A 65,318-nucleotide genomic window follows, 5' to 3' on the forward strand; every position below is an offset into this window, starting at 1 on the left:
TGTGTGTGTTTTAAGAGAGAGAAAGAGACAGAGAGGAGGAGGCCACGTTGGAGGGAGACTCATGTGGTTCTCATTCGGGCCCCCAGAGGCTCGGTCCTCAGAGAAAAGCAGGCTTATTGAAGAGGAGAGAGATGGGGGGGGTGTTGTTGTTTATCTTGACATGCTCTACTCAGTCTTTAACGCTCGCATCACAATTAAGATGCTGCGGCTCATCAGCTATGTATACAAAACAGTGTAGCAAGCTGCACGAGCACACAGGTGATGGGCACATTCAGAAATAGATCCAGCACAACCCTCAGATGTGGAGGAAAATCTTTATGTCCAGGAAATTGTGTTTGTGTGTGAGGAGAGACGTACTTACTCTACAAATAACTTAAAACAACATTTGTGACTTTTTTCTTATTTGTTTTATTTGGAGCACAAAATATAATTACACCTTGAGATATACAAATCACATTTGCACCATTTTTTGTACCGTTTCAAAGAAAGATGGCTTCAAAAAACATAATATTAAATTGCTAATAATTTTTTTTAAATAAATAAAATTAACCAAACTCTAAAAACAAAATTTGCAAAAATGTCATCTACTCTTTGTGTTCTTTGTTTTTCACGTCCTGAGAATGAAGTTTGTGTTGTGATGATAGAAATCAGTGAGTAAGAACAGCATGATGTGGGTTAATGAACACCTAATACGCCCTGTTCTTTTCAATTGAGCAGTTTGTGCTTTCGTTTCCTGTACTGCATAGTGACTAGAGACCTGTACTGGGTTGAGACATTTAAAATGAAGCTGTAAAATCTATAAGTTTTAGTCATGTAAATTCAACTTTGCAACGTGGAATGAAATAATATCAGGGCATCGATGTGACAAAGCATGCATTATAAGTGAAATTAAAAAGGATAAGGCTAACTAACATTTCCCCTTTACACAAGGACAATACCCTCCTGTAGATGCCGGCATAACATTCAGATTTCTGTTATGCAAGAACCTGAAAACTGGGGACGTTTTATTCCAAAAGAGTGTGTTAGAGCTTATCTTCTCCACCCAAAAAAAGGCAATTCCCTATGATCATTTAGCAAATTAATTAGCAATTGTTGAGATAACTTCATTTCAGTAAAAGTTGGAAAAGGACCACTTTATAAAAACACGTTTATATTATTCCCTAAACTACCTATAATAAGTTAAATTGCTTGTTCTTAAATAAATCAATATATGAATTCCTTTCGTAATAACCATTGAGACAAAGAGTTCTCCCTTGTAAAACCGTAGAGATCAGAACAAAAAATAAAGGGTCTATTTTTCTGGAATGTAAATTGTCTTCAAAAAAGTCTACTACAAAAAAACCTCTCGCTAACTCACAGACAGTGTACACACATGCCATTTAAGGTGTCCATACACAGACAAATAGCACCCTGCTTCTTAGAGCTGCAACATTATACCAGAGTTGTCCGTCAGTGCTCTCGCAAACGCATCCCGTACGTCTCTGGCCGAGGTTCGGGCGGGCTGTTGAAGAATAGATACTGCATGTGGTTGCGGGCCAGAGGTAAATACAGATGCTTTCGAAGCTTGAGTTTGTTTCCTTTCAAAAATGCAGACACTTTATGACACACGCAGCGATATATGGTCCAGTCTGGTGCTGATAGCTAAGGAGCTTTGTCTGTCTGTAGTTGTGGGTGAAGTAATGTGCTCTGCCTCTGGAGTAGATGGCTGGTCTTTGGACATTTTCGTATCCCGTCCTGTTTCATCCACCTGGATGAAAAAGGGACTAAGAAATGGCGTTGGGGCTCAGGAGGGAAACTTATACATGGTCGCTAGTGATCAATTTTCCATTCTCCCTTCCCTCTTAATGCCAAAAGAGGGGCTAAGTGAAGCAGTGGTCTGGGGTAGATTGGGGCGGGTGCTTTGCTACATCGGGGGAACAACCAGGCCCGTCATCGCTGGAGAGAAAAAAATATACAAAATCTATGATTCTAATCAATCAGGTCTTGCATTATTGTACATCCAGCAACTTTTTTTCCCCTGTCTTGTTCAGTCAAAGCTTTCGAGCGGTTAGTACAAGGGGTTAGACTGCATTCGTGAGTTCAGACAGGGGGGTCAGATAGTGAGTTGGATGGCTACCTCTGAAGCTGTTCCCCCCTGAGGCAGGGCAGGCAGGGGAGGGAGAGCCCTGGGGCCTGAGGACGGGAGCAAAAGCACTCTTCTGTTTAGCAGCAGACGGGAAGGAGGAGAAAGGCAAGAGAGACGATGAGGAGCTGGAGCTCCCAGGTATAGTGGGGCTGGAGGGCATTACTGTGGAGGAGAGAGCGGCAGTCAGTCTAAAGTCTGAACATCACAGCGGACTCAGATATGTGAGGTTTATTAGTACACAAATAGGGTGCTGGAGGAATGAGTCCTAAAACCCAGGAATTCATTTTTGCACTTGCGGTTCTCTTGTCTTGAAGTCAGTGGGTTTTTTAAATTGATTTTTGGTTAGATGCTTAAAGTAAGTGGTTAACACAAGCTTAAGAGACTCTAACATTGTGCTCTACAACATGTCAGTAAATACTCCACTTGTGAATTTTTAGGCTTTTACATGTCTTAAAAAAGGCAGTTGCTAAATGAGACTACAGAATGTCATCATACCGAACACAGCTTCACAGCCTTGTTGTGTGGTGACATTAAATGACCATGGTTCAGTTTGTTTATAGCCTAACATTAACATTTATTGTATTTAGGTTTAAAAAAAATCAGAAAAGTGCTTTTAATTTGAGAAAATTATGTTGCTGAACAAAATGTGTAAGTAGCATAAACTTTTGTTTGCCACAGAACTGATTTTCTGCAGTAATCCAAAATCCAATTTAAAAATCCCATTGGCTTTTTGTCAGGGGAACCAGGGTGATGCTAACGTCCAGGCTGACCCACAAAAAAACATCATCCCTGCAGCACTCTATGTATTAGATCATTATACAGTCTTACTGTAGGGAGAGCCTGTGGGGGAGGCACTGCTGAAACCAGGAGAGCCAGGTACTCCTAGACTGGTCATGGGAACTGTCCCATAGCCTCCGGTCATCCCTCCGCTGCCCCCGTAGCTTGACTGCTGAGGAGTGGAGGCTGATGGGTAACCCCTTGGAGACAAACTGCTGGAATTTCGAATGTAACCTGAAGTGAAAAATAAAAAGGTTGGGTCAGCTCTGAGCTTCATTAGTGGAGGAAAAAAGGTAAGTAGTAATTGGTTTCATTTTGCTCACCTTGGCTGCTCTGTCCATGCTCCCCGATGCTGACGCCTAACTGAGAAGGATAGGAGCCCAGGCCCATGACACTGCCGTGGGCCGGTGAGCTGGGCAGCGCCTGCAGCTGACTGTGAGGACGGGGAACACTGTAGAGCGCCTCGGCGATGTCTGCCGCACGTTTCAGCAGCATGTCCTACAGGAGATACAATGACATGGAAATTAGCGATGACTGGCAGTGTCACAGATATAGAGAGAGGCCAGGTGATGCATTTTTTAGGCTGTCAAGATATCACAGGGAGCAGGTGAGCTTTAAAAAATCTCCAAAGTCGAGTATGTCTGAGCTACAGTATGTCCAATTAGTCCACTTCACATTTTGGCAGCTGAGTCAAATCTCAGATGTTGAAGCTTTCGGACAAACTAATGCCACATTTCCACTGCATTGTACAGCATGGCTCTACTTTAACTCGCTCTTTTTTGGTTTTACATCAGCAAAAGCTGTGGATAGTACCTAGCATCTTTTTGGTACCACACTGGTCGAGGTTCTAAGTGAGCCAAACCAATCGACCAACCGAATTGTCACACAACACGAGACATTGTGCACATATCTAACATTTTAAAATAGCCAAGTTACCTTCCATAATGACAGCTATTTTTTTTATTTTTAAAGTCGATCCAGATTTTAAGACTCTACACTACATACACTACAATTGACGAAGTGTAGACTGTTTGGTTGCCGATTAAAGAATTCAGCGAGTGTTGCGTTGAGGATGTTGTCATGGCAGTTTCACGCAGCGTTGCTATGGCAATCAGCTGAGAATCCTGCCTACACCAAGGGGGTTCTATCCTCCGTGGAAAATGAAATAGAGAGAAGTCCTGGTACCCAAAGTGAGTCGAGTCAAGCTGAATCATGCAGTAGAAAACAGGGATAACACTGAGTAACTTATTATCTGCTTTGAACTGTATTATCATGCTGGTTTCACTCTGCAATTAAATTACTGAAATGAATGGAAAACCAGTGGCTGCCTCGGAAGTAGGAAGCCACTTTATACATTAATGGTATGCTTTGGAAAATGGTCAGCAGTAATGTAGCGCATACACTATTAATATTTAATGGGCTAAAACATGCAAAATTACTGGAGTAGTCTTCTACATATCTGCATGTTTTATATACACAAATATGTAATTTTAAGGTATTTGGGATAGTGTTCCAAAGCTGTTGCTGTTTACCTGATTACTGTGTGGATTTCCGTACAGGGCCTCCACGAGATCTGCCGCTCTCTTCAGGAGGATCTCCTGCAAAGAACAGATTTTATTACATTAACATCTTGATAGGAGTGTGGTGTGCAGGGTTCCTTGAAAAATCATCATGACCATGTTTAAGTCTTTTCTATAGGAGTCACTAACCTTGGCTAGTTTCTCTGGGTCACCAGGATGTCGGGGAATGACCTTTTGAAGACGCTGGAAACCATAGTCTATAGTTGGCTCATTTAGGGCTGAAATAGAAGAAGAAAAGAAACATATATTACAAATAAATTCTTGAATGGAGTTCATTAAATTCTTATGCTTAAAGACCCTAAAAACCATTGAAAACCCAGGTGCCATTATGAAATCTAAGCAAAGTGTACAATGTGTTGTCTAAATACCTGTGTAGATGAAGCGTCCAGGTGCTCCCTTGCAGAACTGTTTGGATTTATAAGACAGTGTGACCTCCACGACCCCGGGGATGTGTCGAGGAGGTGTCTGGACACGGATAGCGTGCGGCGTGATCAGCTGAGGAACAAGACAGAAATTGTGTCACTAAACAGCAACAAATTATCCCCCCCACCACACCTTGTAAATATTTAGGCTAACACAATACTGTGGAAAGATTAATTTGTGTAGACTGCCCATAAATCATCTAAATAATGAGACAAGCCATATGCTATATATATCATTTCAAAATACGCTTCAGAGTGTACCATCATTAGTGAGATGTTTTGGAGACAATTCCTACCTCACTCCACACGAGCATGCTGCCAAACACCACCTGCAGCCCGTCAAAGAAGTTCTCCCCAATGACGATGACCATGGCCCCGCCGGTGGTCCAGCCCTCACTGGGGCTGATGGCTTTGATACACGGGGTGGCTGGACAAGAGAGCAGAGCAAGAGTAACGCTGAGGGCTCCAACACAGGGTTACACCAATTAAAAGATGAGTGGATAGAAAGTGTTTCAAATCTGTTTACTTTAGACATTGTTCAGGCCAAAACTAAAATGCTAATACTATTTCATGGATACTTAATTTTATTTATGTGGCTTTTATCCATGAATAACAACACAAACTGCATGAAGAACAGAGTCTCATCCATATCAAATGTAGGTCAAACATCACATGACCTGTAATCATATACAGCAGTAAAAAGCTGCAGTAGAATATGGTGTGCAGAGTACAAGGGCACAAAGGTAGAAAAAGTATTCAGATCCTTTATTTAAAGGGGCAGTTCACCCCAAAAATCAAATTACACATTTTTCCTGGAGTACTATTTATCTGACTGGATTGTTTTGGTATGAGTTGTGGAGTGTTGGAGATATCGGCTGTTGAGATGTCTGCCTTGTCTCCAGTATAATGGAACTAGATGGCACTCGGCTTGAAGCACCAATAAAGCATGTTTGAAAAACATACGTTTGATAATCCACAAACCTTAATGTGAGCAGTATCATGTTTCAGTTCAGTTTTACAAATATGAAACCATCATGGATCAAAAACTTGACCTTGTTTCTCCTTTATCATGGTGGTCTATGGGGAAAATGCTCTTGGATCGCAGAGGATTTCTTTACTGCAATACCACAAGTGGCCACTGAGGAAAATTTTAAGCGTTCCCGGAGGTATGAGGCTGAGCTGTAAAAGTAGCTAGCTCAGTGGTGCTGGGTGAGCTAGCAGTAGAAGCAGCTTTTCTTATGCACATTTACGGTTGGTGGGTGTAGTTCGGAAAACAGTTTCTAAATGAAACTGCTCACAACAAGGTCTGTGGATTATCTAGGGTAGTCAGTCCTGCATTCAGATCTTAAGTAAAACTATTGAAGTGTGATCAGAAAATTGTACTGAAGTATTAGGTACCTGAGTACAGTATTTGAGTAAAATCACGAAGTTACAGAACTTTCCAGCACAATTTAATGTGTATTTCTTGGTTCAGGGATACATGTGTGTGTGTCATGCTTAAAGAAATTGATTTAAGGTAAGATTTTATTATCATCTATGCTTTATGTGAAGACAAGTATTTAATTAATGTATTAATTAGCTCAGTTAATGACCTCAGTAGCACCACTGGTTATGTTTGATATATCACGGTGATTATGAATGGACATTAAGCAACTCAAGTACCTGCTGTTACAGTATATGTCTCTGAGTGTGAATGATGAAGTAGACATGTAATAAAACAAGATAAAAGATGAATGGGGTGTGACATTGTAGTGTTGTAGTGTCAGCGTCTCACCATATTCCATAGTATTCTCCACAGACTCGCCTGGCTCCAGCCTGCGGGCCCTCCGACCGTGCTTTGAGTTGTTGTGGACAAACATGTTGTCGGACACCGCCAGGACATGGCCGTCTACACTCACAGTGCTGGACAAGACCACCTGAAAGTTTAAGAGGAGGAAGATACATGAGTGTGTGTGCATGACTTAGACAGCACGCTGCGAGTCACAATCTCCGGTTACAACAGCAAAAAATCCCTGAGCGACAATTTGTTTCGGCGTACAGGTGATGGTAATATTTCTCAATAGGTAATGTGACATTGCCGGGCTCTTCATAATATGTCTGCATTCTGGTGATGACACTGCTCATACACCCCTCCACTCCTCCATCAGGTCTCCATATGGCCTCTCCACTGCCTCTTGCCTAACTTTTTGATTCATACAGCATGCAGCAGACTCATTGCTGTCTCCTCCTGATCCTTCAATGACACCAAACATATGGACCAGATCTCCCATTTTTGCCGGCCGTTAAAGCAGTGGATGATATATGGTGGCCCTAATTTGATTTTCTGGCCGCAGCATGTGTGTGTCCCTTCCCACATCTGCCTTGCATGGACGACACACATATAATTAATGAGAGGATACTTGTAGGTTTTTCTCTGTGGATATTTATGAGTGTAGATGTGATACTATTTCTGAATGTGATAATGAGTTTGTGTTTAAGAGCGTGTTTTTGAGAGTTAGAGGGAATGAGTCAGTGAGGAAAAGTCATCTCCAGTTACATAGTAAACAATAACTATTTATAATATGCATTTTTATACAATCAGACAGCAAAGATAAAACCTGGCACTCCCTTGGAAATAAACACATGGCAGTAATTTTGCAGGTGAGGGAACATAAGAAAGAAAAGGAGAAAAAGCATATGTGCTATAGGCGGTGGAAAGGGAGGCGAACCTAAAGGAAAATAACTGTAAATTATCGATCAAGCAGCAGACTCCTGTCCGGCTCTGATCACCTTTTAACCCAGAGATGAGAGTCTTGGAGCACCCCGTGTGCTCATAACTTCTCAGCATGTGTCACATCGCAGGAGTTAAAGAAAACATGGTGGAAGACAGAGGGAGCACGTAAGAAGGGGAAGGGACAGAGGGTTTTGCTGGGAGAAGGAGAATGCCAGACAGGGGCCGCTGGTGCTGAAAGACGGCAGAGGAAGTGGGGCGGGAGTGTCCCCTGTGACCACTTCCTGGGTCACGGAGCATGACCTCCTCCATCTGGAGCCAATCACTCAATTCTTGACAACTTCCTGAAACACCTCAACCTATTTCCTGCACCCCAGCACCCCAACGACCAAGTCTCCCACATATCTACCTCCTTTTCATTCAAGTCTTTCCGTCTCTCCGACTCCTTATTGATTTTTAACTTTCACCTCTAACTCCCTCCTCCATGTCCTCCACTGGAAAATCTTTTCGAGAGCTTTACTATGTGAGAGTTTGTGACATAAACTCTACTAGGAACAGACAAGAAATTAATTATTGAAGCGTTCTATTAACATGGAGGGGCATGAAGGGGGTATATTTTGCATGACTGTAAAATATTTTTTTCCTAAATTCAGTTCCACATGTCCCACTCACACACAAGCACACATACATGCTTTTCTTTTTCCATCTTTTACGTACCTGGAATCTCCTCATATCCCTCGGGTTTCCTGCTGTCTTCAGACAATTCTGGTTACATTTCAGGAAAAACTTCAAGAAAAACCTGCAAAGGTAAACAAGAGGACACATGTTTGTACATCAGCGACGAAGAAATCACATGAAAGAGTCGTGTATATGATTATTTGCTACGCTGGCAGTCAAAAGAGACAGTCATTATTTTTCAGAGACACGTCTTATAGATGGTGTGTGTGTCCGTGTGTGCGCTTATCTATATGATTAGAGCGCTGACATCAATCCCAGCTGTTTAGCTTAGTATTAAAGTCAATGTTATTACACTTTAAATCAAGTGATGAGAATTTGAAGCACAGTCCAGTGAAAAGCGCTGCTGTGTTTCAAAGTAAACTAGAGACAGTGATGTATGCAGGGGACTCGGGGGACCGTGGTATCCCGCAATGCCGTATTTGAACCCCCACATGGGAATGGAGAGGGAACGAAGTAGAGACAACTACAGAGAAAGTGAAATGAGGAGGTGGAAAGAGGAAGGCAGTGATAGAGGCACAGGCACTGGTATGGACATGAATTTTGTTTTCAAGTATATGTGTCTCATTACGTATGTGAGTGTACTTTTGAGGGTGATAGGCTGGGGAGACTGAGAGAAGCAGAGAGAGAGCGGGGTGCTGATAGCCTCTGCTACACCAAAGAAAACCTGAGAGAAAGGTGGAATAAATAGGAGAGAGGGAGACTACGGAGAGAGACTCCAAATCCCAGGTGTACACAGTTCGGCAACACAGCCCGCTGCCATGGCAACGCAGCTCTGCCGCAATCCCAAAGTCCCCATGCTGAGAGGCAAAGACAGCAATGGGAAAGAGGGAAGGCAACAACAAGAACACATTCCATCACTGAAATACAGCGAGGAGGGAGACTTGGCAAGGTGAGATGCAGGAAAGTATATAAAGAGGGCAGGTGCAGACGAGGCTGAGAGGATCCACACAAATCTCACACTGAAGAGAAATTAGGCAGAGGACGTGTGTTAAATCAAAAGAAAAGAAAAATGAGCCTGGAAGTGATGCGGCGTTGTGGTAGAATTATGGCAACTGGCAAATATACAGCCCTCAAACCAGATGTCCACTTCACTCTGCAGAGAACACAGCTCTGTCTTGCCAATGAAAAACACATCCATTAATGTTCCAATTAAACAAACAACAACAGTGCTGGAGAAAAATGCTGCAGAGGGAGGCAGCAGTTTTTGGGCTACATGGTTAGCTCCAATCCCACCCACACCGTGCTCTCTACAAATATAAGTCATCTTAATGGAGAGCGCTTGTTTGGAGAGGAACTTCATATTGGCCCCACAGCCCTGAACCCTCCCATCGAATACTAATCTCTCCCTCATTCTGACAGCTTTTACTCGCTATTCTTCCATCACTCGCTCCAGCTTCCTCCCATGCGAACAGGACCTGGCTTCAAACTAGCTCTCAGTTCCAACAGTGTGTCCAATATTTCTTGATTTGAGCTATTTCGTTGGAGGACAATCAATATTGTTGTTGGCAAAGGGCGATTATAATTTATCAGTGAGAGCTCGGACCTCCAACCTTAAAGCTGCACTAGACCTCACTTTTGGGTGGAAACATGTACAAGTACACATTTGTGCCTCTCCCATTTCCTTTTTTCTTTTTTTCCCTCATCAGTCTGACTTTTCCTTACATGTATCTGTTGGACACCATGACAGTATCAGTTTAACATGATTTAAAAGCACTATATATACAGTACGCTGCACGAGGAAAGTTATACAGTTTGTTTCCTGCCTCTGAAGAAGGGCCATATTCAAAAGTGTTCTGTTTCATTTTACTGCCTCCTTTGGGGGTTATGCTGTATGTATGTTTTATCCTGGCAATGATTCTTACATTATGGTTCATTTTTAAAGGCTCTCACTGTGATTTATAAGGAGGGAAGTCAGCACAGGGAACGCGTTTTTGGTTTCAGTACCTATGTCCATGGTCTGGCTGTGGTTTAGCCACAATAGTTCCCTAGCCACTTGCTTGTTGGCCACTTAAAAAGATACTTTAGTGATTTTCAGCCAGCTTTGTATCGTAACATAGTGGGTAGCATGCATGGATTTAAAATTCACTCCATCTCACCAGCGGCCATCTCCCTGCTCCTCTCTGCTAAACTGGGGCATTTTCCTATGCCCACCACTACGGGTTAAAAAGTATAGAAGCAGATGAAGAGAGCAAACCCGCTCTCCCAAACACAGACCAAATGGTAAAACTAGGCAGTACTGACAAAAGGTGCATTTGTAAATTCCAATCTGACACTAAAATGAGAGCGCTGTTGTTCAAAGAAATGGAGCATTCTATTTCTAAATGAATTAACGAGTGCCCAGGGCATGCTCTGCTGCTCGAAGAGTGTGGCACTCTGGATAACCATGGATTCTGATACTGTATTGCCTATTTCACACCTAAAATGTCTTCAGAAACATGTTTCAGTGCACTGTTTGGCTGTAATGCGAGAATTTGTGAGCAAGAAGCGGGCGCCATACTGTTTCCTGTATTGTGAAAACGAAGGCTAAAAAAAAAATCTGAGATCAAACATTAAAACTAAGCAGTGCTGATAAGATATGAGCCAAGATTCTGCCTGTTTCACCTGAAATGTTTTCAGAAACACATTTTAGTTCACTGTTTTACTGTAATTTCAGATCGTTTGTTACCAGCCAGTCGCCATATTGTGTCCTGTGGAAAAAAACTGTCAAGCTCGCATTACATCACCCACTAGTGGAAGTGTTTATTGGTCCATCTGGGTGCAATGCATTCTGGTAGTTGTAGGTTTTCTCCCTTTTGAGCAAAAGCAAATGCTACAGCTCTTTTTGACTGCTTTCTCTTGTCATTTAGCACCAATTTCAAATGTATTTGCATCTTTCTACTGCGTGGACAGCCCAGTTTCATGAACCGAGCATCTTTCCAGCAGTGAAATACTAACTTCTTTAATTTTCATCTAACCAGCAGTCATCTTTCATTTGACTGACTGACTACAGTGATGCCTCAGATAGCAATATCACAACCCTAATTGAGGGGTTGTCTACATCCATCTCAGGCTTTGTGCACTTTCTGAGGGTTCTTGACCTTGTTTGTTGACTTCTTCTCATCATTCGCTGTTTGTATGACACCAGATGCCTCACACACACACACACACACACACACACACACACACAGAGAAACACACATTCACATGCATGCATGCACACTCTAATACACCGACACCCCCACCTTTGCCCCCCCTCCCAAAAACCCATTGAGTCAACTTTTCACCCCCCTCAGTTCGGACGCACACAGCTGCAAATGCTGAAATTAAAGCGAGACATTGACGCATATATTAGCATGCATTAGCCGCTTCCCCCTGCCCACTTAACATGCAAATCTCCCAGCCCCGTCGCCTCGCACCTTCTGCCACACATTCATTTGCTGAATTATAATTAGACTAATCTTGCATAATTAATAAGAAGTCGAGGACCCTCTGTTTTTTATCCCCTCCTCTATTGTGGTTGCAAAAGTTTAATATTGCTGTTGTTTGTTTTTGTTTTGGTAATGTAATACACCCACACACCTCCCCATCCAGAGGGAAGAGATGAGGAGAACATGTAAAGAATTGGAGGTGATCTTCATGTCACATGGAAATTGTAGAGAAAGACTATTTTCAAAGAACTCCACTAGCTTAAGTGTGTTTATATTTAATGTGTGCCTTGTTCTTTACATTCACAGAATATTCTGTTTCATAGAGCAGGTGTAAAATGGTGATTCTGTTTGTTTAATACGCTGCTAAGTGAGGAACATAGTGTAAATAAAGCTATTGGGAAACCCCTTTCAACTTTTACCCTGTCAGATATAATGATAAATAATTTGTTGCACAAGCCAAAACATTATTCTCCTATTTCAGAAGAATATCCTCCTGTGACATTAGATTACTAACTGATATCACACTGAAACTTGATAAGCGCAAACTCCTTGTGATTTTTGTTCAATGACAAATTTAAAAAGCATTTGAAAGTCTTATCTGTAGTCAGCAGTATCTTCCACAACATCTACCCTCCACAGACACACTTAAGACAGGAAACACAAACAAAACATAGACCCAAGTCTTAAACCTTGGGATCATTTTCCACTGCGGCACCACAGGGAGTCTGTTTTTTTTTCTGTCTTCACTTCTGCATCTCTGTCAAGGCCTTCAATCCCCTTTGTCTGCATCTGCTTCAGTTCCCAAGACTAAACACAGGCCTCGCAGCGTGAGGCGGCCATCCCAATGGTGACAACATGCTTAACTTAAACTAGTTCAACGACCAACCAGCAAGTCACGACACTGGAGACAATAGCAGAAATTCAGTTTTTGTAAATATTTCACCCCTCGACACAGACCCTTAGTTTCACATTTCTCAGTCCGTTGGAGCATCTGTTACTCATAAGTGTTACACAGTGAGCGTTACATATGGCCTTAATCATGCAACGAGCACCTAAGAAGCACAGGACCCCTAACAAAAATTTTCATAGCCATTCATCAGCACTAATCACTGTTGACATAAACTGCCTTTTCACATAGACATAAAACACATCGCCCTCTGTGCTCATTGTAAATGAAGGTTTACTGGTCGCAGCAGCTCTTGAAGCATGTGATGCAAAAAGGCTTTAACGCAGAGTTCAAGAAGCAGCACGGCTAGAAAACTTTCTCCATTCATCTCCTTTTCTGGGATTTGGCTTTGGCCTTCCACTTTTTGGGGTTACTGCACCAAAGATGACAAATTTATGCGTTAATACAAAAATATGGGAGGGGAAAATTTAAGGAAAAGAATGAGGAGGAGGTCATATTTTTTGTTCAGCGGACGTGGATGCCCTGCTGCTCAGCGAAGAAGAGGGAGCTGCTCCTCCTCATCCATGTAGTTCTAATCCCCTCCATAATGCTCAATAGCCATTGATTGTAAGAAATACGAGAGACAGAGCAATAGAGAAACAGATAGATGGAAAGAGGGGAGGCAAAGACAGAGGAAGAGAGGGAGAATGTTGATGTCCTGTATTCAGGGCCATCACTCATCAGACATCCCCTTCATCACCCCCCCGCTCGCTTGAAAAAACAAAACAGTGTCCTGACATCGCGGTGGAGGGGAGCTGAGGGGAGGGCTGCAAGGGTGGGAGGAAAATTAGGAAACCAGATGTGAAGCATTAAAACATACTGACATGCTGAGGGCCTTCCTCTGCCACACTCACACACTGAGAGCACTAACTCATACAGCAGGCCCCGATACGTGCACGTATGCATGCATGTGTCACATGCTGGCCGTACAAACCACACACACATTCACGCGTGATTTCACAGGAAAATAAACAAAGACAAATACCGACTTGCAGGCAACCATGTGTGCACAATCAATCATGCAAAAATTTTACACATTAGCAAAAATGATGCCTCAAAAACAAACGGCTAAAAGTTATATGTTTGTACGTGCAAGCTGATTTTTAATAAAACATGTAAGTAATGGGATAAAAACACACTTCAGCTCACAGCTATGTGCTTGGATTTGGATAAATCAGTGTTGACCTAAGAATGTTACACAGCAAGGCACAAATCTACAGATGGGTCATCACGCATCAGTGTATGGATATGCATCCAATTAGTACATGTACCCAGGCCGAGGAACGGCTGGGGGGGAGGGATGGAGGTGTTTTGTTTTCCTCCATGGGGAGAGCTGTGTTTGGGGGATGAAGCAAAGAGGTGAGGGGGGGGATAGTAATAAATACCCCTGGACCCGGGTCCCCTGGCAGACTGGAAGCTAGACTGGTCACCAGGGTTAACACCCGGGGCACATGACCTTTGACACTGCTAATGGGGCACAGAAAACCCTCCACGAACTGATACCCCCTCTGTCGCATACCACCACAGGACCTTTCACACCAACCTCCCAGTCAACCTCCCCCCCTCTTGTCCTAAAACATACAGGGATATCTGTGGCATCAGCTTCTCTTGCCTTTCAACAGCAAACATCTCACAGCCACACTGACTCCATTTCTACCATTTTGTAACAGCTTGTATAACGCACATCCAGTCATCAATAGAACAGCTGAACAGCTTTTCTACACTTTTACAAGATTGTCCCAGTTGAAACTTCCATCTACCATTTAGCAAACGACTGGTCACCACATTACCCTGATGTCTAATAGCCTCTCAGTGACATCAGCACTTATCCTGTATGACTTTAAGCACCATCTGTGCCCACATGCTGACATGCACCTTAAACCAGCCAAGTACAGTACAATGACTACAAAATGTAGCAGAAGTATATAATAGAAAAAAATCTAAATACTCAAAGTACAAGTACCTCAAAATTGCAAATAAGCACAGTAGCTGAGTAAATGTACTTAGTTACTTCCACTGCAGGCAAAATACCAGTTCATTCATCTGAGAGGCTGAGTAATAACTCTTTTGGTATTGACTACTGCACCTAATATCAAAAACAGTAAACAACCCAAAGTTGTTTTTAAGTTGTTTGCGCATTCAGATAATTACTGATTGAGGCCTACATAATAATTTTCCTATATTAAACTGAACAATAATCTGGCAAAGTTCTTGTCTGGCTGCTTGTGTGTGGACAAAATGTAACTTTAACTGCCATAATTATGATTTATGTTGCTATTTGATATCTACACATATTATTTATGTGATTTATTTCCATGAATATTGATTTGTTTTGTATTAACACTATACAGGAACCATGTTGTGAGGGGACACATTTAGTTTGGCAATTTCCGTCAAGAAGACACATGAAGCGGCAAAAGTTTTACACTCCGCTTGAAGGGTTAAGTGTTTAAAAAGTGATATTACATTTGAAGATTTATGCTCGTGGACTCGCTCCCTCTCCGTGTGTGCAGCCAGAGAGTTCAACTGTCACTCCCCCAGGGAAAAACACAACACCTTGCTTATTCTGTACATTCTCATGTATTTGAACAGTTCAACGGTAGATTTGATGACAGTGATGTTTACTGAAGAGCAATTGGGATGAAAAGTGTCATGCATTTGCTGGAGGCAGTCACGGTCATATTTGAGAGGTTTAGGAGTTTGCTAAATAAAAAAATATTACATGCCTATAAGTAAGGAATCTGAAAAAGTACTGTTTTGATATCAGTGAACTCAGCTAAAAAAGCTGCAATATTTCAGACTTAGAAAACCCAGTCTTCTTTGACCAGTAGTAAGAGAATCAGCAGGTAAATGGATTCCAGGTATAGACTCAGGCAGACAGCGAGCACAGGGGGGGACTCAGCTCTGTATAAATTTGCCTGGTGGACTGGCTGTGCCCCTCTTGGCCTCTCCTCCGTTGCCTCCCAGGCTGGCTTCACCCCTGCAACCTCAGCTCCAGCCCACCCCGCCTCTAAACTTGAGAACTGTGACAAAGCCAAACATTTAAACCACTAGTGCTGATTTATAGAGCTTGGTAGCGCTGTAAAACCTTCAGGCTTGCCACCGCAAAACTGACTGAGGCACGGCGGCGGCGCTGCGAGGAAAAGAGGGCTGAGGGGAGGAAAGCGGAATGATGGGAAGGGTACACAAGAGGCACTCGAGTGTTTCAATGAGGTTTCTCCTGGGTGCTAAAGTGTTTTACTGCATACCCGCTCTCTAGCTGCTAAATGTGCATCTCGACAATTTAAAATGAATTAATGTTTCAGTCTCCCGAGCTAAGCCAAAAGCATAGATTGCATACAAAGCTTAGCCACATGGGACCGCGGTCAGCCTGCCAAATAGATGGATATGGATAGATATTCAGAGTCTGGAGAACATGAATTCACAACCAGGACGGGGAATAGAAGTCCCATCAGTGGCCTCACCTCTCCCAGCATGCTTGGTGTGTCCTGAGGGACAAGGATTCAAAATATACTCTCAACTGTCAAATGGAGACACGGAGCACCCTCTACAGCTGAATAGATTTCAAACATACCAGAAGGTCATCTGCAATACACCAACACTAATCCTGCAGTCTCAATACCCTTTCAATCAATCAGACGCTAATCAGATTTACCAATAACACGTGTATATCAAAGCTCGACCTGAACCTCTCTCAGAGAAGAACAATGAATCTGGGATGGATGCCACTGAGAGGGAGAGGAGAGGAAAGAGAAGCAACAACAGAAGGAGAAGAGATGTCTTCTTAATTAGCCAGTAATGATAAGATCTGACAAACAACATCTGTTTCCAGAAAGAGAGAGAAGGGAGAGGGGGGGCGAGGGGGGAGAGAAGGAGAGGGCGGGAGAGAGGGATAGGAAGGAGGACGAAAGAAAGCGAGAGAAGCGGCAGAGAAACCTGTGAAGCCTAGACAACAGGGACCTGCTTGTAAGAAAGTAAAGGGGGAGCGGAGGGGATGTGTAAGGGAGGGAACGCTGTGTAGCGTGACACAATAGAAGAACGGAGGATGGGAAGTATAGCAGAAGTGAGAGAAAGACAGAAAGGGTAGAGAAATCTGACAGGGTTGAGGGAGTCGAAGAGCCAGGACGAATATGACAGACAGAGGGAGGGAAACAGATCAAAACGAGAGAAAAAGGAGGGAAGATAGACAGACGCAGGAGAAGGTGAACTGGATAATGGTGCTGCAGGAGGAGATGAGGAAGAACGTGTGAAGAGATGGGAATAGAATCACTCCGAGGTCCAGGGTGCTGTAATTTACTGTCCGTGCCTAATACACAGCAAATGTGTGGAGCTGAGGACTGGGAGAGGAGAAGGGGAGCCAGGCGGTGGGGAGGCTGAAGGGAGGGCACGCTGACTGTTGGGGCTCTCAGCATGCCTGCTGGGAGCCTGTCAGCAGTCACATCACCCCCTGCCCTCAGCCCTGACAGATTCATCAGGACCATTACACACACACACACACACTTATACATGCATCCAAAAGATTATAGTGACAGTGCATTTGCTGTTTCTGTTTTCCTTTAACTTTCCCTCCGTGATGAGGAAAACACAGCATCTGTTGCATTAATGATTCAGCCAGCAAAACACAAAAGAGGCAGCGATAATTTCTGCTTTGCTTCGAATTCATATACTTCAATTCAGTGCACAAATCTATCACACACTCTGTGCCTTACTCTTCTGTTAGCATGGTGCCATTAGAGCTGCAGTTGGTAACATTTATAAGAATAGCTTTGTGTCGTATTTTCTAAAAGTGTCATTATATTCTGGAGGAAGTACACTAAACTGATCTGTGTCCCTCATCCTCCTCCTATTTTCTCTAATGGCATTTGCTAGAATTGACCCTAGTGCACCAAAAACAACCAGTCAGAGCCGCGGAGTCTCCAACGCAGCTGCCAATCATGTCAATTTCTCCTTAAAGTGCGGTCAAACTGTCAAATGAGGCAGTGCTGATCAAATGTGAATCAAGATTCTGCATTGCCTGTTTCTTGCCTCACATTTATTTTTGTTAATTTAACATTTGTTTAACCAGGAATACCTTGTGAGTTAAAAATTCTTTTTCAAGAGTGTCGTTGCCAAGACAGGCAGCAACATAAGTTACAGTCAGACAACATATGGACCAAATTACAAAATATTCAACTCAAAAACAAATAATATGAAACAAAAAAATATCAAATGAAATTAAAACAAAGAAAACTAAAAAGTACATTGAAAAATGCTAGTTCAATGGTGTTCATTATGTCTTTAGTTTCTGATAATGATTTTAGCTGTTCTTTTATCTCAGACATGTTAGGATGTTACATACCTTGACATGTTTCGGCGGAAACTTCCGCCTTCCTCAGAAGTGTTACTTGGTGGTGGTTGTGACGCGTCTTTTTCAGATGATCTGTCAATCAGCCAATATGGTCACGCTGACAACCACCACCAAGTGACACTTCTGAGGAAGGCGGAAGTTTCTGCCGAAACATGTCAAGGTATGTAACATCCTAACATGTCTGAGATAAAAGAACAGCTAAAATCATTATTAAAAAATGCCAAAAGAGAACCATAAAAAAAAGAAAGCAGTGCAACTACAAACAGTTCAAAAGACCAGCTAAAATACACCCTGACACTGACATTTAGATGATGACATATACAGTATATAAATGTTTTCAGAAACATATTTAAGTGTTCTGTTTAGCTGTAAAATGAGAAAGTTTGTGACTCAGCTGCCATGTTGGAAACAGTCAACCGAGGTACCAAGCAGCGCCCAGCGGCAGGATAAGCTTTCTCATTTTACAGCTAAACAGTACACTAAAATATGTTTCTGTAAATATTTGAGGCAAGAAATGGGCAATGCAGTAACAGAATCTTGATTCATATTTGATCAGCGCAGCCTAGTTTGACAGTTTGACCAAGGTATCGGAAGTGCGATTGACACGATTGACAGCTGCATTAGAGAGTCCTCGTTTTCATTCTCGTGCAGTACGACCATCAGAAGTGCTACAACGCAATAGAGTAGGGAGAGGAATAGGATTTTTCCACAGATTATTTGTCTCATTTAGTGCTGTGTGAACATAGTGCAATTATAAAAGTTACCAACTGCTGCTTTAAAGTGCAAATATAAGTTTTAAAAATGCAGATCTATTGTATGAAAACAGTATCTAAATGAAACCCTTGCCTTTTTCCATGTCCCTCAGGAGGGACAACTATTGCCTCAAGCATAAGCCAATAAGGACACTTAATCACATTTAATTTAAGAGATACTGCACATGTGTAAATATAAGTGTTGAGGAATGTTCTCAAAAAGTGAAAGGCTGGAGAATTTGTAGAGAAATCTAACTCCTGGGAGACATATAGTCTGTCCAGATTCCAGATAAATAGGCAAACAAACAAACAAGGTGGCCAGCGGGGCCGGCTCAGCACCAGGGGGCATTGTTAAGTCATTAGTGAAATTTAAGACCGTAACAGCCCTATCCCCATCACACACACACATACACACACCCTAACAGCTCCACCCACAGCGGCAGCATCCAGCCAAAGAAAACAGCCCTTGTTCCTAAATACCACTGCTAACTGGCCTCTGACTCCACACCCACACACACACATGAGATCCTGATTATGCTGATACAAGATCCCCTTACAAAATAAATGGTAAATGCAGGAATTTCACATGAAAAATAAACCCACAAATACAAATCACACACACACGCACACACATAACCACATACCGCTCACTTGCCTGCGATGTGAAGTACCTCTAAATCACACTAATCTGCCCCCTTCTGATCCTCTGAGTGCCCCTACTTAATCTCTACACCGCTCAACCAAAGGTGAACCCTATTAGAGGCCAGACAAATGAGAGGGTTTGCCCCAGCTACTCTGAGAGTGTGAGGCCTTTCAGAGTGCCAATGAGCTGCAACTCAAAACTTCTAATTTGCCCCCCCTTCACTCCCTCTGCATCCCACCCACTCTAAATGTCCCCCTGCTGTTCCTCCACATTAGCCCATTGGTAGTCCATTCCCATTTCCTCTCAAAACATTTCCCCACTGCTCTCTGTTTCCGATTGCCCCCTCTGTAGGCTCTCTCTGAGAAAACAAACCAGGCCTACTCCTCGTGTCAGAGTTCAAGCCACAACAGCTAACACTGGCCGGAGCAGAGCAGAGGTGACCAAACACAAACTCGGCTCATAACCTACCACTCATTATACACTTCCTGTGCACACTAGAGTCCGGGATCTTCCCAGTTCACGTGAGAGCACGTCGCAGAAAGCTCGGGCCCCACAAAAGGTCCCTGAACTCATTTTCACCAGTCTAACTCTGAGTGAGGCTCTTACTGTTTGAGGCAGTACCTGTCAGTAGATTTGATATTCTAGACATTGCATCGTCTCTCCCTGTCTGTCTTTGTGTCATTCTCCCCCTTGCATTGCCCCAAGGGAGGAGCCATCCCCGTGGTCCTGTGCCAGCTGCTCAGTGGTCCAGCCTGTGTGCCGCTCCGCTGTGTGAGGCAGTGTGCACTGGAGCCTCAGGGCCCTGTCGCCACGCTGCCTGGCCCCCTGCCTGAGAGGCTCGCTGACAGGGGGTCTGGAGGGACTGGACAGTACTACCCCACCAGGGATAGACCTGTGACAGCGGACTGAAGGGACCAGTGTGTCTGACTTTGTGTCCGTGCATGAATGTATGAGTGGCACACAGGTAATTTATGCATACATAATAATACCAGTATCAGAGGGATGTTTCAGGTTGTGAGAGCAATCCAGCAATATTACAACCCGATCAGTCTGTGGAGTGAATCCCAACAACTGAGTTTGCTTTTACTATGGTCAGTATAATATCCAGTGTAACATAGTACAGTATAAAATATCTGTTTGTGATTGGCTGGAGGATATTCACAAATAAGGGCCCTGACCAAGCGGCAACCTCAGAGGGTGTAAAATGAAGCCCATGCAGAAGTGCCAAAAACTGCAGTTCATCTGACAGACACTTGAGGCAGGCTCCAAAGCAGAGTAAATACCCATAGACCCCCATGTTAAAATGGGAGTCTGTGGGTATATTTTTACAAGTCACCTGTTTACATTTTATTAAGGCCCAAAGTTACGCATATTTAAGGGCAGGGCTGCTTCGAGTGACAGGCCTCGCTACTCTCTGAGTCACATCCACCCCTTGCTTCTCCACACTGCTAGCCTTTCATCCAAATATGGTCACTTCTGGCTCCAAAAAAACAAGATGGCCACAGACAAAATGCCAAAATTGAGGCTTCGAAATGACAGTCCACAAACCAATAGGTGATGAAATCACACTGATTGGCAGCTCAGCTCAGTGCATGAGAAGAAAAATGAAGTAAGGATAGAAAACAAACGGCCAATGTCAAGGGGACGTGAGAGCAAAACAAACTTGTTACATTAGGTAAGGTTTCTTTTTTTAGCCATTAAGCTCTTTAGCAGAAACGGTTCATAGTTGTTTGTGTAATTGTTCGTTAGCGGACATATCATTCGGTCTTTTAGCATCAGGTAGTATAGTTAATGTGCTAACTGGCTAACTAGCATCTTGAATCTGTCTTGTTGGTCTTCCAGTTTCCCTTTTTTAATGACGAGTACTGACTGCTGCTGCCTGGAGAGTTATTTCCTCACATGCAGGTGTAAAACATGTGTGGTAGTTGGCCATTGGCTGTAGTCTCTGCGGTGAGTTCAGGTGCAATTTTTGGCTGGAGACAGAGATGACGTGAGGTGACACAACAGTTGGCCTTCATCTCCAATTGTTCTCTGATGTCGGTGTGGTATGTCTGGGCCTTTACAACAACTTCTGTTTAAATAAGTCATTGGTGCGTCTTCAGCAGCTTTTTAGCCTCCAAATGTTGGTGTTTTGTAGCTACCCGTTGCTATTTTCTTTTTCTCAGGGGACAGTGGCACGAAAAGCCTTTTTTTTTTTTTTTTTTTTTAACCAAGACATTGGAAACCAAAACTGGGTATTTAAAGCCAAAACGTGATCTTTCTCAAACCGTAACAAAGTGTTTTTTGTGCCTGATCATAACCACATTAATCACAGCCTTGTTGAAACCTTTCAACATATCTGCTACATAATAATGTACAATCTGTAGTTTGCAGAAATGTACCATGTCAACATTTATTCTGGTGATTGAGTTTGCTATTCTTTGAAGTGTACTGTGTACTGCAACATAATGTGTAAGGTATATTAAACTCCAGGTTACCATAGCAACAGCCTTCATGCTACAGTCACACACTATGAAGTGAAGTAAGTGCTCACAAATGACAAAAATGAATGCACGCTCAGCCTGCTTAAATAAACACACCACATCCTTCAGTTTGTCTCCAGATAGGTTGTAATGTATTATTATATACTCATCAAGCAAGTGCCAGATTTTTTTTGATACTGCCATTAATGAGAATACAGTGTTTCTCCATAAATGCTTATATATCCAGTTCAATAAAAAATGTGTTTTCATGAAGGTGGGTCTGTGAGTGTCAGTTTGCAACAACTTTGCCAACATCATCTGCAGCTCGTACTGCGGCCAGAGACTCAAATGGAGGATTAAAAAAGCACCTCCTCCACATCCTCTGTAAGTTGGATGACGGAGGAGGAGAGTGATCCTCAACAGTTATTGTCAGAGACCATGTTATAGTCTTTTTCTCAGCTAATTCTCACATGAAGTCCGCCTTACTGACGATCTGCCCCGCCTCAACATCCTGTTTCAGAGTAAAATAATAAAAACAAAGGGAAGGGAAGTAATGAACTCAAATCTATTTCACTGGATTTTCGTTACTTCTTGGCTACGAGATCGAACAGCCCATCAGGATTTTCACCTCTTAAAAGACTTCTCGACAAGTCATCTTTAAGAATGTGTGGTAATAAAGGTAATGGGAGTATAGGTTCATCATGCCAGGATCAACAGAGAAGGCTACAGTACGAGTTCCTCTTTACAGCTAAAGGAGAATCTTTTACTGGGAGTATGAGAAACAATCTCCTAAAATGACATTGTTGTCTCACACATAAAACTCTCAAGTGCATATATGATGACCTAACAGGGCGACTTGGCGGCAGTGCGTGAGTATGCATCTGGGAAAGGGGAGGAATTCGACCCCTGACACAGTCCAACAAATGTTACTGCATTTATTCTTTGGCTGATAGTTTAATGTTCCTTTCCCAAAGACTTGAAGCTTCTATTTTCTTTTTGGTTGAAGCTAAAGAATGAGGAGGCCAGTGTTCCCCTCCAGTAGCAGTACAAGGAGAAAGTATCTGTTCTGCTGTTAGTGAAAGAGATCATTCAGTGGCCCGTGTCATCATATACTGTTATTTTTTAATTAGTTTAAGACAGGCAGATGCAAGCAGGTGGATGGACTAACATGGAAACAGATGGTCGGACTGAGACACCACAGACATTTACATACCACCAACAAATGATATCTGAATAGTTTATTGTCAAACTGTCCAGACAGTGTTAATCCGTAAAAAAAGATTTAAAAAAAGACCTACAGTTTTACTGCACTGCAGAACTGAGACCCTGTGTGCACATGTGTCTGTACATTACCAAACTGGAAGATGTCTGTTTGTCTCTTATCAGCATAAGGACTCAACAAATAATATCTGAGCCAGGGAATTTTGTAATTGAGCTGAAATTAAAGCTATCTACCCATCGATTAGGACTGAAAAACAAAACAAAACCTTGCACTGACTAGTTGAAAAAACAAAGCTGTGGTACATGCACATAACTAGAACCAAGACTACAAACAGATCAATACAGCCCACAACCTGAGATTAAGAGTAATGGATTCCTGTTAGAGCCGAGCATCTGAAGTCAAGCCCAGGACTAATCATATAGTAAAATGATCAGCTCAGAAAGCAGAATGAAAAAAAGAAAAGAAAAGAAAACACAAAACTATGGTACTTTCAATCTAGATGGAGGTTTTGATTTTAGCTCAATATTCAAAAATCAAAGGCTGATATGCACGAGAATGTACGAGTCTTTGTGAGCGCATTTTGACTCTAGGGGAGGGAAGCGCCATATTGACAACATTGGAAAATTCCTATTGATTATTCCTCTTTTCTCTGAGTGCCGGCTTGTTAAAAAAGACCCCTCTTGGAAACACGATCAATTAGTGAGATAGTGCTTGCCATTGATCACCCCCTCAACCCCCCTCAACCAACCCCCCCCCCCACCTCACAAGGCTCTTGCCGTACAATGGATCCCTCCACACACTCCTTATGACCAACTATTGATCTCAGCTTCTTAGCCAAATATAAAAGCACACACTCACATGGAGCGCTGACCCCTCCCATTCAAACCACACAGTCTAATACTAATACTGACATCTGCTTGTCTCCATTGTAAAACCATGGTTCACTCATAAATACAGAGGCCAGCTTTGGCCCAGAACCAATATAGTTTCTTGGAGGTCAGAGGTCAGCATGGCAATAATGCCGCCATTAACAGATCTGCCTGGATTAATACTTCTCGGAGAAGTTGAGCTTTACAGGGAGAACAACAAAGAAATACAATGTTCAGTATGTACAATACTGGTGAAAAATACCAGTACATAGGGCAGATTATATTTTTCATTTAATTGATATGGTGATTACTGATAGGGTATGTGGATTTAATTCAAAAGTGTAAAACAGAGAAAAGGGACAAATTATCACTTTTGAGGAGCTAGAACCAGCAAACATTTTGCTTTGTTGCTTAAATGACCCGTACAATAAATCGGTTATCAAAATTGTTGTCAATAAATTCACTGACAAACGGCTAAACAACTCATCCACTTATTTGTATTTGTTTCCGTACTAATTATAATAAAAAAACTTGCTACACTCCCAACTTGTCAAATCCGAACGCTTGTTCAATGGCCCTTGGTGTCAGATACTGCACCAAGACACACTCTAGCGCCGGTGTGAGACACAAAAAGCAGTGGCTTTTTTTGTCGCTCCGAGCAACTGCCATAGTATTAAGAGCAAGAAAGTCTGCATAGGGCAGGTGGAGAGACACAGTGCTTTTAAATGAGAGTAATTTGACATGCTGTCCCCCAGGAATCCAAAACTGATGCTGAAGGGGTACCTAGTGTTACAGTTTGACCTATAGGGCCACTGATCAAGTCTGTAATTGATGAGTTGGGAGTGAGAATGTGTTGCCACAATACAAAAATATCACGACCAACAATAAAAATGTAACTCCAAAATATAAATGTATTAAAAACAATGACAGCCTGAGTTTGAAGAGTTAGTGAAGATTTATGGTGATGAGCCAAAAGGAATCAATCTATCTATCTGACCACTGATCGATCATTGAACCAATCAGTGAACACGCCAGTCCATCAATCAACGATAAGACACTCTCCCATCAGAGGAGTCACATCAGGCCTGTGAGTGTGGCAGTTCACCAGTGTTAAGATTAGACAATTGTAAAACTATTAGACACAGCAGGCAGCAGGGCATTAGATAATTCTCTCCCATAGGCAACTGAAGAGTCATCTCTTTGTCAACGACTGCCCTTGCCCTCTTCATCCCTCGGTCCCTCCACCCTCTATCCCTTCACCCCTCCCTATGGATCAGCTGTGATCTCCTCTCTCTCCTTTCACTCAAATCAGGATTAGGGAGAAGAGGAGGTGGAGGGGGGGGTGCAGCAGCAGCAGGAGAAGGGGGAGAGAAAACTGAAACAATATGGAAAGGAGATTAGAAAAGAGGGGGTTTGGGCCGTTTGGGGAATTGCAAACTCCCTTGTGCTTGGGTAGGTGTCCTAATGACACCGCCTAATTATGGCAAAATTAGACAGGCTAAAGGGAAAGAGGGGGGTTGGTGGTGGTGGTGGTGGAGGAGATGGTAACGTGAGGGGAAAAGAAGAGGAGCGAGGGAATTAAGCAATAGGAAGTGAAAAAGTAAGCGTGCGGTAAGAGCATGTGAGAGCGGACAGAAAGAGGGAGAGGGGTGTGCAGGAGTACAGATACAAGGCGAGGTGGGGAGGAAGGGAGTGTGGAGCTGAAAGTGAGAGAAAAGAGAGAGAGAAAGGGATAGAAAGCAGTGGCTGGGCGATAGCAGCGAGTGGGCCCCAGCACGCTGCATGTTAATTGGAGAACAGGTGTTGGGGCTGGGAGCAGGAGGCTGATTACTGGAGCCACAGAAACAGACCGTCTCCTCAACACACACACACACACACACACATGCACAAATGCACATAGGCTGCACACACACACACATACACATGAATAATTTAAGACCCAAGCGGTGACTAGGGAAAAAGGTCATCGTAGGGGTCACAAAGACACATAGACAATCGCACATACATCCATATACATACATAAATAAACGTGCAAGGATCCCATACACACATGAAAATATACATCCAAACAGCATATACATGCTCTGAACACACACAAACACACACACATCTGCCAATCTTTGGACTTTTTCAGTGTGTGGTGTACATGCACACAGTCGAATAGGAGAGTGCACATAAGGTGGGATAAAAGGGCACAGGGCCATGCAAAAATTCCATTGGCTTATCAGAAATTAACTGGCTGCTAATAGGCTGCTCCCTGAGGAGGGGATTTCGCAGGCCAGTCAAGAGAGAGAAGCCCCCATCAGGACGGGATATGCCCAGTGTGATTAGAGAGTACAGTAGGTCAATGATTCCATTTAAATCAATCCTCACAGCCGCACACCAGCCTGCACACACACACACACACACACACACACAAGGAGTCACAAAGAGATACAGATCACTCTTTCCTCACCAGCATGCCGAGCTACTTGCAAACAAATTTGAAAGAGGTTTACCCATGTTAGGAGGAAGTATAAAAGGGGTGCGGAGGGGGTTATTGGGAGAGTAATGTGCTACAGTAAATGAGAAAAGCAGCTGCTCTAAGGTATTCTGGGAAAATTCAAAAAGACAACAGCCCGATTTTTTCCGTTATATGAAAACTATCTTCAGCGGAGATCCTTTGAGACACACTGTCAACAGCCAGCCAGCTTGAACTGAGGAGGGGAGAGAAAAGGGTCCTTGACATATATGAAGTGAGTGTTTTCTAGACAGGCGGTTGTAGGGAAGGAAAGAAGGAAGGAAAGAGAAGAGGAGGGAGTGGAGAGGAGAGGAGATGAAGGTTGCGTCTATCTATGACATCACAGAGAAAGTATTCCACATGCGGTCTGCTTATGAGCATTCATCACACTGGTTAATGCCAGGCAGACAGCGCGAGACCTCCGAAATCCCTCGGACGTGAAGGCCCTCACACACGCTGATTACTGTGGGGGTCATCCGCCTTTAAGCCTGATAACTGGCTGTCAGGGTGAACATTTACTGCATGTGCGTCTGGTGGTATGGCAGATCCACATGCTTCTGATAAAAAGTGAATATGCTTTTGGCAGGTTTCAGGTGCAATGTCGGCTGTTAAATGTAATGAGTGACCAAACTGAACCAGATCCCAGCAGGCTGAGCAACAGATAAACAGAAAGCTGAAAAGAGAGAAACACGTGGACGACAGACATGGACGCAGATTCTTTATACTGTAAATTACAGCCTCCTTTAAACCCAATTGCCAAAAAAATGTTAGCCTTGTACATGTTGTCAAACATGTTAAAGTTGCATGTTATAAAGTAGCAGATACGTTGAAACTTTATGTTTCAGTAACACGGTGGTTAATGTGAGGTTAGATTGAGGCACAAAACCCATCATGTTCTGCCTTTGAATACCCGGTTTGGGGGGCACAATCCTGAATGGAAGAGCAGCAATTTCTCAGTAAAAAACAGCTGCTTTTCATGCCACTACCCCAGCAGGAAACATACCAATGTCTCTGTAAGAAATGATCACTTTTTGAGCAACTATCCCGCCAGGAAATGTCGCAATGTCTCTGCAAAAACAACTTTTCATGCCACTATTCCAGCAGGAAACGCAGTCTGTCTTGATAAAAAAAACAAAAACTTTTCTTGCAATTATCTCTGCTGGAAAAACAGCAGCGAGTTGCCAAAAAACACCCACTTTTGTCGCCTAAAGTGTTGCTGGAAACACAGCAATGTCTTGCTAAATCACAACCTGTTTTGTTGTCTGTTGGTCTCGAACAGTGGTCTGCAGCTCTGCAGGTGTCTCACCTTGGTGACACGCCATCCACCATTCACTCCACCTCCCAATGACAAAGTCAACTCATATCACTTTTGATGTGTGTATGTCTGTCTGGTGACTAGGCTGTGCAGTGATACAGTGTAAACTGACATGGCAGAAACATTTATGTTGTAAATATAAACATTTATATGTGAACTACACACACAGACATTAACATTTCTGTATACATACATCCAGCCAACACATACTTACATGTATGTGTTGTAACTGGGCCTCTACTTGGTTCGTGTAAATGCAACAGCTGATGGGTGATATGTCACTACAACAACTTTCACATCAACCTGTGCTCTCCATCTTTCTTTGTGACTGTGTTGGTGCATGTGTACAAAGAAAGGGCGACCTCGACATTAAGTATGAAGAGGTACTTGTTTGAGGTGGTGGACACTGTGTGGGACGTGGTTTGATCTCATTACCTGTCAATGATGACTGGGTCAGAGGGCGTCTCGTTTCGGTTGCCGCAACTTTTCTTCTCACAACAGCGGCTGAGTGGGCAGTTAAAAGAGACAGAAAGGAGGAAAAAAAGTCAGTGAGAGGGAAGAAAAAAACCCCAAATTAAACAGGAGGAGCCGTCATTTGTCTGGCCCTTCCACATCCACAGACCCAGACTACTCTGCCCCACAGTCGGCCAAGATCCAGGCGCACACAAAGGAGGCATGAGAGGGGAGGGGAAGAATAGACAAAAGAATAAAAGAGGAAGAAAAGGTACAACAACACACCCTACAAACAGTGAGAGACCATTCAGAAGTGAAAAGCCAGCCAGGCAATCTGTCACATTGATTTCGANTCCCAGCTTGGCCCTGCCCTGCCCCCCTCCGCCCCCCTGTCAGACGGCCTCACTCCCCAGCTGTGACGCTTGCCCTCTGCCTCTTCGGCTCTGTTATTAGCCAGCTGTGAGTCACATTCGGGCATCTGCTGGCTACACAATGGCAAACCCCACTCCGTCTTAGCCCCTCTCCCGTGTCCCAGCCCCCTATCTTCCCTCTGCTGCCCTCAAATCCTGGGTCACTGCCCCACTTCCAGACCACTCTCTTCAGCTTCTTCTCCATCCATAACCCCACGCTCACCAATTTCCTTCATTCGCCAAAACGTCTAATCCCTAAGCCACGACTAAACTCTTTAAACCTACTGTTAAAACAACTCTTCGTAGAACTGGCTGTGACTACTGGAAATAAAACCCCTACACTTGTCATCTGATGTTGACAATGTTCAGACATGATGTCTTGGCTAAACAGGAGTGCTAGAGTTACATTTTGATGAAGGAAAGGCGGATTGTTCCCCCAATCTGCTGTTAACTGTGGTCTGGCTGCAAAACTCCAGACAGGAGAGTGAAGAGCTCCAGGAAGAAACAGGAGCCGGCCAGGGACATGCTGCGTTACAGCAGGAAGCAGCAGGGGGTTACCACTGTAACAAGGATGATGACAGACAGCCTAGACTTATAGTTCAACCACAGTCTTGTTTTCAAAAAAGTAGAGCCCCGAGCGTCGTCTCAAAACCACATTTCAAGCTGACTGAGACAAAGCAGAGTGAAGGAGAGTAATGGATATTTGGATTTCATCCCTGTGGGTGAAGGTTTGAGTGAGAGTGAGTGTGTATTAAACGTACCTGCACATAACCTCATGTGTGAGCAGAACTCTGCACATTTCTGGATTCTTGTTTTGTCCCTCATACGATATGGGCTGAGAGGAGGAAAAAAGGGACAGATTCAGTTTCATGAAGAATCAGGCAAACCCATAAATTCCATAGCCGAGTTCGTCTCCAGACATTGATTAAATTCCTAAAAACTCATCTATATTTATCAAAAGTACATATTTAGAAGTTTTCTTTCCCCTGAAAAGAATCCCTTCATGTCTTAAAATGTCCAAGATGTAACTCTGCACCTTTGCCTCATTTAGTATTTGCAGATCTATCAATATGTAAATTATCCCCGCCTATATCCCCACCTACCCTTCAGGCGTTCACCTACAGCTCAAGTGTACCTGCTCATCTTGACTCGGCTCATTGCTCCCTACAATAGAAAAGTTGACAGCTAATAATATGTAGCTGGTGTTTGGTAAGACTAGTTAAAGTGAAAGCGAAACTTAGCCTGCAAAGCAGCGTTATGTAGCTACACCAGGCTTCTCCCTGCAGGATTGGGTCCTTGGATGGGTGACGTATAAAACCCTGGTTATCTGAATCCATGTTGTGAGAATGTCATTGACCATGTTCACACTAGGTTTTTAAAAAATAAATGCATTTCGTAGATCAGAGCACTAGTGGACAGCTGAGACATATCGCCGTCCACATCTTTGTCTATCATGCACCTCCAGCTGACCACTTGTGCTCAGATTTTGTTATGGCTGCGGTTACTTATGCCAGGAGGTCAAAGGGCCTCGTGCACAGTTATTACATCCACACTCTCGCCTGTCATGTTAGCGGATGTGTCGGTACAGCTGGAGATACAGCCGACAAAAGAATCCAACATGTCTCCGTCCATTAAGCAGAATGATTGACAGTCATGCGACACCCAGACCAACTTAGCAAGTGGGTTGAGTTATTGTATCGGAATGCATCTTGGTTGTCATTTACACTTGTATTTAGCACTGCCCACTTGCAACCATAGACTATAAAAATAATGTTTGTGATAATATAATAATAATGGTTTGGCATTTTGGCTGTCACCATCTTGGTTTTATGGAGCCTGGACTATCATATTTGGGTGGGAGGTTGGCGCTGTAGAGAAGTGAGGGGTGTTTTTGACTGAGAAGTCAATGACACTATCAGCAGACAGCCTGTCACTCAAAGTGGCCCACCCTCGGGGCATCGGTAGCTTAGTGGATAGTGCCGGCACCCCATGTATAGAGGTGATGCCTCGCTGCAGCGGTTGCGAGTTCAACTCCGCCTTGCAGCCCTTTGCTGCATGTCGTACCCCCACTCTCTCTCTCCACACCTCACACTCTCAACTCTGTCCTATCCATTAAAGGTGGAAAAGACCCAAAAAAAAATCTTAAGAAAGTGGCCCACCCTTAATTATGTGAAACTTTAAGCCTTAATAAAATGGGTGAGTTATAGAAAAATTCACCAAAAGTAGAGCTGTCATGAACGGAGAAATTAGCTATAGAAACCAAAACTGTTCTTCGTATAAGGCTGCAAACATGTTTATAACATGAGGGTCTATAGGGATTGACTGGCTTCTGGAGCCAGCCTCAAGCGGTCATTCAAAGAACTGCAGTTTTTTGCAATTTCGTGTTAGTTTCATTTTTCAGCCCTGGAGGTTGACACTTGGTTGCAGCATACCCTCATACAACAGTTCATGTGATATCTAACAAATTAGGGCCCCATGAATGGTGTCGTCACGTGACATACTTAACATAATGTTAAGTACTTAATGTAAAGTTATGTAGGTTAGGTTTAAGACAAGAAATATGGTTGAGCATTATCTAATTACATACTGAATGTAAAGTTGAGTACTTAACATAAAGTTAGGTAGTTTGGTTTAGGAAAATAAAGTTAGATTAGCTTCAGGAGAAGGAAACATGGTTGGGCATCGTCACATTATGTATTTAACGTACAATTACCTACTTTCCATGAAGCAACATACATAACATTAAGTTACATTAGGTTTAGGCAATTAGAGTGACATGGTTTTGGTTTAGGAAAGTAAAGTTACTTAGGTTGGGAAAAGAAACATGGTGATGATGTACCTTAAAATAACTTAAAGTTCGCTTGGTGTCACATGGGACATGAACATCAGTCTCCTATGGAAAAGTCCTGTGTTTGTTTGACCCATCCACTGCCCCAATCTGTCTCTCTATGTGGACTTTTGAACTTTTTATACTGCTTTCTTCATCACCACTGTCAGCGCATTGGACACATGAGCCTTGCCAATTATGAGGGTTATACATAAATTACTATCTAATGATTATGTGGTTTATATACGGATTCTGGTGTATATCTTTTGGTAGGTATACGTAAGAACAGTGCATGAGAACAGTCTGCTACCTGTGATCCAACTGACCAAGATGAATTTTAAAACAAAGTGTGAACAAGGTCATTGGTACACTGCAATTCAAAGGTGTTGAGTGCTTATTTTGCCCATAATATGTTTTGCAGTATATAAAAAACACCATATGATCATGGTTAAAATGTGATTTTCGTTGGAGAGGGGCTATGAGGAGAGTTTACCAACCTGTTTAGTGACAGAGTCAATAAGTCTTGCGTAAAGATCCTGCTCTGTGCGAACCCCTGCAAAAAGAAAACAGACATCGGTTGTTAACAAAAACTTGAACAAGTTATTTTAGGCATGAGATAAATAAATATAAGATATCTTATGCTCAGTGCCTAAGTTAAAAGGAAACAGGGAGTAGGGGGGGATCAAGCTGGAAACTCGACTCTAATTGCAAAATACTACGTACATATCCATAAATGAAGCAACTGAAAGTGCACCTAAACTCCTAAACCCCCTCTAACCAGTCAATAAAAAAGTACATGATGCCAAGGATTCTCAAAATAAAATGGAAAGATTTATGACATCAATCTTTTTATATCTCGTACTCTGGACAAGCTCACAGAGAAAGCATTGAACTCTGTCCAGCCAACATGGAGGAATAAGATTGGCATGCAGTCTGTATTTTCCTTCTGATGGTTTCTGAGGGGATTGAGAGTTATTTGATGTTTGATGATTATCAGTCATGTTCGCCTCACAGGCCTGAATTTATGACCACATTCTCACGATTTGTCAAACTGTTCTTTTTTGGGTTGCTCCTCAGTTAACTAAAGAGTTTACATGACTGACTGGAGATTAGAGTTACACACCAACAGGTAAAACAGCACCTGATCAGTTTGTTAAGGGGGTTTAACTGACAAGCGAGTGCTTCTTTTTTTTAACATTGTCTTTTGCATCTGTGTAATCAGGTGTCTCTGAGTGAGATTTCCAGAAACACCTGAACCTCTGGATGCTTCAAAACCTCCGCTGTAAATCACACACGATAGGGAAACGACATGTAATGAATTGCTTCTTGAGAGAAGAGCGTATTACCCGAGGATTTTTTTTTTATAGAGACTTTGGAGAGTATTGCTTTCAAAATGTGTTCCTCTCATCAAAGTCTCGATTGAGATGCCTTTGATATCGCTTGGGGGAAGGGGATGAGAGGAGGGGATGTAGAGGAAGTGCTTTTGGTGTGCTTGTATGTACATGTGTGTGTGTATGGTGGGTGTATAAGGGGGTTGCTCTGGAACATGTCTTTTATCTTCTCTCCCATGGGTGCCACTGCGATGGCAGAGTAGGGGCAGCAGTGGCTCATGGGAACCAAATTTCTCTGTGTATCCCCCGATCTGATGTGGAAGCACCATGGGGGGTTGGAGGAGCTGTGGGGGGAAGAGATGGGGGGGTTGGGGTGGCAACATGTACCTCATTTTCCCATACACGGGGCCCAGAAGTGGCTCCTCGCACAGCTGAACGTTGAATTGTACAAACCCAGTGATTAGACGAAGAGCGGAAGGTAATTTATGAGCTTAGAGAGGAGAGGTGAGGTGAGGATGTGGAGGTAGATTACTCACAGTGTGTGTCATGTTGGCACACTGGTGTCACTGCTGACCTTTTTCAACTCCCCCTACAACGCCATTGTCTAAATGATCAAATTAGACACCTTAAAGGGCAAAGAATCAACCCATAATCTGAGGACTCGTGTTTGACTCTACTCACCGTTGCTGTAGAGGAGCTGCAGCTTGTAGTGAGTGCCGTTGTTGGTCTTTTCTCCCGTCTGCTCCTTGGAAAGAGAGGACAGATACACAGACAAACGCAGAGCATGCAGTTAAGCACATTTGAGACACGGATAAGCTGAGCATCCCCACGCAGTGCTAAGCACAGTGAGTCTCTCTTAATCCTACAGCTTGCCCTTCCATGGGAGCAGAATTGAGATCAGAGGGTTGTAGGCTCAGAGCCCATGTGGGACCTTTACGCGCTTAACCTTGAGTTGGACGTTCTTTGTAGAGGTTGAACTATCATGTCTGATGCAAACTCCTAAAACCCTAAGATCAAATGCGGCGGTCCTTCTTGCAACAAGGTAGCACAGGCATGGTTATATGTGCATGTGCATGTGTGTGTGTGGAAAGTGGGGAAAGTACTGTATGTGAGACTGAGCAGCAGTCGACCTTGACAGAAAAACTTCCTTTCCGCTATCCCTCCCTCCCCCAGGCTCTCCACTAGCCTCTCACTTCTTCCTCTTCTCCCCCCTCTCTGTCTCTTGTTCTCCCTCTTTCTTTCTCTTCTTCTACCTCTACTGGTCTTTCTAAGTGGTCTCAAAGGAATGCTCTCTGGTCCAATAACCCAGGAGGCTGGCATCACAGAGTTGAGCGCGAGAGAGGAGGAGAGAGAACGAGGAGGTTGGGGAAGAAGAGAAACTGGGAAGAGGAGACAGTTGCGAAGAATAAGAAGAAGAAGAAGAAGAAGAAGAAGAAGAAGAAGTGGGGGAAATTAAGATGCATGAAGATAAGCTGGAAAGTAACTGAGCTCCAAAGTTAATATCAAAAGTGAGATTGAGACTTAACATCAGGAGATAGATGGATGCCTGGCTTCATAAGTTTTGTGAATATACACAGAGGAACATTTATTGCGCGGTGCCATCGCTCTACCTCTGCATAATTACAAAGCAAAAACAGATGCCAGGGTAACCATGCAGAAAATGAACTCCTCCACTGCCGTCATATTACTCTACACTGGCCTGTGTGGCACAAAGGGGAGCACACTGACAGCTTTCAGCCCTGGCGTTTGCACTACCGCCCTGCCTCTCCCTCGCTGCCCGTGAAATTCATAGTAAAACTATGCTTGAACTTCAGCTGACAGCACGGTGTCCTCTTGTCTTTCTCACAGGGGAGATCTGTTGCCAGTTTAGGAGGCTCTCGCTCCCCTCACCACAAGGCAGAAACATCCATCAACACTGGGCATAAGGCTCCCACTCCAGGCAGTCTCTTTCTAACTCTGTCTCCACACTGCACCCTTCCTTATTTTGGTCTTGTCCAACCTGAGGAATCCAGCTCCCCCCCACAGCAGTATTTAGAGTAAGGGAGGGGGGGCATGAAGGAAAAGAGACTTTGATGATTAGTTCACTGTATAACTTAACAGGAGCAAGCATAATTTGCATTTTAAAAAGTAGTGATGTCCTCCTAATGAGGCAAGCTGCTAATTAGTCATTAGATATTCTTTTTCAATCCCACATCATCAGCTCATTGAGGGTAGAGCTTGTGTAAACATGTAGCCGTCAGCTGTTCGATATGCTTGGCTTTACTGGGGATGGGGAAGATCAAGTTGAGCACCTGGTTACAGCTGAAATACAGCACATTACTAATACACTCTGATGTTGTTATTCACAGTTTTTCAGACAACACTGCTTCAGATTTATAGTTTTGAGTGTTTAAAAATTTCCCTGAAACAACTGTAAAGATGATACAGTGAATTGATGATATCCTCAAACAATCATGAAGGCAGACAGGCGTTCAGAAACACACCTTGTCATGCTCAACAAAGTCCACAAAGGCAGTCCTCTCCACCTCCACAGGTTGGCCATGTCTGTCATACAGCGCCAGGACAAAGTGGAAGAAGTTGGACTTGCGGAGATTTGAGGGCGGCTGCTTCTCAAAATGAGCTCTTGACAAGGCAACTCCACTGAGGACACAACAGGAAGAGACAGTCAGCTGCACAGACATTCACATTGTGTTATAATGTACTGCATTGAACTGATTTACACTGATAAATATAAAGAATTTATCTCATTAAATTATCATCTAATAATGTTTATGATCCATTGTTGAAAATATGTCTTAAAGAAATCTGAATAAAACAAAACTGAAGACTTTGCTCAGCCTGCAGTGAATCATGAAAACTCAATTAATATGCATCTAAAAAATGTTTTAATTAATTGCACTATAAAGGTAGTTATTCATATTTTTAATTTGTTTATAAAATCATGTAATTTCCCAGCAGTTACAAAGTTTTTTTGTTTAATTGTTAAGGCCTTCAGTTTATCTATATAAAAATTATAAATAATTTGCAAGAATGAAAAATAAAAAAATAAAAATAACTAACAAACACATAATTAATAAATATTTTGTTTTAACCATAACTTTAAGTTCTTTTTACTTGTCTGGAAGAAAGTACTGTGGCCTTGAAATGTGCACAAAAATTAAGACAAAAATGAAAAACAGGAAAAGCAAAACTTGTTGCAAATGTATGTTTCAGCTTGAAAACTAAAACAACAACAACAAACAAACAGAATCAGCACTTTTGACTTTAGGATCTGTGGTGGAGCATCTTAGTTAAACATGTTACTTAGTATAATAGGCTGTGACTGTAAAATTTAAATAAAGATTGAGGCATATTGTGTTTGCAGCTCTGCACAGTTTTTCCTGCTAATTTAACTTCGGTCTAAAACGGACCATTATATATCTTTGACGGTAACTCAAAACTGGAGTGGTTTATGGATTTATTTCGTGGCACCCTTAAACGTTTCTTTTAAGAACAAAAAACGCCCGAGGGAGAATTTGCCTATGACGATTTCTTTCTTTCTTTTCAGCAACATGATATTCAAAATTATATTTAACGTTTAATAAATCAATCCATGATAAATACAGTAGGAATTGCGCAACTGTTAAATCACTTAATAATTGCTATTTATATTCTATGTCTATTAAAACTTGTGTTTTGGCTTTTACTGACTTTTCTGTTACTGTTTTAAAACTTTGGTCACAACGAGTCATGATGAGAACACTGATGTGTGTGAGTGTGTGCTGGTAAAGAAATTAAAAATGTGAAGATGATGATTGATAATTTTGGGGAATGTTGAAACAAAATGATTCAACAATAGAAAAAACTTTTACTCCAGTTGATGAGAAATCATAAATGTAAAGTGTGTGGCCGCTGAGTTTATTTTTTTTCCAGCTGCTGCAACTAAAACAGCTGGTCTGGGAAAAATTATATATAGCTTTAGTCACATACATATTTTGAGTATAATATCAGATTTAATTGTGTAAACTAAAAGTTTGTACAAGAGTAAATTATCTGATGAAATGCTCCTTGCATGTGACTCTGTGTTTAAGTGTAGGAGTTTTGATTTTTAGTTTATACGTGTTGGTAATATGGGCCTTCTTTGCGTTTGTGCACATATTTTTATATCACCTAAAAAATAATAAATATAATACGTAGTGTTCTTTTGTCATATTTCAAGATGTTTCATGAGTTATGAGGCAAATAGTTTTATTAAAGGAGACTCGTGTCATCTTTTGCAACAAGTAGTTTGCAGCTCTTTTTTTAAAGGACGCCTGTTTGTATGTTTAATATTCACACATTATTGTGCTCATGATGCTGATTATAAAAATAAATGCAGTCAAGTTGCCTGAGCAACATTGATGAGAGGAACTGGTGAGAAGACAAAAGTCAGTAGATCAGCTGGGTTTGTACTGTAGCCTACCTTTGCGCCGCTACGTTCGCATCCACAACCCCGACATTACGCACCCACGACCGGACCGGATCCATCTCCTCTCCAAGACTTCTCTCTTTTAATCCGCTCACTTCTCGTATCAGATGCTCCTGGATCCCGAACATTTAAGCCCTGTCCTGCGCGTTTCGGTGCACTTTTTTGAACTTAAGAATTAAAAAAACTGCGCTGGAGAGCTGAAGCACTTTGGCAAACAACAGAAGGTCCACCCCAAGGCACTGCGCTCCTCCACAGCTATGAAAAATAAATGACCGACGCTTTGTGATGATGTTTCAGAAAACGCTTCAGTTAAAAACAAATCCACGCACACTTTCTTTTAAGGCTGAAACGATGATAAGAGATATATTCCCCCACTAATTGCGAGCATTGTCCAAGCGCAGATCTCCAGCGTCCTCTGAGCGCAAAAGATCACCTGCTCGGTGGGTTCAACTCCTCACACACTTCACAGCGAGTCCGTGTGGGAATATTCTGTCAAATATGAGTGTGCAGAAAGTCTTCCTTTGTCAGAGGGCCAGATCGGATCAAAACAGTTGATCCGAGGGCCAGGGAGCTCGCAGTGAACCGCTGTCTTGAAGCATGAATGAGACCCTCTGCCGGGATAGAGCGTGGAGGAGGGGCCTTAGTGCCATATGGGGGACCGATTGTTGAAATGGATGCTCTCATTGGTGTAAAGTGCATCCGTTGTTTGGACTTCTGCCAGATTCAGCATCCAACCAATGACTCTTACAGCAAACTTTTCACACATTAAGTTGGACCTGGGTGATGATGAAGGGAAAACACATAATGTTGCACATTTTTACGCAGAAGCTCACATCAGCTGGGCTAAAAAGTGAGGGATGTCTTATTTATGGTGTGGCTGAAATGAAAGGCCTTCTTTGTGAGTGCGCGTGTTACAATAAACTGGCTATTATTTATATTATTCAACCTCAAAATTGTGGACAAATAACAAAAGCCTTCATTTTTATATATTTACGGTAGGCTATATGTGTCCATCTGGAAAATTACTTGTTGAATATGTGTTTAAACTCTCCTGTACGTGCTGCCCTGAATACAACAAATCCTGTTTGGTCTATTCATTCAAGTCAAATCGAACACAAGTGCGCTCTCGACAGGCGCGCATTCAGCAGCTCGACCGTCTGCTCCTTTGAACGCAGTGATTCCGCTGAGGAGGCATCGCATCAGTGTCAGTCGCAACAATGGCAGTCTGGTTGGTCCATCAATCTCCGCCAGCAGCGGACAGGGCTGCGCTCTGATTGGCGTTTGGACCGCTGCCTGACGGTGCCCAAAATGAGTTCTTAATCAATACAACAGACTGTCTTATGAAACCCAATGAGACAAGTTAGAAATAACACTGATAAAAAGAGGTGACATAAAGGCGTTATTTTGCAAGTTAGCCTATATGTAGGGAAAATAGATTTTTGGATATGGTCAAAGTTTCTTCAAGGGTTGATTTGGATTATTTCAAAGCCACAATAATAAGTGCGCAATTTCTGCAGGTTTTGTCGATGTAAATTCATAAGCTATGCATTTTATATTAATAATATAATTGTTTAAATAATTTCTAAATTCAAATGGATTTGTGTTTTGTGTTTAGGCCCAATAAAACGAAAATTTATCATGGTTTGGAGCTTTTTTGTCTTGGAGACCAAAAATTAATTTCCGCTCCTGTTCGTCTGGCTTTGAAAAGGAAAGTTTTTTTTTTCTCCAACCCTGCTTCTTTGCCTCTTACCGATACTATTGTCTCTGTGTGGAGTTTGCACGCCCGGACAATGGATGTAAATCTCCCCCCTTTGGATCCCGCCTCAACCCACCATCTGCCAGCGCGGGACAAAGTCAGATGTTCCCCCAATTATGAGAGCAGTCCTGGGGAATCCTGCTGCCGAGTCTCCGCCCTGTCGCCGTGTCCCTCACACACTTCCCCTGAAATGACTGACAGCTCTACTTAACCATGAAAAATCTGTATATGATGACACACTTTTATAAAATTCCTCCAGTGAAATGCACAGAGATGCGCTCTGTGTGGATTTATTGGCTCTCATTTAAGAGAAGCGCCGCATGAAAGTTTACAGCCAGTGCAGACACAAAACTGGGGTCAGTGACTTGCTCCAAAAACTCAAGTGTAGCTACATTTACAGGGATCAAAGCTTCGGTTCCTCTGCAAAAATATTTATTCACTTTGGACTTGAAGTGCACTTCAGTTAATCAGGAATGGGGCGGTAAATACCTGAGCATACATTTTGAGCTGACTGTAATGTTGGGCAGTGGCATAAGTCATTGGAGTCATCACGTAGGCTACATTTTTATATTGTGATCAAACAGGTTTCTGACAACCTTTGTTTTGTTACACAGTGTGGAGGATGATTGATTGACTGGGTTTATTCATTTCAGAAGAAAGTTTAATCTCTTGCCAAAAAAGAGATCACAATTATTAAACCTTTAATGGAGAATCTATCTATCTATCTATCTATCTATCTATCTATCTATCTATCTATCTATCTATCTATCTGTCTGTCTGTCTATCTATCTTAGTATTTTGAAACTCAAGTAGGCTCAGAGTTGTATATTTTAAGCAGACAAAGTCAATATAAATTCCTCCCATCATGCATCATTTGTGTTTTGCAGTTGACTTCATGCTGCACACCAACTCTTCTCCTCTCTGCAGCCCCACAGGTGCGACAGGCCCGGCCGTGATTATCATCACAACCCGCAGGACTTTGCTGTCTAGATGTGTGGCTTTTCTAATTTGGTGAAGCGGAGAGCCGGGGCGAAAATGGGGGATTAGTCAAACCACAAACGTCTTTCTAATCAATTTAACCCACTGAGACGGTCAGCCTGTGTGTTTTTTAGGGGAGGAGGTGAAGGGAGGGGGAATCAGTGACTGCTAAACCAAACAATGGGGTATCGTGTGCCGCTCGTCCTCTCCAGCATTCCCCTGCTCCCATGGGACACCCAGAGCCACTCTTTGTGGATGGCACTGTGTCCACGGAGGTCAGGAGGGGCGTGGTGCGCTGGTGTGTGTGTGTGTGTGTGTGTGTGTGTGTGTGTGTGTGTGTGTGTGTGTGTGTGTGTGTGTGTGTGTGTGGAGACGCAGCAGCTGGTTCCCGTCCCTCCTCTCCACTGTGTAGAAAACAACAGAGCTAATGCGACCCACCACGTCTCCCATCGATCGCCATATATTGCGCTCGGTTTTTTTGTTTACTTATTTAGGATTTAGGCATAGATGCAGATCCCCCTGGGGCGTGTCGGCATCCGCAATTACAGCGGAGTGACCACCTTTAGCCTCATTTCTTAATATCAAAAAGCATCATTTGCTCCAGACAGTTGGTTTCATCTCTGTACAAGGCCTGCTGTGACTTGGAGTTAAATCATTTCCTTCAAGAAAAGAAACAACTAAAGCAGCTACTAAAGAGGCCTGGAATATAAGGTCAAAAATGACATACAGAAAGTTCAAAAGTTAGTTATGAATATCACTATATCACTCTAAGCCCCCATTTTACTGTAACAGTCTGCAGGGCTTTTCCCTTAGGCTCATGAAATTTGACATTTTTGGATTACTGGTAAATTGGGTGAATAATATCACAATAATGTACCTTTTAAATTACAGTCAACCTTTCTTCACTGTATTTCGACTCCCTTTCATTTACTGTAATTGTCAAATGTTAGGCTATTTATTGTGTCAGCAGAGAGACTGAATAGACACTAAATATACTGTTTGTTAGACAGGAGCTTCTTAAATGTAAAACATATTACAAAGAACTTTGTCTTCTCTCCATAGACAGATTATAAGATAATAAAATAACCCCACCCCCATCCTCAAAGATAAACTGAGGGGATAAACACTCAAAATGTTTCATGATGGCTTCTCTCTTGTGGCATCTTCAAAGTCAGTGTTTAGACTGCTCCTTCAGTTTTCCTTTTTTAGGACTTTTTTGGGCTCTATTGCTGACAGGAATCTCCTTTGACAAAAATAATAATAGCAACTTTAAGCAGAGGCACTGGCTCAGGAGCCCCCTGAACCACTTACCCCTTTGGGCAAGTGAAAAGTTTGGTTTTGTAAGCAATTTTTTATTGTAAAGTAATTAATGCCATTACTTCAGTTGGCTGAATAAATTGGTATTAAAAATAGTGGAGGCTCTCTGAGGCTTCTCTCACCCCTTACAAAAGGCTCAAAATGGTTTAGTCGCCCCCAAACTAGGATTTGTCTTAAAATGCAGCTAGAGCCAAGTGAGTCACTGCTGATGCTGCTGCAGCACCAACATAAATTGTCATATCTTTTCCAAAGAAAGGGAAATCAGGTTCCAAAAATGCAAAGCAATACAGAAAAGGGGGCGCAGAGACTGCTGGTGCATGGGGGCCAGAATTTGGTGATACGTCCCTGCCAACATGCACAATACCAAAGTGCTGAAATCTAAGTGAGAGTGTGACAAGTTCCTAAAAAAATATCACTTATATGGTACACAGTGCTGCCAATGAGCATCAGAACAAGTGCTGAAATCCCTCAGATGTTACAATAAGTCAATAGTTTGCACTGAACTAAGACTGGTAAACACAATATTTATTGTTCTATGATAGAAATGCGTTGTTGGTTCTCCAGATATAAGAGGACGTCTCACCTCCTCGTGATGAAGAGCTGAGCACAGATTCACTCCCACATCATAACTCACACTGCATCCTGGCTTGTTGCAACACAGATGCACTCCAGGTAAAACCCACCTAAACTCGCTGCATCATTGTATCTGTTAGCTGAACTTTTTACCTGTTTTAAGGCGGATATCTTTACGGTATTCTGTAAATCATTTGTTCACTGAATGAGAGCATGATTTGTTATAACTGTAACAAAAACCGTGCTTTGCAGAAAGGAATTGCCTCGCACTCCAGCTTAGTGAAAGAACTCACTGTACTGAACAAAGGTGGTGCATTTAGAGATTGCAGATATAATATAAACAAATAGGCTATCTTTTCTGGACGATATTTTTCCTAATTTACCTCCATGCAATAAACTAATTTTGATTATTGTTCTTGCTTTAACTAAAACTACTTGAGACTGAATTTAAAGCACTGATTAAAGGAGGCTATACATATGTTGTTGTTTTTACATGATACCAGAATGAGCTACATCTACAAATCAACAGTTCATCTTGAGAACCATTAAGTCCAGTATACAGACCACTTATTCATCCAAGACAACAGGTTATGCCTGCCTTCCTGTCCTTAAAACATTGTATGTCACTGCCATCTACTGGTCCACTTAGGAACATCATCAACTGTGGTTTTCTGGGTCTGCAAACAAACCTTTTACGTTTGTTTTCATCATCATAAATGTCATTCAGAGGCAGTAGTTAATCTGTACAACAATCCTTTATTAATGTCAAACTTAACATGACTTAGACTCAAATTCTGCAAAACCAAAAGTGTGCTCCAAAAAATAAAAAATAGAAAGGTTTTAAAAGACAGTTCTTGCACCTGTATCTTATTTGGAGATTACATGATAGTTTACATTCATTTGCATTTATTTATTTCATGGGCTGTAAAAAATCAACCATACTGTATGCTTTTCAGAAAAGAGGAAAAGACAATATTAAGCAATACATGACTTATTTAAAAGATAATTAGAAAAAAAGCACATATTAAGTCAAATAATTTTCACAGTTTTTCAATTATTTCACAAAATATGTAGAATAAACAATGCCCTTTCTATTAAATTACTAGTGCATGTATCAGTGCATTATAAATATGCCTTCATTAACCTGTGCAACCGTTAGTGCAATGCAAGGAACTGCACTGTGCAAACTGGAAAGGATCTCACCCCTCCTGCAGCACTTCAGGCCCCTAGTCAGTGTACAGGAAATGCCCTGAGAAGTAGCTGTCACGTGTCAGACCGTTGCTACCTTGGCCGGTCTCCAGAAAGACCCTGTCTCCCCTCTTGAGCTTAATGTACGTGCTGCCACTGGCTGTGACGTAACCGTTCTGACGGGTGGTGAATGAGTGCAGAATGAGTTCTGCATTACGCTTCAGATCCACAACGGCATCGCGATTGTAGATGGTGCAGTGGAAGCTGAATTCATACACACCTGGGTGCTCACACGTAAAATACCCTGTCCAGATGTTATAGCTGTGTTGTTCATTGTAGATTGGTTCATGGAAGACAATGGGCCCACCTGAACTGGGGTTGTTGCTGCCCAGTCTCACAGTGAAGGCAACATTTGCAACGCTGCTAGGAGGGCCAGGTGGGCCATGTGGTCCCATGGGTCCTGTGAGCAAAAAAACACATGAGTACAATTATAACAACGTGACCTTCCCATTGCAGCATTTTAAAGTTATGCATTTAGTGTGTATATTTAGTGCAATTCAAGCATTTGTGGAAAAGTGGTAGATTTACCTGGGGGTCCTGGTGGTCCTTGGTTTCCATTTGGTTCTTGTGCTGGAGAAAATTCAAGGCATAAGTATATCAAAATATTCCAGTTTTGGCACTGATTGTCTTTGGGCAATTGTGTCAGGGAGGATTTCAGGATGTCAACTCACTATTCTCCCTCCATGGACTGAGGTCAAAGGTTCTGATGTCCTCACACCTGGTGTAACCGAATCCTCGAGGCCGGTACTGGAAGGGCTGGTCTGGTACCTCAGTGATACCAGTGTTGTCACAGATGATCCGAGCAAGTGATGTGTCCCTCAGGGACTGCCTCTGGGCCTCAGTGAAGACTCCGTCATTCTCCCACCAGAGTCTGCAATTGGACAGTTCGGTAAGGACTCTGAATGTGAACGTGAAGGTAACACATATGCCTCCGTATCTTTGGCAATGTTATGTAACATACCTGTCTCCCTGGCGGATCTTCTCAAACTGAGTGGCAATCAGGCAGGCAAACAGGGGTCCGACTCTTCCTCCACGGACAAATGGCTCAGACACTCCTCCCAGCCACACATCGATGTTCTCAGGTGTGCTGTACTGATCCAAAAGTTTTTGGGCCATATAAGAGCTGTTCATCACTTGAGTCAGTTCTGCTAGATTCCGTGGCTGCGTCAGCCCGCAGAACCTGCGCCATGCATTGTAGCCTAAAAAGGGGATGTACAGGGTGAAAATGTTGCCATGTTTTAAGTGTGCAGATTGTAAAGCCTGCAAAGATAGGTAGGCAAAATTCATTCTACACATAAACAACACATAGGTATAAATACCTGGTAATCCATGGTCTCTGCCTCTCTGCATGTTGAGAGAAGCTAGATCCAGGGCCAAGTGAGAAGTGAATTTGAACAGCTTATCCCTCAGCTCATCAGGCATCATGTGATCCTGTGTGTTCAGCTTGGCCTTATGACCCACCAAGCCCCTGATGATTGGATCCAAACCACCTCAAGAACACAAGGAACAGGAACATGTTAAATTCAGGCTAATGCCGCTGAGTCATGAAACCTCTCCTCAGCTCATTGTAGTTTTTAGCTGCTGTTGCTTAGGTTTGATTGTCCATCCTGTTTGGTATCAACTTATGTGCTTATATGGTAAGAACTTGAACTTCATAGGCTGGTTGTCTACAGCACCCAGGACATTGGGTTACATCAGTGTTGATATCAGTGAGCAGCAATTTCAAGTGGAATTTACATGACTTAAGGGGGAAATTATGCACACCCCAGTGGTATAAGTCATGAATTCTCTCCTGACTGATGTTCACCTTTCCTTTATTGATTCAACATTTCCCCCATTCTAAATGAGCACAGAATTCCTGAAATGGTTGAGTGCTGGACAGTGCTACTATATCATAGTTTGAAGCAGCTGTATCTGATCTGGAGTCTTTCTGTCCAATATGTTGGTAAAGTGGTCAATACAACCAATGCCATTAAGACAAATGATAAATTGAAGATCTTGGACATACCTTCAAAGGTGATTCTCCACGGTGCAAAGAAAGCTTTGTGCAGCAGTGGGCTTGGGTAATCACGGTGTTCCTGGTAATTCTCATCAAGACGAAAGATGAAAGGCTGAACCATCAGGTGAGCGAATCGGTAGGCAGCTGTGGCGAACACATTGGAGATGCTGGGGTCCACGTTTTCATCATAACCGGGGTAGGTGGACAGCTGCCTCGCTATGGTGTCTGGACCAACAATGTGGAGTAGGTAATCTCTGTAAGTGATAACCTGAGAGACAAAAAAAGAAAATTGAGATAATTGAACCATGCCAAGACATACCAACAATTCTGCAATTTTTATCTCTGTTATCTCTCTAACCTGCGAGTATCCTCCCATGATTTTGCGCGCCTCCTGGTAGAGTCTCTCTCCATCCCAGTGAGGATTGAGTGCGGCCAGAGCACGTGCCAGTCGGTTGTGCTCACGCATGAACAGTGTGTGTAAAGAGGTCAGGGCGATGTTCTCATTGCTACGCTCGTCACCTGGGGGACAAAGCAGACCAGTGCTTTTAATTCCTGCAATCTCCACAATGTGTCATTAGAAATACATCAGTGTTCTTGGTGCCTCACCAGCCACGAAGCAGGGCACCTCCTCTGCATTAGCGTCATTAGTGATACGAGCTCGGGTGGCACACATGTTGCTCACTAAGCTGGCGAAGGGCAGGAGCTCACGTCCGTTGTCAGTGTAGGCTGTGTTGACCCTCATCAGACCCTCATCTGTGGTGAGGTCGCGTAAGAAGCGAGCTTTGACATTGTCTGCACCGTACACCTGACCCACATCAATGAAAGCTGTGAGGGAGTTCATCTGCTGACGGACGTTGCTTGCACCAAAGAATTGGCCTGTGTTGCCAGAACCACAGGCTGCTGATGAGCGGAAGAAGGGCATGCAGTGGTCTGAGTTATTGCCAAAGCGGGGGTCTTGCTCAGGAATCTGTTTGGATGGCAAGAAGCAGTTAGCATCCAGTGTGTGTGTGTGTGTGTGTGTGTGTGTGTGTTTTGTATTCATATCTTTTCTTGTGCAATGCAACAACACTGTCCTCGATGGGGAAGCAGGGCTCTGTGCGTTCACAGCTCCTTTCACAGTCAATACCGTTACTGAATGAGCGGATGACAGGAGAGTGAGGAGTGAAGGTCAGGTCGTGGTCAGTCCACTGGCCAAAGATCGTCACCAGGTGAGTGTAGAGTGGGTCGCTCTCCACATCAGAATTTGCTGTGCGCATAATATGGTTAGACACCTCCCTCACCTGAGGACAGGGCGCAGACAGTGAGCAATTTGGAGAGAATGATTTGTAAAGCTACAAGTAGGCTAAAGCTACAGTAAAGGTGATGTTACCAAGGGAAGTATGTGTCCGTTGACGTTGCGAGTACGGTCCCACCCTTTAGGCAGTGAGATTTCATCCTGGTACTCAGCAGGGAGCCAGCGGATGAAAGCTGTGTTGGCGGACCCCCAGCGGGTGTTTTCTCTAGGCAAGGAAAGATACATCCATCACTATATTGTCTTTATCCTCTCTGTGTTTAAGGTTACTGCCACGGCTCTTTGCACTAACCAAAAGGTCTAGTGAAAAGGATAAGGGAACGACATGCAGCAAATGTCCAAACCCAATCTCCAAATCAGTGACATCACAGTTAACACTAAATGAAAGATAGCTGCGCAGTTGTTCACACCTATTCCAGTTTCTTTATTTGTGAAAGGAGATTAAAGATTTAAAAGTGGCCTCACTCGTTGTTGCAGACGCTGCTTACAGTGCGAAACTTGTCCAAATTGGCAGTCGTCCTGCAGGAAGGGACACGATGCTGGGGGGAGCAGCCTGTCAGCTCAGCGATGAAGGCCAGATCCTCATCATCGAGCACATCTAGTTAAGAGAAGCAACCGATGAGCAACGCAGCTGCAACACATTTGTTCGTGGAGAAAGTTCAGAGAGTTATTGAACGCACCTGTGGCATTGATGGAGCGTCTCTGACGTCTTTCCAACGAGCTCGTGATCAGTTTAACAGTATAATCCATGTAGTCAGCAGCACGCACAGCGGTACGGGTTGCCCCAACAGGCTGCTTCAAGATGCGCAGGATGTCTGCAGGACTCACTACATTCCTCCTGAGGCGTTCAATGCTCCTGTGTTGCGTGGAGAGGTCACATGAATGGATTCATTCGCAATGTCTTCTACAGCATTTTTTTGGAGTCACTGAAGAATTAATTGAGCACTTCAAAAGGTTTGTATCTACTCACACGCTCCTGGAGTAATCATACGCTGAGTCCACCGCAGCCTTGGCAGCGACCACAGCTCTTTCAATGTTAGTCTTGCTCACATGGGATGCTGGAGGAAAAAGAAGAAGAGGAAACATTTTATGTTTTTTTTTTTTTTTGGTTCATTCTCAATTCCAGTGTTTTTGATGTGGTCATTTTTAAGTTTCATTCCTACCACTTAATTGCAAAATACTATATATTGTACAAAATATATATCGTTGCACCAAACATGAACTTAAATATAAGAATAAAAAACACTGACTGCTCAGCTCACTCAGTGTAGAAGTCATATCAAAAGCACCCAAGGTAATTCTTAATTATTCATAGATAAAACAGATGACCAGCGCGTTTAAACATACGCATTGGTCATCCATGCATTGGGCCTAACAAATTATATTTACTTACAATAAGAATGCCCCGGCTGCTTTTCAGACTGCCCACTTAAAGCATGAACTTTTATTACTTTTTTATTTTTTTATTCTTATTCGACTGCTTGCCCTAGCGCATTGTCTTGCCATCACCAACACCTTCACCCAGTGCTATTTTTTTCTTCACAAATTTAAAGATTTTAAACGAGATCTGACAAGTTTCATGCAAAAAAACAAAAGGATAATTAAGTAGTGTGACATTATTTTAAATCAATCAAATAATCAGTGACTTTATTTGTACTCACCAGTATTCACCTGGCATTGTAAGCACAGGTAAAGACCTGCAGCAGTCAGGCACAGAAACCAGTTCATCTCTGAAAAAAAAAACTCCAGTCAGTAACGCACTGGTCAAATGATTTTAACTAAAATAATATTTCCGATATTTTTTTAACAAACAGCCTACTTAATCGTGTAAAATAATCCAATCTAATACATTATTATGTTGACTAAAGCATATTAACCGTAGGCCTATCATTTGAGTAAAAAAAAAGGGCAATAATACAGAAAAATAAAAATAATCTAACAGAACACTAACTTTAGAAGCGTGTACTCCAACGTCCCGTAGCATCCAGTAGCTCTACTAACCTGTAACTACTGCTCATAATAATGCCGAGCCTATTTATAGGCTAGTCCTGGTGGTGCTGCAGGTTGCCAGGAACTTTGCCAATAACTTATTATCTTTTCCTCATAGTTCTTCCTACACAGCGGCGGCATTCCTGTTGAGCCAGTTCAAGTGCCAATCACGGAACAGAGCAGTGAGAAAAAACATAGGTGCATCCTCTCACTGAAGATTAACGTCATTGATATATAATGTAAAAGTTTTTAAATTACATGACGATTTTTCTGTATTAGTGAGGAGAAGTTAATATCAGACAGAAGAGCAAGCTGCAAGGAATATTTAAACGTAGTGACACATTTTGCGTTGGGATTTTATTGTATTTTATCGTATTTGTCATGCATTTATTTCATTGTTTGTTTGCTTGTCAATTTCTTATTTTATTTGTAAATGAATTCTACATTTCTATATCAAATGTAATAATGCTGGACCAGCGCTCCATCGCTGCACCTTAAGAGATTCTTCTGACCCTGCTCTCACACATAAGATTTCTAAATACAGCTTTTGCATAACTTGACGTTACATCCAATTATCTGTTATTTCATTTAAAGATTAATAAACAACGACTGGTGAGCTTCATCAGGGTGTGATGAAGACTCTCTAGTCAAAACGCGTTGGTTATTCGTGTATTAATAAAGTTTTTTTATAACTACAGATACATTTTTTGGACTGCTTGTACTATGGACTTTTACACTGGGTGAGCTGGACAGTCCTATCTTAAAGTGACTCTTTGCCCCATCCTTGAAGAGCACCTGATTATTATTTTATTTTTATTTTTTTACAACTGACTACACCCATTTTTTCCTCATTATGTAACTTCATTAACTCTATTTTTATTGTAGCTTTTATTGTGTTTTTCTGAGTAACTAATGATTTTTGTTTTTATTTTTTTTAATTGTTTTTAACATTTTTTTTGTGTTATTAACCTGTGTGAATACCTATTGTGTATCTCTACATTTCATTCCATTTCATCACGTAACTCATTATAATCCAAGTTGATCGATGCGGACTTTACGGTAGCATTTTCGGGATGTCAAATAAACAATAAGAAGCTCGACAAGATATGTTGCGTGCCCACAACTTCCTGTAGTGGAAACATTTACGGGAATCACTGACAAACACAATGGACGAAACTTCTCATTGCGTGACCGGCTACAAGAAAGTAGCCTCCTTCACCCGTGCTTCAGAAAGGGCTGTCATGTTTTATTCACACGTGACATAGACGGTGTGTCTACCTTTAAACACCTGAGGATTTGGTGAATGAACTCACTTTGTAATCGGATTATTTAAAATTGCTGCGGGTTTTGGATATTCTGATAAAAGTTTAAAGGAGTCCAGTTTTTTAATGAATGAAGTGCTTCTTTTTTGGATACTAAACAAATAAAGAATATAAATCCTACCTGACATCAAATACCCTGAAACATAAAGGCACGTTCTCTAGCCTATAATCAGATTTCATTTTGCAATATTTCCAGACAAATTCTGTTATTTTCTGTGCCAAAAGGGGAAAATGTCGTTTCATTAATGAACTGTAGCCTAACGTATCACACGAGTTTGGTTTGTCGGGCTGCGCCTTTTTGACCTTTCAGTGTCACTGCAGCCTGTCATTAATTATTGTCTCCCTCTCTCTCCCTCACACACACACACACACACACACACACACACACACACACACACAAACACACACTATAAAGTAAAATGTGTTTAATACTGGGTCACCTGAAGGTAACAGAGCCTATGTCACACCGCAGACTGACAATTTGTGTGATTTATTAACTGACCTAAACATAATCCGTGTACTTTGATGAGGGTGTGGTTGACAGAGAGCCATCTGGGAGCATATTGTTTTGTTACTCTCAAGGAGACAATATATTTAAACATGACTAATTTATTATTAGTGACACATAGCACTGAGGATTAGTTCCCACTAACTCTAAACATGCTGTAGTCCTCTGTCCTTTTATATGGTTCAGTGTTTTAGTGTAGCCTGTGCGCTCAAAAATAATGCCATGATGTATTATGTTACATCTCATGTGTAGATATTAAGGTGCCTTTGTTTTATATAGTATTTGGTTATTTACAGCAATATTCAACATTTGAAGACTCAAAATTCCATGCTGCATGCAGGACTGGAATATTTCTCAAAGCCCCAGTTCTTTTAGGTTTTTAAAATACCTTCAACTTTGTTTCATTCAGATAGCAAGATGCCCATTTTATTTATCCTACTATGCCCTTCTCTAAGAAATCTAATATAATTGAGCAAATGCATTGGTGTAGAGGTAGTTGATGAGGTGGGTGTACTGCTAGGTAAATACACTGCTTAAAAAATTTAGGGAACACTTAATTATCACCGTAACACTGCGTCAGTTTAACTTCAGGGATATCAATCTGTCCATTTAGGAAGCACAAGTGATTGTGGATGAGTTTCAACTGCTTTGGTGCAAATGAAAGTGACAAAAGGTGCGATGGAGAGGCAAAAGCAAGACAACTCCCAAAAAGGGAATGGTTTTACATGTGGTGGCCACAGACAGTTGCTCTCTCCTTATCCTTCCTGACTGATTCTTCTCTAGTTTTGTGTTCTGCTAGTGTCCTTGTCATTACTGGTAACACGAGGCGGTACCTGCAGTTCAATCAGGTTGCACAGGTAGTCCAGCTCCTCCAGGATGGCACATGCATATGTGCAGTCGCAAGAAGGTTTGCTGTCTTCCAGCACAGTCTCAAAAGCATAGAGGAGATACCAGGAGACCGGCTGTTACATGAGGAGAGCTTGACAGGGCCGTAGAAGGGCATCAACCCAGCAGCAGGACCAGTATCTGCTCCTTTGTGCAAGGAGCAACAGGAGGAGCCCTGCCAGAGCCCTACAACATGACCTCCAGCAGGCTACTGGTGTGCATGTTTCTGACCAAACTGTCAGAAACAGACGTTGGGCATGAGGGCCCAACGTCCTCAAGTGCAACCTCACAGTCCAGCACTATGCTGCTTGATTGGCATTCACCAGAGAACACCAGAATTGGCAGGTCCGCTAATGCTGCCCTGTTCTCTTCACAGATGCAGCTTCACACTGACCACATGTGATGGGAAGGAGTCTGAAGACGCCGTGGTGAACGTTATGCTGCCTGTAACATCATCCAGCATGATCGGTTTGGCGGTGGGTCAGTGATGGTCTGGGGAGGCATATCCTTGGGGGGTCACACAGTCACGCAGACCTCCATGTCACAGCCAACAATACCCTGACTGCTGTTAGGTACTTAGGTGAAATCCTCAGAGCGATTGTCAGACCTTACGCTGGTGCAGTGGGCCCTGGGTTCCTCCTGGTGCAGTGGGCCCTGGGTTCCTCCTGGTGCAGTGGGCCCTAGGTTCCTCCTGCTGCAGTGGGCCCTGGGTTCCTCCTGGTGCAGTGGGCAATGGGTTCCTCCTGGTGCAGTGGGCCCTAGGTTCCTCCTGCTGCAGTGGGCCCTGGGTTCCTCCTGGTGCAGGACAATGCCCGGTTTCATGTGGCCAGAGTGTGTAGGCAGCTCCTGGATGACGAAGGCATGGGTGCCATTGACTGGCCTTTTCGTTCCCCTGACCTAAATCCTATGGGCACCTATGGGACATTATGTAAAGGTGCATCTGACGGCACCAAGTACTGCCACAGACTGCCCAGGAGCTGACGGGGGGCAAGAAGGGTGCCATACCCCGAAGCATTTGTAGCTAGTTAAGCTGACCAGGAAACTCACAGACCAGCTGCATGCATAACGTCTCTGACAATCAAATCTGTGAGATATTGGTCGCCCTGTCAGAAATATACAAATCATCTACTGATAACATCAGACAATTTTTGCCTCTTTTTAGGTGTCAGGAGTAACAATTTGTTATCCTCAACATTTAATGTGTTATGGTTACAGAATGATGAAGACAGTTGGAGAACAATGAGGTGCTAGGGGTGTAACAATACATGTATTTGTACTGATCTGTTCGACATGAGGCTTTCAGTTTGGTATACAATACAAACTAAACTATTTGTAGAACTATCCTAATACATTTTGAAAAATGAATATACAGCTTAACTTGTGTGATGTATAATGTTTTCAGTGCCACTGTGCTCATCAAGGCAGCCCACAAGACTGTCCGACCCTCCCACCCCCAAACCAAAACATTTGACTCCAGTGAGGCACACTGGGAGCCATTGGTCATTGCAATATGGTTAGTAATGTCATTACCAGACAAGAAATAGAAGATCTTCCAATAACCTACAGGTCTGGTGTTCGGGGCCACATTGTACCTGCTGTGAATTAAGAGGACGATGACGAGACAGTGGTGGATAGGGTATGTCACATCTGGTACATGCATACATAGGCGGACATCACCATGTCAGTCGGTGGAATTGGACGAAAACAAGGAGCAAACACAAGCTACACGCTAATGTCATCCCTGTAGCATTTAGGCAGCCATACCTGTTTCAGACTGGGAAAAAGAAATCAGATGTAAGTTGAACAATGGATCAACTCTTCACTGTGTAGTACATGTGTTGTGTCCTGGTCCAGTGCAGCACAGTAAAACACCAGAGAAAAAATTGAACATAAGCCTATTGTAATAAAAATAAATGCTGCGTCACACACGGGTCTCATTTATTACCATTAAGATTATGTAAATTGTCAACTCTTACAACAAACAAAATTATATTCCACATGTCTTCTTGAAAAATACACACCTTGTAATGTACCTTATTTAGAAATGATCAAGTAGTTCACATTCATTTGGAGTCATAAAAGGAACTAAAAAAATATCATATTTCAACTGATATAGCACCTAAAGGAGTCACATAAACTTCCAGCAGTTAATAAAATACCCATGTCGAAAGAATTGTCCTTTCATTTATATATTTAATGTAAGTAAAGGAAAATTCCACACAGCAAAGCAGGCAGATGCTACGTTTCAACAATGACACAGGTTTTAAAAGTTGCAGTGTTGTGTGGATAATGTTTTGAGGAGTCAGCAGCAATATGAAAAAAGATCTCATATAACACAGTAAAATCAGATGCCCTGAGAAGTAGCTGTCTTCAGTAAGACCACTGCAGTGAGGATTGCTAGGGAGAATTCTCCCTCCATGGACTGAGGTCAAAGGCAGGGATGTCCCTACATTTAGTGTAACCAGTCCCCCTGTGCTGGTACTGGAAGGGCTGCTCTGGTACCTCAGTGATGCCAGTGTTGTCACAGATGATGCGGGCGAGTGAAGTCTCCCTCAGAGACTCCCTCTGGGCCTCGGTGAAGACTCCCTTGTTCTCCCACCAAAGTCTGAAATTGACAATTAATGTTTAAAAGTTCAGCTAACACCGCTACCTTCACATGTTTAGTACATATCAGTCAGTAATGCAATTGCAGTGCTTACCGGTCTCCCTGGCGGATTTTCTGGAATTGAGTGGCAATCAGGCAGGCAAACAGGGGTCCGACTCTTCCTCCACGGACAAACGGCTCAGCAACTCCTCCCAGCCACACATCAATGTTGTAAGGTTTGCCATAAAGCTTCAGCAGGCTCCTGGCCAGCTTATCATTTTTCAGCACTTTTGACAGCTGTTTCCGATTTCGTGGCTGTGACAGCCCGCAGAACTTGCGCCATTTGTTGTAGCCTAAAAAGACACACACGGTGAAAATGTAGCCATGTATAAGAGTTGGTTCATGATTGGTAATGCCTGCAGAGGCTCAGACGCAGACAACATTTCCAGAGATACATGACAGAAATAAATAGACTAAATGAGAGTCATACCTGGTAATCCATGGTCTCTGCCTCTCTGCATGTTGAGAGAGGCCAGATCCAGGGCCAAGGCAGAGGAGAATTCAAACAGCCTTTCCCTTATCTCATCAGGCATCATGTGATCCTGCGTGTTCAGCTTGGCCCTACGACCCACCAAGCCCCTGATGATTGGATCCAAACCACCTGAAGAACACAAGAAAGAGCAACATTTCAAGTTCAAGTTACTTCTGCTGATCCCATTGATGAAGTCATGACCCCACTCTGCAGCTCATTGCAATTTCTAGCTATTGCTGATTGACCATCCTGCTCGGTACCAATAGGTCATTTTAAGTTAGCGTAAATGGAACCCAAAAGAACTAAAGAGGCTGCATTTAGCACCCAAGACGCTGCATCACACTGTACCAGACATTACTCCTAAACAGTGACAGACTGTGGCTGTGTGAGGGACAGGGGCATCAGCCTGCAAAAGGTTTACTATCATGTAGGCCAGCCTATATGGTACTGCAGCATGTTTTCTCAATTTTTGGGCCACCCCAGAGGGCACTTAATAATTTTTGGAATGTAAGGAAGGGCACCCTGGATCTCATGGAGATTTTTTTTTGTAACATGGCATGGTTTCCAGATAGCCACAAACCACAGATTACCAGAACCATCCGGAGACATGAACAATTATAAAGCAGCAGCCATCAATGTAAGAAGACATAAATGATTGATTGATTGATTGATTGATTGATTGATTGATTGATTGATTGATTGATTGATTGATTGATTGATTGATTGATTGATTGATTGATTGATTGATTGATTGATTTCATTAAGTTGAATACTAACAAGTTGAAGATCTTGGACATACCTTCAAAGATGATTCTCCACGGTGCAAAGAAAGCTTCATGCAGCAGTGGGCTTGGGAATTCCTGGTGCTCCCGGTAATGCTCATTAAGACGAAAGATGAAAGGTTGAACCATCAGGTGAGCGAATCGGTAGGCAGCTGTGGCGAACACATTGGAGATGCTGGGGTCCACGTTTTCATCATAACCGGGGTAGGTGGACAGCTGGTTGGCAATGACATCTGGACCAACAATGTGGAGTAGGTAATCTCTAAAAGTGATAACCTAAGAGACAAAAAACAAAATTGAGGTGAATGAACCATGCCAAGACATACCAACAATTCTGCAATTTAAATTTCTCTAACCTGGAAGTATCCTCCCATGATTTTGCGCGCCTCCTGGTAGAGTCTCTCTCCATCCCAGTGAGGATTGAGTTCGGCCAGAGCACCTGCCAGTCGGTTGTGCTCACGCATGAACAGTGTGTGTAAAGAGGTCAGAGCGATGTTCTCATTGCTACGCTCGTCACCTGGTGAACAAAGCAGACCGGTGCTTCTTAATGCCAACAATTGAAAGTTGTTTATTCAAGTTGTATTAACTATGACAACCACAATGTGTCATAAAATACATCAGTGTTCTTGCTGCCACTCACCAGCCACGAAGCAGGGCACCTCCTCAACATTAAAGTCATTTGTAATACGAGCTCGGGTAGCACACATGTTGCTATACATGTCAGTGAAGGGCAGGAGCTCACGGCCATTGTCAGTGTACTCTGTGTTGACCCTCAACAGGCCCATATCTGAGGTGAGGTTGCGTAAGAAGCGAGCCTTGATATCCTCTGCACCGTACACCTGTCCCACGTCAATGAAAGCTGTGAGAGAGTTCATCTGCTGACGGACGTTGCTTGCACCAAAGAAATGGCCTGTGTTGCCAGAACCGCAGGCTGCTGCGGAGCGAAAGAAGGGAATGCACCCCTCTAAGTCTCTGTCAAGGCGAGGATCTTGCTCGGGAATCTGTTTGGATGGCAAGAAGCAGTTAGCATCCAGTGTGTGTGTGTGTGTGTGTGCTTTTTGTATTCATATCTTTTCTTGTGCAATGCAACAACACTGACCTCGATGGGGAAGCAGGGCTCTGTGCGTTCACAGCTCCTTTCACAGTCAATACCGTTACTGAATGAGCGGATGACAGGAGAGTGAGGAGTGAAGGTCAGGTCGTGGTCAGTCCACTGGCCGAAGATCGTCACCAGGTGAGTGTAGAGTGGGTCGCTCTCCACATCAGAATTTGCTGTGCGCAGAATTTGGTTGGACACCTCCCTCACCTGAGGACAGGGCGCAGACAGTGAGCGTCTTGTTGGTGAAAAGTGGTAAAGGTAAGAAAATACCTCAAGCATCACTGCGGATGTGATTAGATTTTTCTGTTCCATATATTGCTCAGAACTCTTATTTTTTCTATACATGATTGACTTAACCCTTTCCACTGTATTTATTTATTTATTTATATATCTGAAGATATAGTACCAAAGGAAGGAGATGCTTCCCAATTTTCCGATTAGGGTCCCAGCCTTTAGGCAGTGAGATTTTATCTTGGTACTCAGCAGGGAGCCAGCGGGTGAAGGGTGTGTTGGCGGATCCCCAGCGGGTGTTTTTCCTAGGCAAAAAAAACAAATCCTTTCTTTTGTCTTGGTCTCACTCACTGGGTGTGACATATACAGCATGTTCCAGTCATGACAATGCTGGCACCATTTCTCAAAAGGAATGTTCTGCATCATTATTTGAGCGATAAAATAAAACAAATAGACAGAGAACTGGGGTTACCTGTTGTTGCAGACGCTGGCTGCAGTGCGAAAATAGTCTAAATTTGGAGTCGTTTTGCAGGAGGGGACACGATGTCGGGAGGAGCAGCCTGTCAGATCTGCAATGACCTGCAGATCCTCCTCAGAGATCAGATCTAATTAACAGAGACAAAGAATAGACATCTTAGCTGTGACTTGAAGCCACCTGTGTGAAAAATTCAAAGAACCTGTTTTGGATACCGACCTGTGGCATTGATGGAGCGTTTCTGACGTTTCTCTAAAGACCTCTTGATCAGTTTGATAGCATTATCCATGTAGTCAGCAGCACGCACAGCAGAACGGGTTGGCCCAACAGGCTGCTTCAAGGTGCGCAGGATGTCTGCAGGACTCACTACATTCCTCCTCACGCGATCAATGCTCCTGTGTTGTGTCAAGACGTTCGATGTTAAAAGCATTCACTTTGTGTCATTTATTTTTCTATCACTGCAAAACCATTCAGCTGGTTTGATCACTCACACTCTCCTGGAGTACTCATAGGCTGAGTCCACTGTGGCTTTGGCTTCAATCACAGCTTTTTCAATCACACTTCTGCTCAGACGTGGCTCTGAAAGCAAAAAACGCCTTTCAGTCAGTGTGCTCTCTTCTGTCTTACACACAACCTCTCAGTCTGGTTTCTTATTCTCTTTTAATATTGATGTTGTTAATAGATTACTGAGCTGTAATGCTTTAATGCACAATATCAATTCAGCAGTTACTGCAAAATACTATTGTATAAACTCATATGTCCATTTGTGATGTTCTGTTTTTATCTAAATGACAAAATAAGCGTTGTAGACTGCTTTAAACACATCTATAATAACTGTATTTAATTGAATTATTTTGATAGAAATCACACTCACCAGCATGCACACAGGTTTGCAAACACAGGTAAAGGCCTGCAGCTATCAGGCACAAAAACCACTTCATCTCTGTAAAAGACAAACAGTCCTGTTATATACAAATACCGAATAAACAAGAGGGCACGGTTGCCTGAATGTAAACTGCATGTTCTATTTGCAGTGAAGAAACACTGTGAGAAAGTTTAAGAGAAAAAGCGTGACCACGGTACCTGTGATGTCTTAGAGGTCCCTCTGTGATCCTCCAGCTGCAGCGAGGAGTCACTGGCTTTTACAACAATTTATGGTCTCTCTATATATAGTGTTTTCTGTGCAAGGAGACACCCCTGTGCAACACCTGGGGCATCTTTGTTTGAGCAGGTTCTGAAATAAATGGCCATGTGGTTTAACAGGAATCTGAAAAACCTGCACTGTCCAGCATTTCAATAAAACACTGTAACACAGTGACAAGTTGTCAGTCAAAGTGGTTCCATGATGCGCAACTGTGAATCATTCCTTCCATTTTCCCCCCTTTAAGGTAAAACCTTTTTCTTCCTGGTAATGCAAACACACATACAACTGTTATTTCATATTTAGTGAACGACGCTGGAGCATTTATCAAACCAAGTGTGATTATTTTACAGACAGACAGTTGAACATATCAGACTGACTGCTGAGTGAGTAAACATAAATGCCTCTCTTCCCATCATCTTCATCTTGTCAAGGTGAAGATCCTGCCCTGTGCCCTATAATTTATCCCATAATGCTAATATCCACATGCAATACATCCCAAGAACTGTACTTCACTAAAGTTTAAAGTTTTTACTGCACCATAATCCAAAATAAAAATGAGTCTTTCATTTTGCTACTAGAATAAGACTGAGTTACATCTATTTCACAAGGACAGAATTGACAGTATTTTCAAGTATCCAGACATCACTCTTTTATCAGCAGACTTTATCTTATGAGACACACAAAAAAGATCTATCATTATTTGATGATGTTTCAGTCTCAACTGTGTCTAGTGTCTTTAACTGCCCCACAATCTGTGCAGATGATCTCAAGTCTGATTCTTGGGAAGCAGTGTATGAATGATCTTGTCTCAAATATTTGCCTTTCAAGAACTATGTGGGTAAACACAGGGTTGATCATCGTTTAGTTACAGACGTTACAACTGAAAACTTCCTGGTTTGGTGGCATTCAGATGCTTCTTTTGAATCGCGTGACTTTCCATTTAGTCATGGAGACAAAAACAAGTTATTAAGCTTAAGCTCAAAACACAAAAGCCTCCTATGACTTACGAATGATATATGAAGCAATATAAATAATAATAATATAAATAATGCTCCCCTTCGTGGTCCACCCACTAATATCATCAATCTGTTGATTCAGAACTCTGCTGCCTGCATGCAGAAACACTCAACATTAGAGCTGCATAACAGGTGATGACATAACATGATTTTTTAAAGATGACTTTACTGTTCTTAAAGCACTGCATGTCTTGCACAATGTTAAAAGCCCAAAATGCTTTAATGTATGACAGACAGACACTCAAGTTTTCTACAATGAGCTCTGGAGCTGTTCTGCAGGGCAGGATTAAAACCCTAAATGACGCAGGTTTTAACTCCTTTAGCTCCAAGCTGTTTTACCTCGAGGATGTTAAAGTGGCAGAAAATGTTGATCTCTTAAATAAACCTTAACAGGCTCCATCTATTAATGTTTTCTTTTTTTTCTTTCAACCAAATTCTGTTAATTTTATTTTATCAATTTGTTTAAATTTTGATATTATATCTTTGTGATTTTTTTTATTTATGTTTTTGATTTATTTAATTAATAACTTTACTTCAAACATCACATGCATTAGTCTCCCATTGTTTTACTGTGTCTGCTTCCATGTCAGATTGCCAAACACCTGTGACCTGAAATAACCTGTTTGAATTTCTTACTCAAATGAAGCTGAAGTTGTTATCATTTAATATTCATATTTTTATGCAAACCTTTTTGTTTTTTTAATTTTTCTTTTCTTTTCTTTTATGTGACAGTTATTTTAGGGGGAAAAGAAGACATTTTTAGAAGAAGTTTTATTTATTTTTGTCACTACCTTAAGTAAAATAAAATTTCATTCACATCTTGCACAGCATTGTAAACTTTATTCTGCACTTTTATCTTTTCATTTACATTCAAGCTTCAACTTACACTTCCATTTCATTTACTTTATAAAAATCCTATTCATATGTGTCTTTTAATTTTGCCCTGAGTTTTATTTCTGACTTGTCCCATTGCCTTTTCATGTGAAGCACCTTGAACTCCTTTGTTGTTGAAAGATCCTTTACAAATAACCTCAACTTGTTATGCTTTAAACAAATCTAGAATAAAAGTTCAAGGCCACTTTTCACAGTCAAAAAGCTCATTTATGATTCAAGTAAATAAAAATGTATGCTAAAAGACAGCACTCACAACTTCCATGTATTTGTTATGTTTGGACTTCACAAAAGAAACCATATTAGCTACTGAAGTGAAGTCACAGGTGAGTCACCTGCTCTGCGAGGACTCCTCAGGACATATTAACAGGTTTACTCAAAGCTAAAAACCAAAAACATTTAAGCCAGGAACAATAGGCGAAACTGACATGGCATTTGTCCTGGTATGTGACCTCTCTGGTTTTGTTAATTGACGGCACGACAGGCTAATAAAATGATCAGTGTCATTTAAAAAAAAAAAAAAAAAAAAAGAAAAAGACCTAAAAAAGTCACATTGTTGTGTAGGCTTGAGTTAAAATGCTGTTTTCTTGTAATCCAAGAAAAAGAAAACAACTTTACATAATTAATATACAGTTTGTTATTAACAAAACGGCTTCATCAGTCACAAACTGTGTGCTTTCTCCTGCTGTCTCATGAGCTACACAAAGTCATAAACGAATCATAAAATGCTAAAATATATTAGCCATGAAATAAACATTTAAGAAACTTCTAAAACTGAAGTTATAGGCCTCTGATATACTGCATGTTACATGGGGGTGGATTTCCCTCAGCTGTCCGTCACCCTTCACTGCTAACATGGAAAAACACCTTGTCTGTCACAGAACCTGTTGAAGTCTAAGCGCTGTATAGAAGTCTAGACACTTCCTTGTGCTTACTGATGAGCAATGATGTGCTCAATTTGTCATCCGTACTCAGATACTGACGTTTATTGTTGTTTTTTTATGTTTTTTTAGCAGGCCTGACAGTACTTCTGAAGCTAGCCGTTTCAACGAAAACCAGCTGTTCTCTAGGCTACATATTATCTCATATTTCAAATTGCATCACCCCAGCAAGTAACAATTAAGACAAATGTTATCGCACACCATTAAGTCTTAAGCAGGATTTAGTTGTGCGGGAGACCCTGTGCCAAAACACACATTAAACACACAGTAATGACCTTTTCCCCACAATTACAACATGCTAACGTTATTAGCACAAGCCTATGGCATTTAACATTGTATAAATTAGCGTAGGCACAGCGTGGCTCATATGAAGCCAGGTATAAATCCCTGAAGGATAAATTACACACAAGACTTAAAATGCTATTTTGTCGAGGCTTTATCGTCTTCACAATGTATTGTTTCTTATCTGTGAAATTAAAGTAAATAAAAGCTTTGTTTTCACTGAGGGAAGTGGTTTCAGCTTTCAGGCATCAGTAGATTCTCAGAATTCAGTCTGGTTATTCAACCTGTCTGGAGCCATTATAAAGTAAACTAACCGTAACTTGAGCCATGTTGTGGTATTGGTTCTGACAGCAGACAGTCAACCAGGTTGATAACTTGGTACAGTCATGTGCCAGTCTGTTGGTAAAGTGTGTGTGTGTGTGTGTGTGTGTGTGTGTGTGTGTGTGTGTGTGTGTGTGTGTGTGTGTGTGTGTGTGTGTTTTCTTGCACTGGTTTGGTATCTGTATCTTACTCATTTACGGGAAAGATGGGTGTGGCATGTGTTTGTATGCTATTTCATTTACTCCTAAACAATTACTGTTGACAATGTGGATGGCATCTCTGCAGGCTGAAAAATGTAGTTTGGGCACAGGCTGACAGGCAGCAGCAGCAGTGCGGCTTTTTCACAAGGATGAATGTGTGAATGAGTTCATAAAAATTCCTCAAAGGCTGTTGGTCATATGGCATATTACTTTCCCAGATTTTTCAACAACAGGCTTATTAAAAAATAACAACAAGAGGCTATTATAACACTTCCCATCTTAACGTAAGTACGCGCACAGCTCTGAAAATAACCTCAGTACTGAGATATTTGTGACTGGGGCCTTGTAACACATTGTGTGATCACAACACTATTCCAAAAGCATTTTATCTTCTATTAATTTTACCTTTTCTCAGATTTTTGTGAGTTCTGAGAGAACGGACCTCTTCTGGGCTCTAAGAAATATTCAGATGACACAATCTGTGTCTTGACATGCGTTTCTTTGTACAGGACAACTACGAGAAACAGTGACAGTCATAGACACAGCTTTTACTGCGCTGTACACGTGGTAATAACCACTGAAGATCTCTGATATTGTAATGTTTAGTGTTGATAGGCAGATTGAACTAATAGGAAAATATAGAAATATAGAAACAAAGTTAAAGTTACACAACACAATTAGACCTGGGTTGATAATGATTATGTGTGAGAAATATTGCATCTATCATTAAAATAAACCACAGGATCTCTTCTTTACATGTCTTCGTTACACTTTGTGTTTCTAAGTGGTTCGCATGAGTCATCCCAGATGAAGCGTATGTGTGGGAAAGAGATATATTTGATAATAAATACTTCAGTGACAAGAAGACTGAGCCAGTAGGTTAGTACGTATTCAGTTTGGCCATTGAACCAAAAAAGTGTCCTTTCGCTTTGTGCTGATTAATGTTTGCTTCTCTGATGTTTCTATCCACATACTGTAACTGCAGTGACCTGCAGAATGCAGCAGATATGACTCTTGCAAACAATAACCCCCAGAGGTGGGGGAGTCAAGTCAAGTCAAGTCCCGAGTCTTTAACTTCCAAGTCCGAGTCAAGTCTCAAGTCTTTTATTTTTTGTCAAGTCAAGTCACAAGTCATCAAAACAGTGACTCGAGTCGACTCAAGTCCAAGTCACAATGACTCGAGTCCCCATCTCTGGTTATCCCCACCACCTGAAGTCGCGATCTCTCTCAGCTGCCTGTTCACCAGATGAGACTGACCTCAGGTGTCACATGTTGTGCACTACAAAACATCGCCTCATTACAGCATCTCTGTATCTGTTTAATAGAGAGAGGAGCATGTATTTTTGAAGGTAGCCTATTGAAAATCCCTAGCTTCATGATTTCGAAATACCCTGGTCTCCTCCTGTGATACTCTGATGTATTCAAGGCTACCAGCCAGTTTTATTACCAGCAGCTCCTGTCATCAATTATGTGTCATTGTTAATGCCATCACAAAATACATCAAGTTCTCAAACACATACATGTGACAGCCGAGTGGCACAAGGGGCACATCAGGTAAACTACAAACAAGCAAGAAATGCACTCCACCCATACTGCAGTATGTACGTCGATCAGGATTTCAGGTCATGTCAGGTTTTTTAAAATATTGTGTACTTAAAGGTTTGGTAAGCTATGATGGGTGTTATTGACCTGAAGAGAGATTTTGATTTGAATAGACTTCTATTCATATTGATCCTGTCACAGGTACAGTTTTTGATGTTGAAGTTTGAGCTTTAGCCTTTAGATGTACATGAATAAATTCATATGAGGACATTTGTACCTTTCAAAACCAGACTTATGAATCTCTCTCACAAGCGGACATTAAATACAAGACCATAAATCACAACAACTAAAACTGTCAAACTGACTCAGCTGTCATGATATTGTGTTGGCACTAGTGCAGTAAAAACATGATACATCATTGCCCTGAGCCTGAAGCGTGGTTTTGGTCGAGGCGTCTATAGGCAGAGTGAGGTGTGAAATCATCTGACATGCAATATAAAGGAAATGAAAACGTTCCCAAATGGATTTCTAAAACACATGGGAAACCAATATGATCCATTTCAGGACAAACACTAAACGCTCTCTGGGTTCTGTGTCTAGCAGAGGTGGAAGTAAGTCACACATGAGCAAGTCTCAACTCTGAACCTTCAAGTCTTAAGCAAGTTCCAAGTTACTGTGATGAGAATTGAGCAAGTTAAGTCGAGTCCCTGCTATAAGTGACTACAGCATTTTTTTTATTACCTTTTATTTAATATTCAACTGAAATCATGATCTTTCCCAAACCTTAACCAAAGTGCTTTCATTGCCTAAATCTAAGACAGGAATCTGGACGCAAACTCCAAGCTCTGGATTCAAGCTCCTGCCCTTTGTATGCACATCAACCTCCCCAACCATCCCTTTCTGAAGCATATGCTGTACCTAAATGTAGTGTATCATTACCCAAAAGAAACATTGTTTCTGAACATAATCCAGGCAACGATTATGTTGCCACGACGACATAATTAAGAAAGAAGTTTTGTAACGTACAAATGAAGTTCTAGCGAAAGTTCAGTCAGGACAATGCTTTTCATGCACAGGCTGTAAGTTTTCTTTCGCACCCTGCCATTCACTCCCTGCACGTATGCTCACTCACTATCCCTAGGTGACATTGTCTGGGTAGGTCAACTGAGTCATCGGCTGACAATCAGCCAATAGCACAGTGACACACCCCCTCTGTCAGCCTATCATCTTACTGCTCCTCATTTTAAATATGGTTCTTTCTTGCTGCAGTCATACGTGTCCTCCACCCCCCCATCACCACCTAGTCTTTATGGATTCATCAGCCACAGCAATCACCACCTCCACCACCAGTAGTGTCTGGACTCTGTGTCCCTCGATCACAAAATATCTCCTTCTGGTGTCCAAGTGCCAAAGACTTCTCTTAAATCTTAATCAGCACAAATCATCTGTTAATCTGTACACTCATATTCTGTATTAAACATTATCTTTACTTCATCCGTCTGTCTCTCCTGATTGAAGTGTAATTTGTAGGAGTCAGGGTTGGTTGGCCTCTGCGAGCCCAGTCTCATTCCAGGTTAAATTTCCTGTGAAAACAGAAGTGTATCTTGAAAGAAGACAACTTGATGCGGTGTCCCCGAACGTCAGCAACCAATGCGGCCAGGATACTTGCACGTTGTATGTGGATGTGGAAAGTCCATGACCAAAACGTTGATATGTGACGAGGTCGGAGTGAGAATGTGTTGCCTCTGCTGGTCTGCCGTGTCCTAGAAGGTTGTCAGGTTTTCTGCACATTGCACATGAAATCCCCCAATCATGTTTCAAAAACTAAAAGCAATTTCTCAATATCTAGAAAATGCAAATATTTTAGGTCTTTTGAAGGCATATGTCTTGAGTCTAAGTCAAAGCTCAAGTCATGAATACCAAGTCAAAGTCAAGTCGAGTCTTTTATCAGTGTTAGTCAAGCAAGTCTTAAGTAAAGTCTCAAATTTGCAACTTTAGTCTGACCTGAGTCAAGTCATGTAACTTGACTTGACTTGAGACACGATGACTTGAATGACTTGAGTGTTATTCACATCATGTTTTCGGTTAGAATATAAAATTAATAAATTAATTTAAAAAATAATGTCGAT

General features: G+C 42.3%; 3 protein-coding genes across 6 annotated transcripts; all 3 read right to left on the reverse strand.

Annotated features, from left to right (window-relative positions):
- Nucleotides 1–394: 394 nt before the first annotated feature.
- On the reverse strand, nt 395–37,908 carry ebf2 (EBF transcription factor 2). 4 transcript variants are annotated; one of them, XM_050050123.1, is made up of 16 exons: nt 37,278–37,908; nt 35,320–35,476; nt 33,518–33,581; nt 32,003–32,058; nt 29,440–29,513; nt 28,251–28,319; nt 8,332–8,413; nt 6,679–6,820; nt 5,201–5,331; nt 4,851–4,977; nt 4,612–4,700; nt 4,435–4,500; nt 3,226–3,400; nt 2,954–3,136; nt 2,117–2,287; nt 395–1,935 (listed from the first exon to the last, which is right to left on the reverse strand). In XM_050050123.1, the coding sequence occupies exons 1-16, from the start codon at nt 37,409–37,411 to the stop codon at nt 1,904–1,906; spliced, it is 1,752 nt and encodes a 583-aa protein (XP_049906080.1). In that variant the 5' UTR covers nt 37,412–37,908; the 3' UTR covers nt 395–1,903. The 4 variants fall into 4 exon arrangements, with proteins under 4 accessions (XP_049906080.1, XP_049906081.1, XP_049906078.1 ...); XM_050050124.1 differs by having other exon boundaries at nt 33,518–33,575; nt 37,278–37,907; XM_050050121.1 differs by having other exon boundaries at nt 395–2,287.
- A 4,735-nt stretch (nt 37,909–42,643) lies between these two features.
- On the reverse strand, nt 42,644–50,084 carry LOC126393796 (eosinophil peroxidase-like). Its single transcript, XM_050050143.1, has 15 exons — nt 48,397–50,084; nt 48,107–48,175; nt 47,416–47,503; nt 47,126–47,301; nt 46,911–47,043; nt 46,524–46,653; nt 46,222–46,434; nt 45,761–46,121; nt 45,513–45,673; nt 45,164–45,422; nt 44,475–44,645; nt 44,117–44,354; nt 43,827–44,026; nt 43,684–43,725; nt 42,644–43,555 (listed from the first exon to the last, which is right to left on the reverse strand). Exons 2-15 carry the CDS (start codon nt 48,171–48,173, stop codon nt 43,134–43,136), a joined length of 2,661 nt encoding a protein of 886 aa, XP_049906100.1. The 5' UTR covers nt 48,174–48,175; nt 48,397–50,084; the 3' UTR covers nt 42,644–43,133.
- A 2,982-nt stretch (nt 50,085–53,066) lies between these two features.
- Nucleotides 53,067–57,996, reverse strand: LOC126393778 (eosinophil peroxidase-like). Its single transcript, XM_050050119.1, has 13 exons — nt 57,936–57,996; nt 57,727–57,795; nt 57,344–57,431; nt 57,072–57,247; nt 56,850–56,982; nt 56,553–56,682; nt 56,147–56,353; nt 55,688–56,048; nt 55,404–55,564; nt 55,065–55,323; nt 54,224–54,394; nt 53,849–54,086; nt 53,067–53,754 (listed from the first exon to the last, which is right to left on the reverse strand). The coding sequence occupies exons 2-13, from the start codon at nt 57,791–57,793 to the stop codon at nt 53,547–53,549; spliced, it is 2,199 nt and encodes a 732-aa protein (XP_049906076.1). The 5' UTR covers nt 57,794–57,795; nt 57,936–57,996; the 3' UTR covers nt 53,067–53,546.
- Between the last annotated feature and the right edge of the window lie 7,322 nt (nt 57,997–65,318).

Source organism: Epinephelus moara, chromosome 8, assembly GCF_006386435.1.
Source record: "Epinephelus moara isolate mb chromosome 8, YSFRI_EMoa_1.0, whole genome shotgun sequence".
Lineage (NCBI taxonomy): Eukaryota > Metazoa > Chordata > Actinopteri > Perciformes > Serranidae > Epinephelus > Epinephelus moara.

Bases quoted from the DNA above. Each gene is read 5' to 3' on its own strand.
- ebf2 (XM_050050121.1), bottom strand. From the start codon at position 37,411: ATGTTCGGGATCCAGGAGCATCTGATACGAGAAGTGAGCGGATTAAAA. The intron at 4,501-4,611 runs GTTAGTGACTCC...TGTTCTTTGCAG, and splicing joins ACCCAGAGAAACTAGCCAAG to GAGATCCTCCTGAAGAGAGC. The intron at 3,401-4,434 runs GTAAACAGCAAC...TATCTCCTGTAG, and splicing joins GAAATCCACACAGTAATCAG to GACATGCTGCTGAAACGTGC.
- LOC126393778 (XM_050050119.1), bottom strand. From the start codon at position 57,793: ATGAAGTGGTTTTTGTGCCTGATAGCTGCAGGCCTTTACCTGTGTTTG. The intron at 57,432-57,726 runs GTGAGTGTGATT...TTTTGCTTTCAG, and splicing joins GCAAACCTGTGTGCATGCTG to AGCCACGTCTGAGCAGAAGT. The intron at 55,324-55,403 runs GTTAGAGAAATT...TTTGTCTCTTAG, and splicing joins TCATGGGAGGATACTTCCAG to GTTATCACTTTTAGAGATTA.
- LOC126393796 (XM_050050143.1), bottom strand. From the start codon at position 48,173: ATGAACTGGTTTCTGTGCCTGACTGCTGCAGGTCTTTACCTGTGCTTA. The intron at 47,504-48,106 runs GTGAGTACAAAT...TTTTTCCTCCAG, and splicing joins ACAATGCCAGGTGAATACTG to CATCCCATGTGAGCAAGACT. The intron at 44,027-44,116 runs GTATGTTACATA...GTCCAATTGCAG, and splicing joins AAGATCCGCCAGGGAGACAG to ACTCTGGTGGGAGAATGACG.